The 55,523-nt window shown below is 50.5% G+C and overlaps 2 protein-coding genes and 1 long non-coding RNA gene across 6 annotated transcripts in view; 1 reads left to right on the top strand and 2 right to left on the bottom strand.

The window, feature by feature from the left end:
- Positions 1-1,407: 1,407 nt before the first annotated feature.
- Positions 1,408-32,604, bottom strand: Slc1a5 (solute carrier family 1 member 5). 4 transcript variants are annotated; one of them, XM_046455711.2, is made up of 12 exons: positions 32,543-32,592; positions 30,214-30,257; positions 24,247-24,284; positions 18,891-19,191; positions 11,894-13,735; positions 9,760-9,802; positions 9,206-9,253; positions 7,813-7,979; positions 4,446-4,679; positions 4,017-4,211; positions 3,779-3,913; positions 1,408-2,185 (listed from the first exon to the last, which is right to left on the bottom strand). In XM_046455711.2, exons 5-12 carry the CDS (start codon positions 12,448-12,450, stop codon positions 1,951-1,953), a joined length of 1,614 nt encoding a protein of 537 aa, XP_046311667.1. In that variant the 5' UTR covers positions 12,451-13,735; positions 18,891-19,191; positions 24,247-24,284; positions 30,214-30,257; positions 32,543-32,592; the 3' UTR covers positions 1,408-1,950. The 4 variants fall into 4 exon arrangements, with proteins under 4 accessions (XP_046311667.1, XP_058438924.1, XP_046311668.1 ...); XM_058582941.1 differs by having other exon boundaries at positions 11,894-13,732; positions 32,543-32,586; XM_046455712.2 differs by lacking the exon at positions 30,214-30,257 and having other exon boundaries at positions 32,543-32,604.
- Positions 32,605-42,075: 9,471 nt separating this feature from the next.
- Ap2s1 (adaptor related protein complex 2 subunit sigma 1) lies at positions 42,076-52,494 on the bottom strand. Its single transcript, XM_046455710.2, has 5 exons — positions 52,337-52,494; positions 48,560-48,709; positions 43,183-43,296; positions 42,542-42,601; positions 42,076-42,437 (listed from the first exon to the last, which is right to left on the bottom strand). Exons 1-5 carry the CDS (start codon positions 52,337-52,339, stop codon positions 42,336-42,338), a joined length of 429 nt encoding a protein of 142 aa, XP_046311666.1. The 5' UTR covers positions 52,340-52,494; the 3' UTR covers positions 42,076-42,335.
- A 179-nt stretch (positions 52,495-52,673) lies between these two features.
- The window catches only part of LOC124100287 (uncharacterized), a 5,271-nt gene continuing 2,421 nt past the window's right edge, over positions 52,674-55,523 (top strand). Inside the window, exon 1 of the long non-coding RNA XR_006854212.2 lies at positions 52,674-52,937. This is a non-coding gene — a long non-coding RNA (uncharacterized LOC124100287). The remainder of the gene's footprint in view (positions 52,938-55,523) is intronic.

Below are 55,523 nucleotides of genomic sequence, written 5' to 3'. Positions count from 1 at the left end.
TATGTATTACCAGACCTGGGAAGGGCGTGGAGGAGACCCACGGGTGCAGCTGCACAGGAGAAATAACTTATAACATTCTACAGCACAGTAGGATAACTATGGTTGACAACAACTGAACATTTCAATAGCTGAGGATTTTAAATGTTCTCAACATTAAGAGATGATGTAGGGGCTGGGGCTATAGCTCAGTGGTACAGCACTTGCCTTGCATGTAAGAGGCATTGGGTCCGATCCTCAGTACCACAGAAAAATAAAAGATACTGTGTCTAACTACAACTAAAAATATTTAAAAGAAAGAAAGAAAGAAAGAGAAAAAGAAATACCCTTCAATACACAGAATCACTATATCAACATTAAAGATCTCTAATAGCCAGGCACAGTGGCATACACCTATAATCCCAGTGGCTCAGGAGGCTAAAGCAGGAGGATGGAGAATTCAAAGCCAGCCTCAGCATACACCTATAATCCCAGTGGCTCAGGAGGCTAAAGCAGGAGGATGGAGAATTCAAAGCCAGCCTCAGCAACTTAGTGAGCCCCTAAGCAATTAGTAAGAACCTATCTCTAAATATAAAATAGGGTCTGGGGTTGTGGCTCAGTGTTAGAGCACTTGCCTAGCACATTGAGGCACTGGGTATGATCCTCAGCACCACATAAAAATAAATAAATAAAGGTATTGTGTCCATCTACAACTAAAAAAGTTAAAAAAAAAACTATCATAAACATCTGAGTTTTTTTTTTTTTTAAGAGAGTGAGACAGGGAGGGGGAGAGAGAGAGAGAGAGAGAGAGAGAGAGAGAGAGAGAGAATTTTAATATTTATTTATTTATGTATTTTTAGTTATCGGCGGACACAACATCTTTGTTGGTATGTGGTGCTGAGGATCGAACCCGGGCCGCACGCATGCCAGGCGAGCGCGCTACCACTTGAGCCACATCCCCAGCCCAATATCTGAGTTTTATATAAACAGAAGTTTTCATTTCTCTGAAATATCCAGGAGTGTGATTCCTAAATTGCATGGTATCCATTTTAGCTTTATAAGACATTGCCCAAGCTGGACATGGTGACACACACCTAATAAGCCCAACAATTTGGAAAGCTGAGGCAGGGGAATTACAAGTTCTAGGCCAGCCTCAGCAACTTAGCAAGACCCTGTCTCAAAAAATAAAAAGCACTGGGTAGAGTACCCATAGGTTCAATCCTCAGTATCAAAAAAACACAAAAACTTCAAGTAGAAAAAAAAAAGAAACTGCCCTGTTGTTTTTCTCTGGTGGTTTTGATGAACAGATGTTGTTTTTTTTTTTTTCCAATGAAGTCCAGTTTATCATGTTTCTGTTGTCTGGGTTAGTGCTTTTAATCAAAATCTGAAAACACCTGATTAAATATACTTGACAATTTAATTGCTAGAGAGTGACTTTTGGAGTGACAATATTTATTCTTGGCCTTCCCCCAGGGGATTCTGGGAGTATTTGTTACTGTGGAGGAAACACAGGGTCTGGGGATTGGATGGAATGTACCATAGAAAGTTCAATGGTCACAGAACACACGTACACACACACACACACCCCACACACACACTACATCTACAGCCACAGCCCCCAAAATAATCAGCAACACCTGGATAGTGCGCCCTCGCCCTCGAAGCCTGTAGAACTCTACAAGGTGATCTACACGGAGGTGGGAAAGGCCAGGTGGATCCGGATGGAGCTGGGTGCAAAACTATCACCTAGGGTGGGGGACAGGAGTCGAGGAGCAAGGGGGGGGGTGTTGGGAGACATGCAACACAGGCACATACCCAGCAGTGAGGCCATCCAGTCTCCTGTCTAGAGCGAGGCAGTGGTGCTTGTCTCCTGGAGCATGCACGCAGCAGCCCCCAGCCCCACTGTGTCCATTTATCCACCCCAATGTCCAGGGTGCCCCTCAGCAGGGCAGGCAGGTAGTTCCCTCCAGGGGTTCACATCACTGACTCCTTCTCACAGGTGGCAGCATCCCTAGGGGGGCCCTGATACTGTTTGAGGAGGGGGTTCCCTTCCTCAATGGCAGCTGGCAGTGGATTCGGGGGCACCTCACTCTTAAACTGGACCAACTTGGGCTCCATGCTCTGTATCTTCGATCGGTCCACATAACTCTGGAGGAGTCCTGCCCCAAAAGCATCACCTTCCACATTGAGGATGGTACAGGACCGGTCCCTAAAAGGTAGAAGTGATAGAGAAGTCAGAGGGAAGAGAGGAGAGGCCAGGCGCCAAGGCCCAAGCTGCCTGCCTCCCTCACTGGGATCTTCCAGTTCCCCAGCGCCATCTTCCTTCACCCTGCCCCTCCCAGGGCTCATGTTCCCATCTTCTAGGATCCAAGTATGCCCTCCTCCTAGAACCTCAAAGATCTCTTCATCTAACCTCCAGGAGTCCCATACCTCCGCTGGGTCTCCTGGAATCCCAAAGTGTCCATCACATTTTTCTGCCTCTAATCCCCAAAAATCTCTCCCATCTGCCTCTGACCAATCCGTTTTTTTTTTTTTTAGTTGTTGATGGACCTTTATTTTAGACATTCATTTATTGGTGGTGCTGAGAATTGAACCCAGTGCCTCACACATACTAGCAAGCGCTCTACCACTGAGCCACAACCCCAGCCCCCCAAACAATCCTTTTTTTCCCCCAACACTCAATTTGTTCCTTCCAAAACCTCAAAAATCATTCCTCCCTCACTCAGAGCCCCCCAAAGACTCCCCCACTCCATAAGACTGAAATTTCTGTTCAGGCCTTTCTCCTCCCTAAAATCCCTAAGGATCTTTTTCCTTCATTTTCATGCTTTTTGTATTTGTCATTTGAGAAAATTGAGATATAATTCACCTGCGGTGAGATTTGCACTTTAAAGTGTATAGTTTGGTGATTTTTAGTAAATTCAGAATTGTGCACCATCATCACAGTGTAATTCTGGATTATTTAATCGCCTCAAGAAGAAACCACTGGGGGCTGGGGCTCTAGCTCAGTTGGGAGAGTGCATGCAAGTCAAGCACTCCACCATCTGAGCTACATCCCCAGTCCTTCCCCTTGCTTGCTGTTGTGAATCACGCTGCCAGTTTTTGTGAGAACCTAAGTTTTCAATACCCTTAGGTATATATCTAGGAGTGGCATTCCTGAGTCACATAGTAACTCAAATGTAACTTTTTTGGGGGGGAGGTACCAGGGATTGAACCCAGGGCACTTAACCACTGAGCCGCATTCCCAGCCCTTTTTTATATTTTCTTTAGAGACAGGGTCTCCCTGAGTTGCTAAGTGCTTTGCTAAGTTGTTGAGGCTGCCTTTGAACTCCAGATTCTACTGCCTCAGCCTCCTGAATCTCTGGGATTACAGGCCAACCACTGCACCCAGCTCATATGTAACTCTTGAAACCAAACTGGTTTCCAATCTTTACACTCAATAGCTTCATCATGACAGTGAATAATTAATAGAATTTACCACTTACGAGGAGAGGTTTGAATGGGAAGTATGTGAATTAAGTCATCGAATCCCTGACAAGAGTCTCTTCTCACCATTTTACAGATAGAAAGCAGCCCAGCCTAAATGCAGTTTCTACTAACCTCTCTAGTTCACCACCTTTTGAGGTTCCTCTTAGAACCTCAAAGGTGCCAACCTTCCCTGACTGGAAGGCTCAAGATCCCACCCCTTCCCAACGAAACTCCTTCCTGTCTCTCCTCTTCTGCCCAGAAGCATTCACAGACATTTTCGCCCATCCCCTTTTCCAGGGGCCCCCCTAAATCCCCCAAGCCTCAAACCCACACTCACACTAGCCAATCCACAGCCAGGATCAAGGAGATTTCCCTGACAGGGAGACTGATTGCTTCGAGGATGATGGCCAGAGTGAGGATACCTCCTGCAGGGATGCCCGCTGCCCCTACGCTGGACGCGGTGGCCATGATCCTGGGGGAGAAGGAGGAGAGGCGGTGAGGTAGACGCCTCTGCAGTGTGAGGAGATGGGGTCCGGTGGGCCCAGGGGTCCCAGCCACAGCCACCCGGCACTCACAGGATGATAATGATATCCACAAAGTTCAGGGATCGCCCATTGAGCTGGGCAATGAACACAGTAGCCACGCACTGGAAGAGCGCCGCCCCGTCCATGTTGACCGTGGCGCCGATGGGCAGGATGAAGCGGCTAATGTGCTTGGCCACGCCGTTCTTCTCCTCCACGCACTTCATCATGAGGGGCAGCGTGGCGGAGCTGCAGGGGAATGCGGGGCAGTGAGCTCACCTGCAAGGTCCAGGCCACGCCCACTCCTAGATGAAGTCCCGCCTGCTCCCAGGTGAGGCCACGCCCACTATCCTACCTCTCCCACTACGCCAGCTCAGCCTGCCCTTCTCTTCCTACCATCCCACAAGGCGCTAGGGATCCCACAAAATGCCACAATTCCAAAATGTATGCCCACCCCATGCCCCACTATATAAAATCCCTCACCTGGAGGAGGTCCCAAAAGCCGTGGCTAACGGTGCCATGATGCCCCACAGGAAGCGGTAGGGGTTTTTTCGGGTGAAGAGGAAGTAGATGAGGGGCAACACCAGGATTCCATGAATGGCGTGACCCAGCAGGCAGCACAGGATGTACTTGCCGAGGCTGATGAAGAACTTCCCCACATCCTGCATCTTCGCAATCTGGCTGGCCACAAGGAACAGGATGCCCACAGGAGCATACCTAACACCCAAGAGATAGATCACTGCTGCTCACATGTCCACAAGGGCCAGGCACGGTGGTCAGCACCCTGCCTGACCCCATTTCCCAGCTTCCCCCAAGGTCAGGAGGAGCCCACAGCAATGTGCACTGAGATTTGGACACCACTCCCAGGCCTGGCCCCTGGAAGCTTCTGTTGCCTCCTCCAGGCACTTTTCCTTGAAGGCAGGTAAGCCAGGAGATAAAAGCCTTCCTGTTCCATCACTGCTTGGAGGAGTATCCCCAGATTTGAACTTAACACATGAGTGGGGGAAAAAAAAAAAAACATCTATCATGCCTGACTCATTTGTTTTCTAGGCTTGCTTATTACAGCAGCTGGCAAACCTTGAATAAATATTCTCAGCACATCATGAAAAACCAAAAGGTCATGGTTCAGGTCTTAGTAACTCCAGGGTATGAGGCGTTTACGATGCACTGAGCCCTTGATCATGACCGAATCTTCACCATAGCCCACACAAGAGCTCCTATTATAAATGAGTCTCTTACAGCTATTAGAGAATCAAACACTGAACCAGCTCTATAAAACTGGTCCCCAAATGCTACCAATGGAACTGCTGGATGAAATGAGATGCCAACTGAAAGGAGCTGAAGGCTTTCAAGTCACTGACATACTTCTGATGGGACTGCCGTCACCCTCTCCTGCAGGAAATATCCCAAAGGGTGTGTGCCTCCTCTGCAGGCCTCCCGAGGTCACCTCCCTGACGGTCTGACTGCTGTGGCTTGTGTTAGTTGTCTCCCCAGCCTCCTCTTCATCCCAGCCACCTGTGCAGCTAGGTGTGGCCAGGTGCCCGAGTCGAGCCAGTGGCACATGCCCGGCAGTTAAACAACACAGTGCGAAATAAAATGTTTGCTGTTGCCATTTACAATGCAGGTTTTTATTCATAGATGGACACAATATCTTTTTGTTTTAAATTATACTTTGGACCTTTATTTTAAGTTATTTGTATGCGGTGCTGAGAATCAAACCCAGTGCTTCACTCACGCTAGGCAAGCGCTCTACCACTGAACCACCACCCCAGCCCTTGTTTATTTATTTTTATGTGGTGCTCAGGATCGAACCCAGTGCCTCACATGTGCGAGGCAAGCACTCTGCCACTAAGCCACAACTCCAGCCCCCGTCCCATGAACTTTATGTGTAGGAGCTCATTTGTGCCCTTGGAGGCTGGTATCATTTGCCCTATCACCCCAATGAGGAAACCGAGGCACCGAGGGGCTAAGTAACTTAGGGTAGGACTTGCAGCTGAAACAGCAGAGCCCTGCTCTTGGCCATACCACCACCTAGCCTCCCAGCATAGTTCTTGAGTCAATCAAGACACATTTAATCCATGTTGTGAGCACATGGCAGGCAAGGGATACAGGGAAGGTATTGGAATGGGAGGGGGGGTTGTTTAAAAAAAAAAAAAAAAAAGCAAAGATCCTGTCCCCCTCCTAATCCTGATCTTTTAGATCCAGAGAAGATTCTAAGAATCAGTGTGAGACTGTTATGGGCCAGACTATATAAGAGCAATGAACAAATAGACTCCATTTTACCCTGATACTCCATGTCATGTAAGAAATGCTTCTCCCATGGGAATACCCAGCTCTGTACCTGTCAATAGTTGCTTAGCATAGCATGTTTGGCAACACAAAAGCAATTCTTATACAATGTAAAATTGTTTTCTCCTTGGTTCCAATGTTTTTTGGACAATGTATCCTGTCAGAGATTGATTGTCTGGACATTAGTAACCATTCTCTAACTTGTACTCAACTAAAGTCATTTTGACCCACTTCCCTTATGCTGGCTTGCTGCTATGCCAACCTGGAAAGTCCCATGGGAAATACCAAGGTACCCATTGCATTGTCTCGCCAACTGCTCAGTTCAGCTCTGTAAACCTCTTGCTTGCAGCTACCTCAAGACGGATGTGGTTTCTGCAGTTTTTGCCTTTAAAGACCCTGAAATGCTCTGGCTGGAGGCTTTTCCGTGCAGAGACAGTTATGGGTCCTGCAAAGAGCAGTTGCAGCTGGCTAAATAAAGACTCTCCAATTCGGACAAAATAGACTTGGTATGTTTTCTGAGCAGTCTGCCCCATAATAACACCACCGAGAGAAGTGGGGAGCCACAGGCCTCTGCACGTGGTTGTTTTGCTCATTGTCTGGGGTCATTTAACAAATCATAATGACAATAACCACAGTTAACATTAAGTGGGGGCTGGGGTTGTGGCTCAGTGGTACAGCACTTGTTTCGCATTCATGTGAAAGGCACTGGGTTCCATTCCCAGCACTGCATATATTAAAAAAAAAAAAAAAAGAATAAAATAAGGATCCATCAACAACTTAAAAAAAATTAAAAAGTAAAAAACATTAATGAATGTTCACTAAGTAGCAGGTGCTTAAAGCATTTTTTCTTTCTTTTCTTTCTTTTTTTTTTTTTTTTTTTTTGTGGTAGTGGGGATTGAACCCAGGGTATTGTGCATGCAAGGCGAGCACTCTACCAACTGAGCTATATCCCCAGCCCCTTAAAGCACACTTTTTAAAAACATTTTTTTTTTCTTTTTTGCAATGCTGGGGATCAAACCCAGGGAGGACCTGGCACATGGCTGGCAAACACTGCACTGCTGAACCACACCCCCACCCTAAAGCAAGCTCTTTACCTGAGTGACTCACTGAATCTTTATGAGCACCCTAGGAAGTAGCTGATTTATTCAAAGGAATTGAAGGAGCCTAATGGGAAGGAGGTCGAGGGCATGAACATCCTGGGCCTGGTGATGTTTGCCATCATCTTTGGTGGGGAATCATATAATTGCAATTTCTGAAATTGAGGTGCATTAGCTAAGTGGCAGCCTCAGCTTTGTTGTCCTTTGTCACCTTCCACAAAAATGGAGAAAGTGCCAGCATCAGAGTCTTAGGACTTATGGAATACACCATGGTTGCCATTCTATACATGAGGAATCTGAGGCTCAGAAAGCTATTTGCTAGAAAGCTATTTGCCTGAAGTCTCACAGCCAGGGAATGAATGATCGATGCTGGATTTGAATGCAAGCAGTCTCGTCTCCAGGGAGGGTGCAGAGGGTCCCCCACCACACACATGGTGGTGCTTGGCCCTTCTCCTTCCACTTACCACATGATCCAGGAGACCAGCACCATGGTGGCATCATTGAAGGAGTTGAAGAAGTGGATGAGCAGCTCCCCCTCAGGGCCTAGCTTCCGCAGGACCCCACCAAAGATGATGGAAAACACCACCAGGCCCAGGATGTTCATGCCCTCGATCTCCTTCCCATTAGGCTCCTTCAAAAGGAAGAGATGGGGGGGCGGGAACTCAGCCACCTGCCCGGTCACCACAGGCTGCTCTGGGCCCTCCTGAAACCCAGCAGAGGCAAGTACAGGCCCAGGGGAAAGAGACCTGTCCCCAGGGGTCACCCAGAGTGAACAGGGTTGGAATGGGGGAGCCCAGGGGAGAGCCTAGAGAAGGGGGTGCAGCTTGGAGAATGACCAGCATCAGGGAGAGCTGCCCAGGGGAAGGGGGATCTGAGCTGAGACTGGAGGGGAGGAGGGGTGCACCAGGTAGAGGGGCTGTAGAATATTCTAGAGAAAGGAAATAATGTGCAATAGCCTTGAAATGAAAGCTGGCGGCTGGAGGAGAATGAGCTGGACAGAGGGAGTCACAAGATGGGGCTGAGGGAGGGTCAGCATGAAAGGAAAGTGACCACAACACTCGGAGCAACCAAAAGATCTTTATTGCAGCAGTGCAACAAAGAGAAAAGAAAGGAGAGAGAGAGAGAGAGAGAGAGAGAGAGAGGGGAAGCGCATGCAGGAGAGAGACAGAGAAAGCAAGAGAGATAGCAAGAGAGAGGGAGCAAGAGAGAGAGAGAGCAAGAGAGAGGGGGGCCTGGCAGGAGGGAGTTTTTATAGCCCAAATCTAATGGGGCCTCTGGGTCTGCAAGCTGCCTTGTTGGCCCAAGGGGGGGTTAAGTGTTCAGCCTTGAGCAGGGTTGAATGTTCAGACTTGAGGCAAACAGGTGATAAAGGACCAGATAGAGGGGGGTTTGAGTGCGTGGGCTATCTTGCAGCCAACATCTGTTCAGCCTGCCCTGCAGACAACACAGTTCAGCCTGCTCTGCACCCAACACAGCAGGGGTCCTGTCTGATGGGGACCCCTGCCCTGTGGCAAGAAGTCGGGGCTCTCTTCTGAGGGCTTGGGGGGGGGGCTTGGGGCAGTGGAAAAGGAGGGTCAGACCTGCACTGTGGAAAGACCCCTTTGGCTGCAAGTTGGAGGATGGGTGAGAGGGACAGGTGGGATTGGGGGGGAGCCTGGACTAGGGCAGGGTCACGGGGAGGGGGGGGAAGAAAGGACAAAGTGGAGACATCTAGAAGGCAGAGAAAATGGAAACTGGGAAAGGATTGCAGAATTTAAATCTAATCCCACACCAAACTGCTAGAAGACCCAGAGGGTCAACAAAGACTGGCAGAAGCCCAAGTGGCCTGCCAGAGCCCACCCAGCCCTGCTCTCTCACCTTCACCAGGGTTCCGTTGATCTCGATCAGTTGGTAGGAGGTAGAGTACTGCAGTGGGGATGGGAAGAATCAGTGTCCACTGTCATGGAGGCCCCCATCCCGTGCTGGGACCAACAAAGCTCAAAATCTGCGCTAAGCACCACCTGCCAGCAACCCCAGCCACCCCACTGAGGAAGGACTTCTTTTTTGGGGGGGTGGTTCCTGGGGATTGAACCCGGGGTGCTTTACCATTGAACCACATCCCTACTCCTTTTTGAGACAGGAACTCACTAAGTTGCCCAGGCTGGCCTCAACTTGTGATCCTCCTGATTCAGCCTCCCAAGCAGCTGGGATTATAGGCATTTGCCACCACACCTGGTCCATAATCTTTTTTTTTTTTTTATTGGGAAGGGCACAGATGAGCTTCAGTGGCTACCCAAGAACCCTCTGACATCACATGTCACATGTGGCCACTTGTGTTTTCCCAGGGATGGCCCAAAATCAGATGGAATGGGCTCTGACTAGCTGCCTCCCTCCCTGCCCACCCCATCCCTCCAGACACCCTGAGAACTCACAGAGCGAAAGGTCGCAGACACCAGGTTGGAGGGAAAGATATTTCTGCAGAAATAGACAAACAGGGGGTTATTAGATACTGTCATGGGGAGGAGAGGGAGTATCAGGGGAGCTGGCTGGGCCTCTTCGAGGGGTGAGGGCAAATTAGGCCCCATTAGGACCCTCCCTCCTTCAGCTAGGTTTTGGCTGGGCAGTGGGACCTGGCCTGTACACCTTTACAGGGTGTGGGATTCTGAGCTGGCCCCCCGTCATTCCAAGCCCAAGGGATTGTGGGTTGGAAATAAAGAACGCTGGGCTCCCCAGGCAAGCCAGGGCAGGGTCACCCTGAGCCTTAGCCCCACCCCAGGCAGCAGACCTCATACCCTCTATGTCTTGCATCAGCTACTTCCTGGAGGGATGAGAAAAGGACTGGTTCCTAGGGGGAGGGGTCAGCTGGGGGGTGGGAGGAGGTGGGGAGGATCTGAGCAGACTGGAAAGCAGCAGAGAGGCCCAGAGAGTGTGACAAGGGACGGCCACTCATGTATGTCTGCCATGAGGTGGAAAGAGCAGCCAATCCACCCACGTCACCTCCCATATGCCCAGCACCGCAGTTAGCACTTTACACAAACTGACCCGGATGGACAGGCGTTCCGGTATGGCCACGTACCCAGGAGGGGGGTGCAGGTTAAGATCGGCTGGATGGGCGTGTCAGTGGATGGCCAGGCTGTGTGCCACAGTGGAATATTAATATGCATGTGCAGTCACAGAGGTCTGTATGTGTGTACTGTCCTCTTGAGCATGGGTGCAGGCGTTCATTAGTGTGCTCAGTGGAGTAACTGAATGGGACCATTAAAGGCATGTGTGTTAAGCTGGTGGAAGGCCATGTGTCTGTTTCCGAGTGTCTATGTCCAGCTGTGTGGGTCAGCTGGCTGGTTACAGGCCACGTAACTGAAATGTTCCAGTTAAGTCTTGGAACTGAAGACCAAGTGGGAATTACAGCTGTTTTGAAACTGTTATGGGGAGTTCATAAACAGCCTGGGGGTGGGTGTGCCTGCCTGCAGCTCAGGGCTGGGCCAGGGCCCAGCTAATCTCACTCAGCCAGGAGCTGTTACCCACCCCTACGGGGACACCAAGCCTGGCAAGTGTCCCACTTCAGCCAGCACAGATGTCTCAGAGGTGGAGGGATACCCTATGACTCAGTGTTTCCACACCCCCACACACACACACACACACTCACACTTCCAGGAAGTCCCCAATCTGGAGACACTGAATCAGAGGCCATAAAGGCCAGGACCATGTGGACCCCAGTCTGCACCCTTCAGAAGCCATAACAGTGGAGGGCAGAGGAAAAGAATCTGTTCCCCTTTCTAAATGGATCCACTTTGGGGAGGCCCACTGCAGGAAGAGGGGGGCAGACAGAGGAGTAAGTGGGAGGGAAAGGTGGGGGTGGCAGGTGGGAGGGTGGCCAGGGCTGATGTGGAAGACAGAAAGAGGAAGTGGCCAGGCCCCAGCTAAACTGGGAAGGGAAGGGGCTGAGAAAAGAAATGCGGCAGTGTCCAGGTGACCCATGGTGTGGGCAGCTATGGGGCTGGAAAGTAAAATTCCTTGGATTCCCTCAAGTTCTCCAGGGGTTCATTACGCAGGAATCCCAAGGCTGCTGCCCCAGCTTCCAATTTTTTTTTTTTTTTTTTTAAATAAGGAAGCTTGAAAAGTCGTATATGATTCACACCAAGGGCTGCACATCCAGGTCATTGGGAGGGAATCTCGGGCAGCCAAGGGGGCCCTAAGATGGTGCTTCTGGTCAAGATTCCATATCCAACTGGGGATGTCCTCAGGGTCCCTTTTCCTCACGGGGTCCCTTTCCCTCTGGGCAGACCCTATGTCCAAGCCCCTGAGCATTCCTCTTCCTCTTCCCTCTTTAAGACTTTTTTTGCCTATCTCCCTCTTATGGAGTCCCTCTGAGCCCAAGTTCCTAAATTTAGAAAACCCCTTCCCCGGTAGTCAGTCCTCACTTTCCCAAGGGACCAGAGCTCCCTCCACCATCCCATCCCATTTTCCCAAGGCTCTAGAGAGGATGTCTCGCTCTAGAGGGCCCAAAGCCCTCTTCTGCCCACGTGGCCACTTCCACCATGCCTACCACCGCGGGCGGAACCTGACCTCGCAAGATCCAGGAACGAATCCAGCACCTCCTTGCTGGGGATCTCTTCCCCAGAGCCGGTGACCCCTTCGAAAGAGGAGTTGATGGCCGCAAAAGCGGCGCCGGGTTGCAGCGTCAAAGCCAAGCCCACGCCGAGAGCAGACGCGAGCAGGGTGGTGACCAGGAAAAAGAGCAGCGCCCAGGCGCCCAGGCGGCCAAGCGCGCTCGGGTCCAGGCTGGCGGCGCCACTGATCAGGCTGCACACTACCAGCGGCAAAATGATCATCTTCAGCAGGCGCAGTAATAGCTCGCCAGGGAAGTTGAAGACGGTCCAGAACTGTGGGCTCAGCGCGCCTGCCCTCGAAACCCCCAGCCCCAGCACCACGCCAATCGCCACGGCCACCACAGTCAGCAGCACCAGCAGATTGGCGCGAAGGCAACGGCGCACCTGGTTCCAAGAACCGCAGGAGCCACCTGAGGTCACGACTTGGTCCTCTCTGGGACCCAGCGCCTCTCCATCATTCGCGGCGGGCTCCGTGAACCCCTTGGGTTCGGTCTTAGGAGGATCTGCCACCATGGTGGGACGCACAGGGGTTCCTTTGTGCCTGGAAGCTGGGAGCGCTTGGGGCTCCTTCCCAGGACGCCGACCTTGGGACCGAGAGTCCTCCGCTCCTGGAAGCTGGAACTTTGGAGGGCTTCTTGGAGTTGTGAGATTACAGAGCCGAGGTTCCTTGGCTCTGGGAAGCCGGTGTGCCTAAGTTCCTTGGGCTGGGCTCTGGGGCTCCTCTGCTCTTCCCCGTGGTGTCAGATGCCCGAAAGCTGGATGAAAGCGCCTGGGGTTCCTGGCTCTGCGCCTTGGGAATACAGGAGTTTCTCAGCCTGGAACGTGGGGTCCGTGGCTCCGGGAGGTTGGGAGAGTGCCCAGGTGGCAGAGAGCTGCAGGAAACTAAGTCCAGGTGGCGTAGATCCGGGACGCCTGGTCCGGAGTCGCAGATCCCGCGTCTCTGGGTCCTGGAAACTGAGAGTTAGGGGACCCGAGTCTGGAGGCCACGAAGCGAAACTCCAGGAGGACGAAACGTAGGACTCCTGGGTGAGGGAGGAGAAATCCAGGCCCCTGGGTGCCCGAGGTGGCAGCTACCAACAGAGCGAGAAGTTTCCTAGGCGCGCAGCGAGGCTCGGAGCAGGGTTGGTGGAAGCTACCAGGCTTGAAGGTGGGGAGCGGAGTCTAAGAAGGTGGGACCGGCCCGCGCGCGGCGATTGGCTGCGGCTTGTTGGGCGCACTCTGAGAGCGAGGGGCGGGGCTGAGACCGAGAGGGGCGGGTCGCCCAAAGAAGGCTGCATCGCACGCCCTAAGGCAGGATGACCAGAAGTTCAAGGCCAGCCTCAGCATTTAGCGAGATCCCTTCTCAAAAAAGGAATGATTAATTTTTTTAAAAAGTGGAGGGGCGGATTCTGGGGGTGTAACTCTAACTCAGAAGTAGAGCAACCCCGCAGTAACTGGTGGAGGGAAAAACAACAAAGACTACCACACCGCCGAGGCCCGGGGAAGGGGCCTCTAGGGGGATGGCATCCGAGGGCGGGGCGCTGCCCAGAGGGGGCGGGGCGCTGCCCGGGGGCGGCGGGGCTTTGGAAGGATGCTTTTTTGCGTCAAAGGCATTGGACTTGCAGGTTGGAGTCCTTACACAGCAGCAACCCGGCTCCAGTGTCTCTGGGACATGCAGGTAAATCCTAAATGACTTATTTGCAAATCCTCCCAGTTCGAAACATCTTAACACCAGTTCTTTTTTTTTTTTTTTTTTTTTTGGTCGTCTCTCAGAATTTGTTTCTCACATTTAAAATGCAGCTGATCAAAGTTCATCCTTCTTATTGAGGTAGGCCAGAAGACAAGGAGAGGTAACAAGGAAAACGTGAGACAAAACAAGAGGAACCTTGATTTAAAGTGCAAACTTAAAGCCCAGATTTGAATTTCACTTCCACATACTTTGATCACAAACAACACTATTTTTTTTTTTTTTTGTATTAGGGATTGAACCCAGGGGCCACATCCCCATCGCTTTTTATATTTTATCTAGAGATGGTCTCGCTAAGTAGCTTAGGGCCTCACTAAGTTACTGAGGCTGGCTTTGAACTCAATCTTCCCACCTCAGCTTCCTGAGCTTCTGGAAATTACAGGTGTGAGACACCATGTCCTGCATACACTACTCATCTGTACTTAAAAAAAAAAAAAAGGTCTGAGAATACTTTCTGCTCAACAAATAGATATTTCTGAGATTCATATTTTTAGGATCTGGTAACTTGAGCTATATGTCACACCTTCTGTCAATCCCCCAATGTTACACCAATGTAGTAATGTTCAAATTCACAAAGCAGAGGGGTAAAACTCCCTCATGGAAAATTTAAAAAGATTTTTTGCCAGGCGCAGAGGTGCCTGCCTGTAATCCCAGCGGCTCAGGAGGCTGAGGCAGGAGGATTGCAAATTCAAAGCCAGCCTCAGCAATAGTGAGGTGCTTAGTAACTCATTAAGACCCTGTCCCTAAATGAAATATAAAATAGAGCTGGGGATGTGGATCAGTGGTTGAATGCCCCTGAGTTCAATCCCCAGTATAATAATAATAATAATAATAATAATAATAATAATGATTTTTCATCAATAACAAAAGAAAACAACCCCAGCAGGTAATGATCAACACATCAAGTAACCAAGCTTGCACTCTCCCTGCCTCTCAGAATGTACTTCCTTTTTTAAAAAAAAATATTTTTAGTAATACATGAGCACAATATATTTTATTTATTCATCTTTATGTGATGCCGAGGATCCGACCCAGTGCCTCACTGCCACTGAGCCACAACCTCAGCCCATATACTTCTGGATTCCTCTTAATAAAATCCATCTGTGCCTCGCTTTGACCCATCCTTAAATTCCTTTCTGCAATGATGTCAAGAACCCTCACCGTCTGGATTGAGGCCAACCTCCCTTTGGGGACCTCCTCAGGACCCTGTCCTGGGGACAACATGATTGCTGCAAAATTTAAATGAGATGGAGTAATTGATTGAATAATGTTTATAGTTTTTAAAATCAATAAATGTTCCCAGCTGTGCATGCTGGCATACCCTATGTCTCAACCCCCGCTTGGGTGGTTGAGGCAGGATTATGGAGCCTAGGAGTTCAGGGCCAGCCTGGGTAACAAAGCCAGACCTTGGCTTAAAAAAAAAAAAAAAAAAAAGCTAATGTCATCAGACATTATCTTATCTCTACCAATACCTGACACAGTCTCACTCTCCCATTTTCCTGACTTGGAAGCAGTTGAGAATAATGAAGTTCATAGTGGCCCAAACCCACTGCCTGAGCAGGTGATTTGAACTCAGGTGTCTCTGACCTGGGTCTACACCTTTATCTTTCATCAGCCACCATGGCTACCCCTGGGCTTAGCTCCTCTCCAAGCAGGGACATTTCTTCAAGGAATTGTCGTTTATTCTTAGCACAGTGTTCAGCCCTGGTTGGGCTGTGCTAAGGACTCAGAAGTGACCAAGATAGTCTGGATCTATCTTCCTGGGACCCAAACAGTCCAATGGGAGATACAGACACATCCCCAGAGTGTAAAAGGATGGGATTGAAGATTCCAGAAAGGATGCTTGACACAGCCTGGCGAATCAGAGAGGGCTTCCTAGAGGAGGAGGCATCATTGAGCTGAGACAGGAAGGAGCTGGGCTGCTGAAGTTTAATCCCCAAAGTCTTATGTTAATGGTATTAAGAGAGGGGAGACTTAATCCAATGGTGGTATTTAGATCGCACAGAATTAGCGTCAGACTCTTCCTCTGGGCATCTGTCCATTCAGTAATTCATTCCTTCAGTCATTCGACAAACCACAGCCACAGAACACTGAGAGGCATCTAATTCAATGAGACAGATCCCACGTGTGTGTGTGTGTGTGTGTGTGTGTGTTGTACTAGGGATTGAACCCAGGGCACTTTAACACTAAGCAACATTCCCAGCTTTTTGTTTTAGATGGGCTCTCCCGGAGTTGTCCAGGCTGGGCATCCTTGTGATCCTCCTGCCTAAACCTCCCCAGTTGCTGGGATTACAGGTGTGCCTCGGTGCCCAGCACATTTATCAATTTTTAAGAAGGAAAAAAGCAGGTTGCAGGAGGACGTGTACAAAATAAGGCACCATGTCACTTGTGAGCAAAAGCAAGTGACCATAAGCCAGCATCCATTACGAATGCATTGCTTATCTGCAAGAATTCCCAGAAACTGCTATAGTGGTTGCATTCAGGAAGGAAAGCTGTGGCTTTGCGGTAGTTTGCAGGCATCATGGACTTGCTCAATGACTGGGTAAATCACTCATTCCTCCAGCCTGATTTTTCTCAGCAGGGAAATGGGTACAGTTGTAGTTTCTGCCTCAGAGATGGTGGAGAGGACTGAGAAGTAGAGCATAAGCCCCTTAGCTGGTGCTGGCAAAGCTCAGACCCTCAGGAATTATAAACTACAATGACCTTTTACAGGTAAGGACTCTAAGAAAGTTCTGCCTGTAGTCCCAGTTACTTGGGAGGTTGAGGCAAGAGGATCACCTGATCTCAGGGGTTCGAGACCAGTATGGTATGGACAACAAAAAACCAGACCCCAGCTCAAAAAAAAAACAAAACACGATTCTAAGGAGAAAACACTTTTTTGCAGTGTGTTCCCCCAGGCAGGTTCGGGGCCATAGGCGGGTTGCTCCCTCCAGGAGCTTTGAGGATCCCAGGACCACGGGGCAAAGGGAGGCCTGTAAGGAGCCAGCAGTTGGGCTTCAGGTGCAGCCGCAGCTGAAGTTTCTGGCAACCCTCCTGGGAATCTGAGCCCAGGGAGGGGTATGAAGAAATGGCCAGGCCACTTGGGCAACGTGGGCATAGGGCAAAGTCCGTGCTCAGCCTTCAGGGTGGGAGTGCCAGGCTGGGCAGCAAGATGGAGGGAGGAGACTCCCAAACCTCGGCCCCTGGGGAGGGGAGGGGTGGGGAGGCGGGGCCAAGCCAGGAAGCGGATTAGGATCGGGTTCAGGATTGGTCGGTGGTGCACCAGCCCCCTTCCCCGCCTCTGACCCGAAGAAAACGTGCTAGCCGGTTTCAGATCCCCTTCCCCGCCCCCCCCCCCCCAAACCTCCTACCCAGATTCCGATTTCAACACTGTAAAGAAAGGCCTGTGTTTCTGGGAAGGGGGTGAGAGGGGCCGGAGGAGGCAGGGCCAGCGCTAAGGAATCTGGACTCCACACGGCAGAGAGGCCCTTCCTGGCCCTGCTTGGCCACCCGGGACCTAGGTATCTGCCTGTGGTCAGAATGTCACCGAGAATGCTCCTCCCTCTGATCTGTATCCATGCACCCAGTTAAACTTTTCTGAGCACCTCGTCTGTGTCCAGCCTGGGGCTGGGTGGCTCTGGGGACCCCACAGTAACTGAGACAGCCCTGACTCCTGGCTTCCTGGACTCAGTCCAGTGGAGAAGACAGATCCATTGCCAGATAAGGATGACCCAGAGTAGACAGGATGGCGATAGGGATGAGAGAGCTCAGAGGGGACAGTCCTGAAGGAGGGGGCATCTAGGGGAGATTTTGAAGACTGTCAGCAATGGAGGAGTACAGGCAGTGGACAGGGCAAAGTCCTGGAGGCAAGAAAGGTTTGGATAATTTGTAGAGCCAAGAATAGTTTGGGCCGACCCCGAGGCACTCGCCTGTAATCACAGCTGCTGGGGAGGCTGAGACAGGAGGATCGTGAGTTCAAAGCCAGCCTCATCAACAGCGAGGCGCTAAGCAACTGTCTCTAAATAAAATACAAAATAGGGCTGGAGATGGGGCTTAGTGATTGAGTGGCTCAGAGTTCAATCCCCAGTGCAAAAAAAAAGAAAAGAAAGAATAGTTTGATTTGATTGATATAGAAAATTCAAAGGGAAGCTGGGTGTAGTGGCTTACACCTGTATTTCCAGCGACTTGGAAGCTGAGGCAGGAGGATCAAAGTTTGAGATCAGCCCAGGCAAAACTCAGAGAGAACCTCAAGCAATTTAGCAAGACTCTGTCTCTGCTGGGACAGTGGCGCACACCTGTAATCCCAGCAGCTCAAGAGGCTGAGGCAGGAGGATCACAAGTTCAAAGAGAGCCTCAGCGACTTAGCGAGACCCTAAGCAACTTAGCAAGACCCTGACTCTAATAAAATATAAGAAAGGTCTGAGAGGCTGGGGATGTGGCTCAAGTGGTAGCGCGCTCGCCTGGCATACGCAGGGCACTGGGTTCGATCCTCAGCACCACATACAAATAAAGATGTTGTGTCCACCTAAAACTAAAAAAAAAAAAAAAAAAAAGTAGATTTTTTAAAAAAAATTCCCCCCCCCTCTCTCTCTAAAAAAAAAGAAAGAAAAGAAAAGAAAGATCTGGGGATGTAGCTAAGTTGTAAAGTGCCCCTGTGTTCAATCACAAGTACAAAATGGGTAAAGGGTAGGGGGAGAAAAAGAAAAGAAAATTCAAAGGGAAAACTCACAAGAAATGAGTCAGGACATTTGGTGGACAGGAGCCCAACCAAATGGACAGAAATCACTGAAGAGGCTGAAGATAGGGGGCTCAGGTACAGCATTTGCTTTGTATGCATCAGGCCCTGGCTTCCACACCCAGCACCCAAAATAAGAATAAAGTAACACATACTACCTGAGTGTCCGTCCCAGCCCTGGCCCTGTCCTGGGTCATGCTGGGCTAAGAAGGCTCCCAGCTCATCAAGACACCACTGTTCTAGCCCAGGGTGGGAGTTCATGCCTATAATCCCAGCTATTCAGGAAGCTGAGACAGGATCACCAGTTTGAGGTCAGCCTTGGCAATTTAGCAAGACTCTCTCTCAAAATAAAAAGGGCTGGGGATGGAGCTCAATGTATGCTTGCTGAGCAAATACCAGGCCCTGCCTTCAATCCCCAGTACTACAAAAAAGAAAAAGAAGAAGAAGAAGAAAAAAAAAAGTCCTAGTGGTTTCACTGGACCACAGCCAAGGTACCCACAGAGCCATGCCCACCTGAGAAAATCTGGGTCTGTTTCTTCCGTGTTTCACTGGTTTCTTCAGTTTCCAAAGATCCCCTGCATTCCTTGGCCACAGTCTCCATCTTCAACACGCTCAGTTCAGCGTCTGCCAGCTTGCTCAGATGTTCCCTTACCTCCTTCGGGCCACATGGATAATCCAGGATGATCTTCCCATCTCACAAACCTTACCTGAATCACACCCGTGACACAGAAGTCACACCTGCTCTGTTGCTCTGTGAACAGACTCTAGGCACCTGATGTCTTTGGGCACCATCATTCAGTCAAGCACAGGAGCCCTGGGTGGAGAAAGTGTGTGCAAATCTGTAAGACTAAAGGGGAGAAGCAATGGAGACTGAGGAGGGCAGGCGGAGGAACTCAAGGAACAGGTGGAATGTTCTGGAAGCAAAGTGCCCAAGGTCTGGCGGCCCCCCATGTTCACAGGTTCCACATCATTTAAATATTTAGGGGGAAAAATTACATCTGTACTAAATATGTACAGGCTTTTTTACCTTGTCATTCTACCCAATATGACAATTATTTACATAGCATTTACATTATAGATTGTTTTTTGCTTTTTGTACTGGGGATTAAACTCAGAGGTACTCCACCACTGAGCCACATTCCCAGACCTATTGGATTTTATTTAGAGATAGGGTCTCTCTGAGTTGCTTAGCACCTCAAATTTGCTGAGGCTGGCTTTGAACTCACGATTCTCCTGTCTCGGCCTCCCAAGCCACTGGGATTACAGCTGTGTGCCACTGTACCCAGCTACATTGTGTTATTAGTCATTTAGAGATAAATTAAAATATAGGAGAGGATATAAGTGGATTCTATGCAAATACTACGACACTTTATATAAGGGTCTTGTGTCTCCTCTGATTTTGGTCCTCAGGAGATTGATTCTGGGATTTATTTCTGCAGCTTTATTTCCATAGCTTTGGAAGACAGGCAGCCCTTATTTTGCAGGATCCTGAAATGCACGAATTTCTGTTGTCACAATTAGTTAAATAAGATTCATTCCCCTGGGCTGGGGATGTGGCTCAAGCGGTAGCGCGCTCGCCTGCCATGCGTGCGGCCTGGGTTCGATCCTCAGCACCACATACAAATAAAGATGTTGTGTCTGCCGAAAATTAAAAAAATAAAAAATAAAAAATAAAAAGATTCATTCCCCTAACAACATGGATCAAAATTTAGCTTCCAGTGGTGTAGTAAGAGTGAGTTAGTTGCATAAACTGTACATTTCCTGCTAGCCCTTCATTCCTGTGTTATCAGGAGGAGGGGAGATCAAACATGTCAAATGATACTGGAGAGAAACCAGGAAGAGACTTGAGCATCCACCATGAAGGTAGCCACAGGGGTCCCTGGAGACCTGTGGGGCCCTTCCTTAAGACAGTGCCTTTGATAGCCAGGCATGGTGGCACACGCCTGTGATCCCAGCAGCTCGGGAGGCTGAAGCAGGAGGATCGCGAGTTCAAAGCCAGCCTCAGCAACTCTGTGAGACCCTGTCTCTAAATAAAATATAAAAAAGCGGGGAGCGGGGGAGGCTGGGGATGTAGCTCAGTGGTTAAGCACTCCTGGGTTGAATCCCTGATACACACACACAAAAAAAGACAGTGACTTTGAGATTAGCTATGAAGAGAAGCAGTGAGAAGAGGTTGTGGGATCAAAGGAGATCCATTTTCATGCATATTTAACTTTTAGGAATTCAACTGGGGGAAAAAGGAAGGAAGGAAGGGAGAGGGGGAAGAAAGAGGATTTCAACAGTGAGGGAGTCTGGCGGAGTAGCTCAGAGGTAGAGCTCAGAGGCAGAGCACGCACTTAACATGCATAAGGTCCTGGGTTTGATCCCCAGCACCACAAAAAAAAAAAAAAAAAAAATCTAAAGGATGAACATTTCCCCCAATTTGATTCCCCTGTGGAGCTGGAAAGGAAATAGGAGTTTGTCATCATGGAAAAACTCAGGGTTTCTCAGTTCTTCTCACAGGTGCCTCACTTCTCTGAATGTGAATCTAGTGTTTAAAGGTACATATTTTTCTAACAACATTATTCTCAAACTCAAGAATTCTCACAACTTCATTTTTGCTTGACTGAAGATAAATATGTTTACATTCTGATGAGAAAACTGGTCCTGTTTGACTTAATAGGAGAAATCATGCTCATTAGCCTGTTGGTGTGTATTGACTCTGTTTGAGTTTCTCTTGACTACATGTTTCAGTTAGGATGAGCTAGGCTCTGCAGGAGTAACAAACAGTTCCAACCTCCCACTGGCTTATTATGACCAAGGTTTATTTCTCACTCGTGAGAAACATGTCCATCTGTGATTGATCTACTGGGGTGACAGAACAGCCTCCATCGGAAATCTGGCAATGTGACATGCAATACTACACACTAGCTCTTTTTTTTTAATATTTATTTTTCAGTTTTTGGTGGACACAACATCTTTATTTTATTTGTATGTGGTGCTGAGGATCGAACCCAGAGCCCCGAGCATGCCAGGCGAGCTTGAACCACATCCCCAGTCCTACACACTAGCTCTTAAAAGTTTCTACCTGGAGTAACATGTTATTTCTCTGACATGTCACTGGCCAAAGCAAGTTATCCTGTCAAGCCTAATTCAGAGAAGAGACGTGAAATCCTACTGTGTGTTCAGGAAAGAAGAATGGGAATATTGCCGAACAACCCTAAAGAATATTAGAGCCTAGCTGGCACAGTGGTGCATGCCCGTAATCCCGGTGGCTTGGGAGGTCGAGATAGGAGGATTGTGAGTTCAAGGCCAGCCTTGGCAACCTAATAAGGCCCTAAGCAACTTAGTGGTGTTACAGGAAAGCAGGGAGCTGAAACTCCAAACCTTGGTTCTTGTATTCCAACGGAAGAAGATTTAGAGTCAGACACCAAAATCATGCAAGAGAACTTTGCTTAAGCAAAAAGGACTCTCAAGGGAGTGGGTGGGCTGTCTCCGAGCAGAGAATGACAAAGGAGACCCTGCTGTCCCCACTTTTATTACAGTCTGGTGTTTGCCAGAAGGGCTGGGGACCACCTCTGCCCTCTTCACCAATGGGTGTTCAACCCCTCCTTCATGGATGGTGGAGTTTTTGACCATCGTTGGTCCTCTCTGGAACACTCATGGTGGCCATCCTACTTAGGGGGCTTCATCTACAGGTCAATCCCATGTTAATGTGGGCACTGGGGTCAGAAGCTGGTCAGAAGTTACCTTAGTGCGCCTGTGCTACCAAAGGACTCTTCCTCCCCAGACAAATGGAGACACCTTAGCCATGATTCCTAGCCCCACGTCCGAGTCAGTCCCATGAATCTTCTTCTCTTGACATATTTCCCCATTAGCTCCTTTTGCTTCTTTTTCTTTTATACAAACTACCATGTTTTGCTTTCTTGTTTACTTTGGAAGAAGTTCAAAGAAGACCCTAAAGTAATTTAAAGAATGCCTGTGAGCTGGGCACGGTGGCACACGCCTGTAATCCCGGAGGCTCGGGAGGCTGAGGCCAGAGGATCATAAGTTCAAAGCCAGCCTCAGCCATGGCAAGGCACTTAGCAACTCAGTGAGACCCTGTCTCTAAATAAAATATAAAATAGGGCTGAGGATGTGGCTCAGTGGTTGAGAGCCAAAACAAAAACAAAACCAAAAAAAAAACAGCTGTGACCTTGCCTGTATTTCACTGCTCATTGCTTGCTACTATCTAACATTGGTCCCTGTCTCAAAATAAAAAGCAAAGAGCGCTGGGGATGTGGCTTCGTGATTAAGTGCCCCTGGGTTCAATATTATATGCTGATTCCAGAATTCCACTCCTCCAACTGGACTCCAGGATTTCTCAGTGTTGAACAAGAAAGAAATAAACTTAATCAAGAACAAAAGGAGGGCTGGGGTTGTGGCTCAAGCGGTAGCGTGCTCCTGCTGGCATGCTTGCGGCCCGGGTTCGGTCCTCAGCACCAATACAAAGATGTGTCTGCCGAGAACTAAAAAATAAATATTAAAAAATTCTCTCTCTCTCTCTCTCTCTCTCTCTCTCTCTCTCTCTCTCTCTTTAAAAAAAAAAACCCTCTAATTTCCTACAATGTTAAAAACACACAATAAAATTTTAAAAAAAAGAGAACAAAAGGAATTGCATTGGTTTGGGGCTAGTTAGGATTTGCAATCTGAGAAAACACAGACTCAAGCACTCTTGAAAATGTATTCCAAGCTTCTACAAAATGGCAGCTACATTTATAGCTTTGTAGCTTTAAACTACAAGAGGGTTGGGAATGACATTATTTGTTAGTCAGAAATTATGGTTGGTGCTGACAAAAGTTAAATTGTAAGAAAGGGATTGGGTGTAATCTCAGTCTATGGGCAGTTTGGGGTGGTTTCTAATACAGAAGGTTGACAGAGATTAACAATGTTTCAAAAGTCAATTCACATGGGGGTGGGGGGTGGGGGGGCATGTCTGCAACCCACTGCAAAGGTCCAGCTTTGGATGAGGCTGAGACTTGTTATCAATGGCCTCCTGACTCCATTTTAAGTGCCCTGAACCAATGCTTGGTTTTTTGTTTGTTGTTTTGTTTGTTTTCTTAAGAATTTAACCTTTTTTTTTATTTATTTGGGTTTTTTAAATTTTTTTAAATTTTATTTTAGGGCTGAGGTTCTGGCTCAGTGGTAGAGCACTCATCTAGCACGTGTGGGGCGCTGGGTTCAATCCTCAGCACCACATAAAAATAAAATAAAGGTATTGTGTTCACCCACAATATTTTTTTTTAAATATTTTATTTTAGTTGTTGATAGACCTTTAATTTATTTACTTTTATGTGGTGCTGAGTATCAAACCCAGTGCCTCACACATGCCAGGCAAGTGCTCTACCACTGAGCCCCAGCCCCAGCCACCATCTTGGTCTTTCTACCCTAGGCATTAGTATGGTCTATATAGCCATATATATATATATATATATATATATATATATATTTTTTTTTTTTTTTTTAAAGAGAGGTGAGAGAGAGAGAGAGAATTTTTGATATTTATTTTTTAGTTTTCGGCGGACACAACATCTTTGTTTGTATGTGGTGCTGAGGATCGAACCCAGGCCGCACACATGCCAGGCGAGCGTGCTACTATATATCTATACTTTTGTTAAATAAAAATGATAGGCGGCTACTGCTTGCGATGAGGCTCCTGTGCACGTCCCTCACAGACCTGACTAAAGATCAAAATGCAGTCACTGTGCTGAAGTTCTCCGTCACCAGATTGAAATGAAGTTGTTTTCTGACCTTCTGAGAAATTGAGGTAGGATAGAAGAAATAAGGGTAAGTACAAAGGAGAGTAATAAGGAAAGGAAAAAACAAAACAAAATATAACTTTAAACCTCACCTTTACTCTCCAGTCCTGTTTTCCTCCAAGCCAGAAAGCTAAAAAAAGAAAGAAAAGCCTTTGACTCTTAGAGTATGGCAAGTCTAGGTGAGTAATGCCTACATACATCGCTAGTTTACCCAACATATTTTTTCAGACTAAAGAAAACGAAGGGAAAATATTGTTAGAGACTTATGCTGTGGAAATATTCCAAACTATGTGAATGGATGACATCAACAGGGATCCTGAAGGGAACCAGAGCGCTGCAGTCTGCCTCATGCTCCAGGATTAAGAGCATTGAACTCTCCAGGATGACATCACCCCACTCACTTCTGGGATGTTCACTGTTTATAGTTTTGCCTAAAAGTAGAGCCCAAGCCAGATGCAGTGGTGCAGCATGCAATCCCAGCCTGAGTCAGGAGGATTGCAAGTTTGAGGCCAACCTCAGCAATTTAGAATGAGTCTGTCTCAAATTTTAAAAAAATAAAAATAAAAAAGAGGCTGGGGATTAGCTCAGTAGTACAGCTACCCTGGGTTTAATCCTCAGTACCATGCACATGAAAAATAATCCTTAATTTTTTTTTTTTCTTTTTTGTTTTGGCTACCAGGGATTGAACTCAGGGGCACTTGACCTGAGCCACATCCTCAGCCCTATTTTGTATTTTATTTACAGACAGGGTCTCACTGAGTTGTTTAAGGCCTCACTAAATTACTGAGTCTGGCTTTGATCCTCCTGCCTCAGCCTCCCAAACTGCTGGGATTACAGATGTGCGCCACTGTGCCCGGCCAAAAATACGTTACTTTTTGTAATTTTTGTCCTATGACATTTTTAAACCTCAGGTGTCAACCTAGTTCATATTAATTTATAAAATAAATTAGTGAATCTCAACCAAGCATTTAAATGTGTATGTGTGTGAGAGGGGGTGTTTATATATATCTTCCCCTTCGTTTGACCAACATCTTTAGATTTTCATCAGGGTCTCAGGGACACTGTGAGTCCTGTGAACCCCAAGGCTGACCTTCAAGGCCTCCTAGGGCCCAGGGCCCTCTGTCTCAGCCCTGTTCACCCTGGGCGGTCACTGTCTGGGGACAGGTCTGCCCCCTCCATTGGACCAGGCATAGGGGCTGTCTCTGCCTCTGCTGTGCCCCCACCATGCCCCGTTCGGGCCAGGCAAGCAGCAGGGGTTCGGAGAATGTGGGTGACTCAAGCAGGAAGGAAGGAGGCTGTGGGAGACCCTTGGGCGCAGCTGAGCTTAGAGGCAGAGGCGCTTCCTGCCGGGGCCCTGCTGGGAGCTGCAGCCTGGGAACTGGAGAAGGCCTGCCTCCCACCTTCTGATCATTTATTTAAGAGCTGGCTCCTTCTCGGTCAGGCCCCAGTGGTTGGCGGTACCTGTGGACACTCGGGTTTCTGGGCCCAGAGCTGGGGTGTTGGGTGCTGCCCTCCTCAGCTCCCCCAGATCCAGCCAAGGCTGGGGGAAGTCTCCCAGGGTAACTGCCCCTGCCACCCCTCCGCACCCTGGCCTAGGACCCCACAGGGTCTTGGGGCTCAGGTGACCTGGATAGAAAGACATTCGATGCTTCCCAGGAGGCGGGATAAGACAGTGGTGAAATGGGGGGGGGGTGCGTCCACTTCTCAGCTGACCCTGGGGGAGGGATCCATTCTGAGCCTCAGGTCCCCTCTGGTCTACTGCAGAAGGAAGGCAATATCTGTCTGGGTGCACGGAAGGAAGTAGAAGAACAAATATAGGCCTTGACCTAGCCTTGACCCGGCCAGAGGAGATGGTGGCGGAGGGCTTTTATTCTCTGGGAGCCCAGTCAGAAGTGAGCCAGGCCACCCTCTAGAGGCCCAGACAGGACCTGGCCCTGGGGGGGTAGGGGTAGGGGGGTAGGGGTAGGGGAGTGGGGCTGAGGTTTGAGGCTCTGGGAGGAGTAAGGGGGGCCAGGAGCCCACCCTGAAGTTTCTCAAAGGTCATGGCTCTGCCCTAGAGGTTCGAGGGGACAGGGGGGACCTGGCCCTGTTAGGAGCCCATTCTGAGTAGACAGCCCGTTCCCAGTGACTATGTGGGTGTCCCCGCCCGCCACAGGTGACTGGCCCCAAGAAACAGGACATTTTGTGTCTGGGAGCCCTCGCAGCTGCAGACTGCCTGGGGCTAGAGAGGCCTGAAGGAGCCGCCTCTGGCCTTGAGAGGCCCTCTAGACTCCAGGGGAGAGTCCCCAAATCCTGGCCTCCCCGAGGCCCTGGGCCTCAATTTGAGAGGTGCTGGAATCTGCACTTCAACTGGGGGTAGGGAGCCGGAGGGCCCTGGGTAAAGTCCTCTCTGCCTCCGCGCCCCCTAGGTGGCACTTTGGGGAGGGAAGGGGAAGGCAAGGGGACATTTCCACCTCAGGATCCAGAGGCCTAGGAGTGGGACATTTGAAGGCACATTAGAAACCGGCAGGCACAATCTGTCTCAGTACAGACAAGCAAACTGTCCCCGAGTCCCACAGCAGACAGTGAAAGAGCCCAGGGGAAGCAGAAGGCTGCCTGCTCCCAACACCAAGCCTGGAGGGTAGGAGAGCTGGAGGGACACAGGCCATTCAGAACCACAGAAGAGCCACACAGCCTGGGTACCTCAGCAGCACACGGTCTGCCTGCCCTCTGCTCTTTTCTTTGTTTTTCTTGAGGTCCCCCCACCCTTGCCCAGGCTGGCCTCACATTCCTGGGCTCAAGTGATCCTCCTGCCTCAGCCTCCTGTGCAGCTGGAGTAACAGGCACATGCCACCACACCTGGCTATTTTAAATTCTAAGCATCTTAAGCCTCCTCATTTTTTTAAATTGTGGTAGAATAAACATGGCCCAGAGCTGCCAAAGGGTGCCAATATGGAAGACAATGGAGCCATCGGGCCGAGACAGGTCGCGATGTGTCGTTCCAGCTCCTGAAACTAGCTATGCCTGAAGCCAAAGGGATGATGACTTTTCTTTCAAGTGAGCAGTCAACTCCAGAGTTTGCCGAATATAGTTCCAGTTGGGTTTTCAGTAGAATAGAAACAAGACAGACGGATACAGGGAACAGACAAGAGGGTTTAACCTGGTGACAGGCCACAAGAGGTAAGTTCCCAAGGGGAAAAAGTATAAGCAAACAAGATGGTGGGTTAGGCACAGTAACCCTGGTGGCTCAGGAGGCTGAGGCAGGAGGATTGAAAGTTCGAGGCCAGCCTCAGCAATTTAGTGAGGCCCTAGGCAACTTAGTGAGACCCTGTCTCAAAATAAAAAATAAAAAAGGCAGGGAATGTGGCTCAGTGGTTAAGCAGCTCTGGGTTCAATCCCTGGTACCAAAAAAAAAAAAAAAAAAAAGAGTGGTGGACCAAGGTTCCTGTTAGGGGGTAGAGAGCAAATCCTTAAAGTGACTGCCATGTGGAGTTTATAAGGGGTCATGGTGCGGCCACCAAAGAACCTTCCACCTTACAAGAGGAAGGGACAAGGCCTTCCTATGAAAGAAAATCCAAAGATTACATCCTAGAAGTAGCCAGAACCATCAAAGGGTTCAGGCGGCCAAGTTGGCAGCGTTCTGCTGGTGGGGGTGGAAATGGGCACAGCCTCCTCGAAAAGCCACGGGGCAGTGGCCATTCACTTTGGAACCTCCCACGCCCCTGGACACAGCAACTCCTTGAGGGATTTATGCCCCAGCTGGAGTCTGAAGCGCGGGCATCCTGGCGCCCAGTTGGCACCAGCTGAGGTCTGTCCACAGACAGTGCACCAGGGAGGAACCCGCCAAACCCGCGTGGCCCATCCCTGAAGTTGAGCGCTGTACACTTTACAGAAATCTCTGCGGGGTCTATGGGCCAGCGTTGGCATGCTGGGCAGGCTTAACCCCAGCTCCTGGGGAGGAAGCAGCCCTGATGCCCAGTGAGGGCCAATTTCTGCAGTGTTAACACCCCCACCACATCGGATTCAGAAATACTTCTATTCATCATTGATTGATTGATTGGTTGATTGATTGATTGGTGTTGGGCATGGAACCCAGAGCCTCACACATGCCAGGCAAGTGCTGTACCGCTGAGCCACACCCCCAGCCCACCGAGACTGGTTTTTAAGTTACTGAAGAGACACCATCAAAAGCGAAGTTCAGAAATACCACCGTGTGCTGGGCGCAGTGGCACCTGCCTGCGATCCCAGCAGCTTGGGAGGCTGAGGCAGGAGCAGCGCAAGTTCAAAGCCAGCCTCAGTAAAAGTGAGGCACTAAGCACCTCAGTGAGACCCCGTCTCTAAAGAAAATACAAAACAGGCTGGGGATGTGGCTCTGTGGTCGAGGGCCCCTGAATTCAATCCCCGGTACCAAAACTACTCTAAGATATCATCTTACTCCGGTCAGAATGGCAGCTATTAAGAATACAAACAACAACAAGTGCTGGCGAGGATGTGGGGAAAAAGGCACACTCTTACATTGCTGGTGGGACTGCAAATTGGTGCAGCCAATATGGAAAGCTGTATGGAGATTCCTTGGAAAACTGGGAATGGATCCATCATTTGACCCAGCTATCCCACTCCTCGCATACTACAGGGACAGCCACATCAATGTTTATAGCAGCACAATTCACAATAAACTGTGGAACCAACCTAGATGACCCTCAGTGGATGAATGGGTAAAAAAAAAGTGTGTCATATATACACAATGGAATATTATTCAGCAATAAAAGAGAATAAAATAATGGTGTTTGCAGGTAAATGGATGGAGCTGGAGAATATCATGCTAAGTGAAGTTAGCCAATCCCCAAAAAACTAAATGCCAAATGTTTTCTCTAATGTAAGGATGTTGACTCCTGATGGGGTTGAGGGGGGAGCATGGGAGGATTAGACCAACACTAGATAGGGCAAAGGGGTGGGAGGGGAAGGGAGGGGGCATGGGGGTAGGAAAGACAGTGGAATGAGATGGACATCATGACTCTAGGTACATGTATGAAGACACGAATGGTGTGATTCTACTTTGTGTACAACCAGAGACATGGAAAATTGTGCTCTATATGTGTAATATGAACTGTAATACATTCTGCTGTCATATATAACAAATTAGAATAAATTTTTTTATAAAATAATGTGAAAAAAAAGAAAAGAAAAACAAATACCCCCATGTGATATTTCCACGTGCAGATACAACAGACATAAATAACCTCAAGAGCATATAGTAAAAGATATAGAATGAAATAAAGTTTGGCCAGTTATTACCTTTTATTATATATATACATATAGGTGGATAGATAGATAGAGATTTTTCTTTTTGCCTGTAAGTTTGGTATCTATAAATGATCCCTTCCCTTCCCTGCCACTTTTTTCTGGTACTGGGGATTGAACCCAAGGGCACTTTACTGCTCAGCCATCCCCATTCTATCTTTCTTTTATTTATTTATTTATTTTTTAATTTTGACACGGTCTTGCTAAGCTGTGAGGCTGGCTGGGAACATCACTGTACCTGGCTGAACAACTGACAATCTAGTTTTTAACACTAGCTGTGTTCAACAACTGGCTTGCACAATTCCCCAAAGTTGAGCAATCTTCTCTTGAGAACCGGCCCCAGAACACACGAAGACACAGCTGGCTCTCCAGATGAAAAAGTAGAAGCCAATTTTTGTGGACGGGGTGCTGGGAAAAGAACCCAGGGCCTCGCATAGGCTAAACAAGCACTCTAGGACTGTACAATATCCCCAGCCCCAAAATCCAAATTCTGGATGGTAGCCTAAAAGCTCTATTGCCTCTTATAGTCCTCCTCACTCAGTCCCCTCCGGCCACCTTGGCCTCCTTCCTAGTCCTGGGACACACCGGACTCACTCCTACCTCAGGGCCTTTGCATTTGCTGCTCCCACTGCTATTGCCACCCTTACCACATAACTCCACGACTTGCTTCTTCAGGACTTTGCTCAAATGTCGTCTGTTGCATTCCTCGCAACTAAAACACTCAGGGTCACTCCAGGGAACTGGGCTGCAGGAAATAACCACACAAGAGACAGAGATACCTTTTTCTTTGGGGTCCTGTGATGGCTCCTCTGACCTTAAGGGTCTGCAGAAAGAGAGAGAGAGAGAGAGAGAGAACGTGCTGACCCCTTTTATTGAAGAGAAGCCATTCAAATGAGGCAAGGGGTCAGATTTAGGGGTCTGAGTCTAGCTTCCTGATGTCCACTGTCAGCAGACTGACTGGCATCTAGGGAGGCCACACCCAAGGGCAGAGCAAGAGAAGGGGACACACAAAGGGCGTTTCCATGGAACATTCTATCCCACACAGGGCAAAGGGGTAATATCACAAAGGAACAGGTGAGCATAGCTCAACCCCTGGGGCTGCAGGAAGGCGTGCCTATGCAGGAAGACACATTTGCTACATTTTTACTACTGTCGAGATTAGGGCTACCATCTATAGGTACTTGAAAGTGGCCAGATCACAGGAAGTGACCAATAGTGCCTCAAACCAATCAGGAGAGGAAAATGCTGGTCACATGACATGGTGGCCTCCCACAGTCCCTTCTGATCAAGGCCTTCTCTGACCACCCTGTAAAAAACAGAAAATGGAACCTGTCTCCCTACGTTCCAACTTCTGCTCTTGTGCATCTATCCATAGCAGTGACCTGATACTGTTTGGGCCACCTGACCTACTGAGTAATCAGATGTACTTGTCACTTTATTTATCTATTGTCTCCCTCCCTCACTAAGATGTCACCTCCTTCAGAGCAGGAGATTTGCATCTGTATTGGCTTTTACCATATCCCCCTGCCTCAAACAGTGCCTGGCATACAGTAGGTGCTTAGAAACATGGTGTTGAGCCAGGCACGGTGGTGCCCTGTACTCCTATCAACTCCAGAGGCTGAGCAGGAGGATCACAAGTTCAAAGACAGCCTCAACAACTTAGCAAGACCCTATCTCAAAAAAATATTTCTTCTTAGCACTAGGGAGAGAACCTACTACTCTACCAGGACTACTCTACCAATAAGCTACACGCTCAGCCCTTTTTATTTCTTATTCTGAAATAGGGTCTCACTAAGTTGCCCAGGTTGGCTATGAACTTCAGTCCTCGTGCCTCAGCCTCCCGAGTCACTGGCTCTAGCTCAGTGGTTCCTTCGACACAGAATGTACGACTGAGTCACTGGTGTTACAGGTCTGTGCTACTGCACCTGGCATCCTGTTGCAAAAAGATTTTTTTTAATTTTAGTTGTAGTTGGATACAACACCTTTATTCCACTTATTTATTTTTATATGGTGCTGAGGATCGAACCCAGGGTCCCACACGTGCCAGGTGAGTGCTCTACCGCTGAGCCACAACCCCAGCTCTTGTTGCAAAAATTTTTAAAACAGGTTGAGAATGTAGCTGAGTGGCAGAGTGCGTGCCGAGTGTGCACAAGGCCCTGGGATGAATCCCCGGAGCCAAAAATACATGAATACATAAACAAACAAACAAATAAACCCTTAAGTCTAATAATCAAGTAGGCAGAGCCTGTGGAAGACCACACCGTCCCTCTGCGTGTGCCTCTCAGAGGAGACCAGAAGCTTGGCCTTGCTGCTTCCTGGTGCTGGGAACCCGAGGCTCCTCTCAGCCTCCCCCACGGGGACCCAGCCCCTGGCCAGCTCTGCCGGCCTCTGATCTGGCCACTTCAGAGCCTTCACCTCGGGCCTGCAGCCCATCAGAGGTGGCTGGAGCCGGGCGTCTCCCCAGATGGGCCTTTGAGGACAGGATGAAAGAGGCCCAAGGGAGGTCCCAAGGTCCAGGGCCTCCCACAGCAGCCCTGAGGGGAGGCAGGAGGGGAGAGGGGAGGAGGCAGGCTTTCCACGTCCCCTCCTGGGCCTCAGGAGTCCACCATGCGCCTTCTGTCACCTATTAACATTTTTTCAAGTGTTTATAATAAGTACCCGCTGGGCTGTCGCGGGGAGCAGGGCTGAGGGAGAGTGAGCCCAGGCGTCCCTCCAGGAGGCCAAGGCTGGGACAGTGGCCTAGCAGGCAGCAGGGACAGAGACAGAGCGTCGGGCTGCCAAGCCTCCAGGCCTGTCCCAGAGGGCCCCGCGTGGAATGTTCTGTACAAATCCCTTGGAAGGCTCTGGGAGGCCGGCGTGACCCTCGACGCGGCCTCTCCTAGCGGCTTCCAGGGTCTCCCAGAAAAACACCCACCCCTCTGGCCACGCAAAAAGGGCCCCAGTAACCACTCCCTTCCCGGCCTCGGTCCCCTCTCTTCTCTCTGTCCTCTCTACTGGCCTTCTCCCCTATTTCACCTCCTCCTCCTCCTCACCTCCCGCCCTCCCTCCCCTCTGCTCCTCCTCCCGCCTCCCCGCCAGCCCCAGCCTCCCCCAGGACCCCTGCCTCACCTGCCCGGGGGCTCCACACCTTGGCCAGGGCTGTCCTCCCACCCCGCCTGGAACTCCCTCCCCCACCCCGTCACTTAGAGGAGATCTTGGCTTCCTTCCTTCTCGGGACAAATATTTGCCAGACATCAGCTCTGTCAGGCCCTCTGCCAGGGCGGGGAGCAGAGGGTGAGGAGAGGCCGTGGCCTGGGGTGACGCAGGAAAGAAACTGGCCACAGGGGAATCGTTGCAGCCTTCCCTGCTGGAGAACGGGCCTCCCTCCTGAGCAGGCATCAGGAACCCCAGGGACGTGGCTGAGGCAGGACCCGCCTGAGGGGCTGAGAGGGGGATAAGGGGACTGACTGGCCCGAGAGGCGGATCTCTGGCATTATTTGGGGGGTTGTTATCAACTCTTGGAGGAACTTACATCCCGTCTTCCTGGAAGCTCTTCTCAATGGAATCCATTGGGTCCCCCCGTTCCAATCCTCTCAGGTTGTCAACTCTCTGGGCACTCCCATGAGCCTAGTGAGGGCCAAGCCAGACACTGACCACTGTGTCCCTAGCCCCACCTGGCTTGGGTCTGGGCATACAGTAGGTGATCAGTAAATGCTCAGGCCATCCTGATGCTGCTGGGAGGCCCTGGAAGCCTCCCTTTCTCTACGTCTTGGCCTCCAAGGATTCTGGAGCGCCCCACCCAGACGCGCACATGGGCTTCGGTCCAGCCTCTTTCATCCCATCCTCAAAGGCCCATCTGGGGAGGGCGCACGCTCCAGCCACCTTTGATGGGCTGCAGGCCCGAGGGGAAGGCTCTGAAGTGGCCAGATCAGAGGACTGGAGAGCTGGCCATGGGCTGGGCCTCCGTGGGGAAGGCTGAGAGGAGCCCGAAGCAGGAGTGTGCAGGGTGGGGGAGGGGGAGACCTGGCTCTGGGATGAGACCCACGAGGCTCAGGTGTTGACCCACCATCATCCGAACACAGAATCCCCCACTCATTCCATCCTGGGGGCTGGGCTAATTTTTTTAAATAATGTATTTTATTATCGAAAATGGCTATGGAATGGGTAAGATAGGGTCAGGGTGCAAAATCCAAAAGACCCAAGAGGTTGATGATAAAGAGGAAGTATGCCACCCAGGTGCAGTGCCACACACCTATAATCCCAGAGGCTCCCGAGGCTGAGGCAGGAGGATCGTGAGTTCCAGGCCAGCCTCAGCAACTTAGCAAGGCCCTAAACAACTCAGCAAGACCCTGTCTCTAAATAAAATATTTTTTAAAAGGGCTGGGGATGGGGCTCAGTGGTTGAACACCCCTGGGTTCAATCCTTGATGCACCTGTTTTAAAAGCACCTGTCACCTTGGTGGGGGGTAACTCAAGCGTCCTCACAAGGTACTCTGCCCACCCCGCTCCTCTTCCTGGAGGCAGATATTATTACCAGCTTGGCCCAAAATTTGTTTGAAAAATATTTAACCTATAACACCACCAGGTACTGCTCTAAGGCTGAGGACACAACAGGCCAAAGTCCCAGTGCCTGAGGGCTGACAATCCAGAGAGAAGGTGGACAGCCTCAGGTGCTGAGAAGTCCCATGGAGAAAATCAGGCATGGGAGAGAGAGGGGCTGGGAGTATTTTTGATCAAACCTCATGTTTCAGGATTTATGGGAATGATCTGGACTCTAGATGATTCTAGAAGAAAAGTAAAGAGACGGGAGAATGGATGGAACGTTGTCCCTGAGCAGGCAAGAGGAGGAGGACTGAGGAGAGTGTCTCTCATCATTGGTGGGGAATATGCGTTTCCATGTTTTCCAAAGACAGCCAGAACCATCTCTCCATCCTGCATTCTCAGGGCATGATCTTGACACTCCTCCCCCTGAACATGGGAAAAAGTTCTGTCAACCAGCAACACATGATGGGCTCCGTCCCCCATCACCGGGCTCTGCCCACCTGCTCTCATGGGCCACTCACTCTGGAACCAACCCATCTGCCATGCTGGAGGGACCTCACTCACACAGAACAGAGAGGTCCCAGGTAGGAGCCCTGGCCACCAGCGTGGCTGAGAACGGCCAGCATCAACCCTGGACATGAGCGAGATACTTCCAGTGATTCCTGCCCCAGAATCACCCCCAATCGGCCAGTGCTGCCAGCTGCCACTTAAGACATTGGGGAGCAGAGACCAGCTGTGCTTCCTGCACCCTGTTCAGGTCCCTAACCTGCCCAGCTGGTGGATGGAACACAAGGTGGTTTCACACCACTGTTTTCTTCCTTTGTTTTTTTTGGTTTTAACTGGAAGACCAAGGGATAGGGAGGATGTCAGGGAGGCGGGTAGATGGGTGGTTGGAGTCTGAGGAAGCTTTTTTTTTTTGCCCCCACTGGGTGCTTTTCTCAGTGAAGTAGGAACCAGGGCTCCCATTAAAAGTGAAAAGACTGGGTGTGGTGGCACACACCTGTCATCCCAGCACCTTGGGAGGCTGAGGCAGGAGGATCTCGAGTTCAAAGCCAACCTCAGCAACTTAGCAAGAACCTGTCTCAAAAAACAAACAAACAAATAAATAAATAAATAATACAAAAGGCTCAGGATGTATCTCATTGGTAGAGCACCCTGGGTTCCATCCCCAGGACCACAAAAACAAATATAGACAGGAAAGAGGGACAGTAGCTGGAAGACAGGGGGACAGTGGGAGTCTGCCCCTGATGGCAAGAAGCCAGCCCAGCAGGTGGTAGGAAGGGATCCAAGAGCCTCCAAGCTGGAGGGTAGCTCCTCCCGCACTATTTCTATCTCACATCACTCTAATTCCACCCAAGGGCTTCCGGCTGGTACAGCCCTCACTACCCTGAGGATGTGGTGTTGTCATGGCAACCGCATCCTTAGCACTTTGCACAGGGGTAGGGTCTGGCATCCGTCTCCATGGAAACAGCCAGGCCTGTGTAGTGGAGAGATCATCCTCTGGAAGACCTTCCCCCGCTGGGAACCCCTCTCCCACCAGCCTCACCCCTCCTCTCGGAAGGCCTCCAGAATTGTTCCAAATCCCTCTGCCCCACTCACTCTGGCTTCTACCCTGAATCCTTGATCCTGGGAGGGAGAAAGAAGCCTAGGGTGTTGGGTGGGAGTAGGGGTATCTGAGATAGGTCACCAGGAAAAGCATTTTAAATATTTATTCATTCAACCAATGTTTATCCAGGGGCTGGGGATGTGGCTCAGGGGTAGAGCACCCGCCAGGCGGTAACAGCTCCAAACTTCAGGACTGAACAATTTTTATTTTTTTAGTACTGGGGATTGAACCCAGGGGTACTTAACCACTGAGCCACATCCTCTCCTTTTATTATTTATTTTTTTATTTTGAGACAGGGTCTCATTCAGTTGCTGAGGCTGGTTTCGAACTTGCAATCTTCCTGCCTCAGCCTCCCAAGTCGCTGGGATTACAGGTGTGCATCACAGTGTCCAGCCCGAAAAAAAAAAAAAAAATATATATATATATATATATATATATTGAGGGCCTACCACATGCCAGGAATATGCTAGCTACAGGGATTTAGTGATAGATGATACAAAACTCAGGCTTTGTGGAGCTTACATTCTATTAATAGGAGGGAAATGGAGAATCATTAGACCAGGAAAACATATGGGGCAGTATGTCTGCAGAAATATAACACAAACTCCAGACATGATGTCATGATGTGTGTGTGTGTGTGTGTGTGTGTGTGTGTTGTGTGGTCCTGCGATGGAAACCACACACTCAGCATGCTTTCTACCATTGAGCCACACCCCAACCCTTTACATAGGTAATTCTTAATTTTCTGGTAGCCACATTCAAAAACCAAAGAGAAAGATGTGGAATTAATTTGATAAAGCATTTTATATAACCCAACTTTGGTACCCAGAATAACGTTCTAATTCCCAAGACCACAGCAGAGGGACTCAGCAGGTGTGACTAGGACCTAGGTGGGAGATAAGCCTGCATGCTCTTGAGGGGCTCCATGTCATCACAGGGGACTTGTCAGGGAGAGAGTAGACTGGGGACAGGAGAAAGACAGAGGCAGAGAGGCCGGGCGGGAAGCAGAGGAAGTAGAGGTTCAAATGGTTGGGGCGGTCTTAGGCCAAGAGTGTGGACAGCTTCTAGAAGCACATTACTTAATATTTGTTGGGGGTCTGGAGCTCTTTTGGACATGAAGTACAGAGTGAAGACAGAAATCCTTGCCATATATATATATATATATATATATATATATATCTGTCAAGTGCTCCACCACTGATCCACAGCCCCACTCCCAACCCTTATTTTATATTTTGTATATATATAATATGTAAGCAATATGTGGTGATAAATATGATCAAAAGACATTTAAAAAGTAGTTGTCAGGCACGGAGTTGCAGGCTTGTAATCCCAGCAGTTTGGGAGGCTGAAGTAGGAGGATTTCAAGTTGGAGGCTAGCCTTAGTAACTTAGTGAGACCCTGTCTCAAAATAAATAAATAAATAGGACTCGGGGTGTAGCTCACTGGTAGGGAAAAAAGGTAAAGAAGAAATTTTAAATATAGGTTATAAGGTATATGGTGACATGATACGAGAGAGAAGGACCTTAATGGCAAGGTCAGGAAGGCCCAGCTGAGGAGGTGATGGATGAGCAGAGACCTGAGGAAGTATAGATATACAGGGCAAGAGCATTCCAGGGAAAGGGCAGAGCACATACAAAGGTCCTGAGGCAGCACTGTGCTGGGGAAAGTCAAGGAAGCCAGTGTGCACAGATGGGGTGAGTGAGGGGAAGTGGGTGGGAGTGGGTTCGAGAGGGACCAGGGAACTTGTGGTTGTGCTGAGGACTTTGGCTTTTATTCTGAGTGAGGCAGGAGGGATTTGAAACAGGGGACTGATGTCCTTGTGCCTGTCCAGGATTCTGCTGCCACGAGGGAACTTTCTGTTGGCAGCAGGGATGGGGGGGGCAGGGATGGAAACCGCAAGGAGGTGCCTGCAGTAGCCCAGGCAGCTGGAGTAGCTGCAGGGGCTGGACTTTGGACACATTTTGAAGGTCAAGTCAACAGGATTTCCTGCTGAATGGGATGTGGGGGGAGAGGCTGAGGGGAGTGTGAATCTCCTCCAGGATCGCTGCTGGGGCAGCTGGAAGGACAGTGGTTTTTCTGCAGCTCCAGGAAGTAGGTGCCCAGGAAATGCCACTCCTGTGCTGTCAGTTAAAGTGGATGTCGTGGGCCCCGTTTGGGATTGCACCACGGGGAGCAAAGGCCAGGCTGCCTCTGGTTAACCTCCACAAGGCTCAGGCAGGTGGCAGGGCTGCGAGCCAACTGTCTTCCACCTCCTGCTCTCTCCAGGCTGCGTCTGCCTCTCCCTCCCCTGGGGCCAGACCAAAGTAATCTCTCCCATCTCCACCTGGAATTCACTTTCACCCAGGTTAAAGAGGCTCCCGCAGCATCCTGCCGGGTCTCTGTCACCCAGGTCTCTGAAAACTACTAAGAGGCGACGTCTCAGCTCATTTCTGCAGGGTCCAGGTGGACATCAGTCTCTTGGGGATGTGACTTGGAGGTAGAGTGCTTGCTTGCCTGGCGTGCGTGAGCCTTGGGCTCCTTCCCAGGACTGCAGGGGGAAAAAGAAGCCCATCTCCTGTCCCACGTGTGTGCGCCTTCTGCAGTCTTTCCCCATCTCCCAGGCTTCTGGGAGGGTTTAACCCCCTGGATTTTGTTTTTTGTTTTGGAACGGGAAATTAAACCCATGGGCACTTAACCACTGAGCCACATCCCTATCCCAATTTTGTATTTTATTTAGAGACAGGGTCTCACTGAGTTGCTTAGCACCCCTCCATAGCAGAGGCTGGCTTTGAACTTGCAATCCTCCTACCTCAGCCTCCAGAGCCCTGGGATCACAGGTGTGCACCACCTCACCCGGCTGTCTTTGTTTCTTAAAGTGCTTTTGATGGCTGGCTGTTTTACTTCCAAGGCAGAACTGATCAGGCTTTTCTTTCATGCTGTTGTGTTTGTGTGTGCATGTACACAGGTGTGTGTGCGTGTCCTAACAAATGTTTCTCTACAATACAGCCATAATAAGGAATAAGAAATTTTGTATGTGCTTCCCTCATGCTTCCCCAGTGACATGAAAGGTGGCCTCTATCACTATCAGCTCTGCATAGAGGGCTGGGTGTAGCTCAGTAGTAGAGCATTTGCTTATCATGCACAGACCCTAGGTTTGACCCCAGGACCACACAGAGACACACTCACACTGAGTCTCCACAGCTGGGTGGGTCTGTTTTGGAGCTTTGTACCTTTTGCTTCTTTTCTTCCTTCTTCTTTTTTTCTTTTTCCTGGTACTGGGAGTTGAACCCAAGGGTGCTCTACCACTGAGCCACCTCCCAGTCCTTTTTCCCTCTATCTTGAGACAAGGTAATCACTAAGTTACCCAGGCTGGCCTAGGGCTCGTGATCCTCTTGCCTCGGCTCCCGGGTAGCTGGGCTGACAGGTGTTGCCACTGCGACCTCTGCTTCATTTCATTTTGTGGCCAAGTAATGCTCCACTGTCTGGAAACAGTGTGGTTGATCCACAGATCGGGGCACGACCACCAGGCTGCCTTCACCTTTCGGCACTGAGGACAATGCCAAGGATGTGCGTGCACCGACTTGTGCAGACAGACGTCTGATTCTCTTTTTTTTTTTTTTTTTTTTTTTAAAGAGAGAGTGAGAGAGAGAATTTTTTTAATATTTATTTTTTAGTTCTCGGCGGACACAACATCTTTGTTTGTATGTGGTGCTGAGGATCGAACCCGGGCCACACGCATGCCAGGCGAGCGCGCTACCGCTTGAGCCACATCCCCAGCCCACGTCTGATTCTCTTGGGTGAACAAGCAGGAGTGTGACTGCGGAGTCAGGGGAAGCGTAGTCGATCTTTATAAGAAAGTGCCAGAGGCTGCACCTTTGGGAGGTTCCCATCGGCAATCTCATCAGCAATGCCTGAGAGCTCGCTGGCTCTGCCCCTTGCCAGGGTGCAGCACTAGGGCCAGCACTAGGTATTTCTGTGATTAACCATTTGAATGGGTTGGCAGTGACCTCAAGATTTTTTTTCTTTTTTTTTTGTGGTACTGGGATTGAACCCAGGGCCTAACATGTACTAGGCAAGTGCTCTCCAGCTGAGCCACATCCCCAGCCCTTTGTAAATTTTAGTCTGAGGGGCTGGGGTTGTGGCTCAGTGGTAGAGCATTTACTTGGCACGTGTGAGGCACTGGGTTCGATCCTCAGCACCACACAAAATAAAATAAATAAAATAAAGATAGTGTGTCCTTCTACAACTAAGATTTTTTTTTTTTTTTTTTTTTTTTTTTACCTTGAGATGGAGTGTCACTAATTGTTGAAGCTGGCCTCAAACTTGCAATCCTCCTGCCTCAGACTCCCAAAGTCCCTGGGATTACGGGTATGTGCCACTGTGCCCAGTTCCATCTCAACAGTGTTAGACATGAGAATATTCTCTCCTTTTCCTTTTTTTTTTTTTTTTTGGTACTGAGGATTGAACCCCAGCATGCTTAGTCACTGAGCACACCCCCAGCCCTTTTTTAGATTTTAGAGATAGGGTCTCACTGAGTTGCTTCCTCCTGCCTCGGCCTCCTCCAGAGCCACTGGAATCATAGGCGTGTGCCCTTGTGCCCAGCTGTTCTCTCCTCAACGTACTCTTTTTCCACCAGATTCCAGGACACTGTACTCACTAGCTGTCTGTCCTTCCTTCCTTTCTTTCCTGAAGGCCAATCCAGGCCTCAAACCCAAGGCCTCAAACATGCTGAGCACATGTTCCCCCAGTGAGCTGCACCCCCAGCCCCACACTGGCTGTTCCTTTTTTGCTTCATTTTCCAGTCTTTTCTCTAAACTCTGATAGCCAGAGAACCAACAGCTGTCTTCAAATGGCTTCTCTCTCCGCCCCTGTTCCCGCGGTGACTTCAGTGGACCCCGGGATGTCGACCTGATCCCTCAGTGTCCTGGTGACTTCCCTCCCAGCTCCAGGGCCATATCTTCATGGGACTCACAGAAGCTCAAACTGGAAAGGGTGGGGGTGCAGTTCAGAGGTCAGACACTTGCCCAGCACCTTCAAGACCCTGGGTCCAGGCCCAGTGCTAAGACACACACACACAAAACCGGACAGATCACTTCCACCAGCTTCTCACGTCTGCCAAGGAAGATTTCAGACTGTGAGACACTCAGGTGTGAGACACTCAGGTGCAAAACTGAGGGGGAGCTCTAATCCTCCTCTCCCTTAGACCCAACTGGTACAAAATCTCACGGCTTCCACCTTGAATGTGCCACAGCCAGGCACATGGTGCATGCCCACAATCCTATTTATGAGGGAGACTGAGGCAGGAGGATCATAGGTTCAAGGCTGCCCTCAGCCATCTAGTGAGGCCCTAAGCACCTTAGCGAGACCCTGTCTCAAAATAAAACACAACAAGGGCCAGGGATGGGCTGGGGCTATAGCTCACTTGGTAGGGTGCTTGCCTCACATGCACAAGGCCCTGGGTTCAATCCCCAGCACCACACTCACACACTGCCCAGTGTAAAGCAAAAGGAATTCTCCGGATTTTTTCCCTGCGCATATCAGAGAAGCTAAGTGACCCACCTAAAGGCCACACAGCTGCAGAGTGGTACTGCTGGGAGCCGGGTCCTCTGCAGTGGGACATTCGAGGAGAGCAGACGCGCCCAGGGCTGTCCTCGCCTTGCCCCGCGGCTCCATCACAGGTACTGCCATCCTCCCTCATACTCCGCTCCGAGGCCACACAGGGCGCCCCACAACCCCAGAGGGCACTGGAAACGTGCAGGTTGTTTTCTGTTGTCACACTGGCCAGAGGGCCACTTTGGGCAGGTGGGTGGAAGCCAGACCTGGGGCCATTTCACAGTGAAGGACTGTCTTGGCTCAAATGCCAACAGGGCTGCTGCTGAGAAACGCAAAGTCCTAAGCGGAGTGTGTGCATCTCCGGCAACCCCAGGGCCTCGGTGAACCAGCGTCTGGGAACCAGACCCCGCAGCTCCACCCCGCTCAGCTGTGATGAGCTACGTGAACGTGGCCAAGGATTTTAACTTTTCAGGGCTCAGTGATCTCACCTGAAAAATGGGGACAAGAGTCGCTTCTTCTTGTTTTTTTTTTTTGTTTGTTTGTGTTTTTGGTAACGGGGATTGAACTCAGGGGCACTCGGCCACATCCCCAACCCTGTTTTGTATTTTATTTACAGTTGCTTAGGGCCTCGCTGTTGCTGAGGCTGGCTTTGAACTTGCAATCCTCCTGCCTCAGCCTCCCCAGCTGCTGGGATTACAGGTGGGCACCACTGCACCCTGCAGCTGTTTCCTCTGAATCCTGTGAGGATGAGGAAGGCGAGTGGATCAGTGCCCAGATGCTTGGTGCACTCAGGGGCCTCGGAGTCTCACTGTCTAAACCCATCCCGCCCGTGTCTTGGGAACCCTTTGTTGGTGGCCACAGAGCTGACGCGCTTTGACCCCCACCTCCTTCAGCACAGTAGGGGTGCTTGCTGACTGACTCATTGATGGATGGAGGGCAGGTGTCCTGAGGGTCCCTGGGATAAGGCAGGGGCTCGAGGATGCGAGGCCAGGCAGGACCACGGGTTTATTGGGGGCTCCACACGCACACTCATGGCGTCACACGACAACAGCAAGGTTACTCGGGACACTGAAGGTGGCCTCCGCCCACAGCTGGGCCCAGAGGCAGCGGGGTGCAGTCTCCTCCCTTGTGGCCCAGACCCAGCTGGGTCCCTTCCTCCAGGGCGGCTGAGGGAGGGGGCTGCGGGTGGCCGCAGGCCTGGGGGGGCGAGCGGGTGAGTCCGAGGTGGTGGCAGGTGGCCTCACTCCAGGGACTGCAGCATCAGCAGCTGCTTCAGCACCTTCGTCTGGCTGGTCTCGCGGATTTCGCCGGCCAGGAACATCTCGTCCACGACCGTGTAGACCTGTGTGAAGGAGGGCCCGGGGCAGAGGAAGTGGGCATCAGGGGCCCTGGTGGCTGAGGGCTCCAGGCCACACACGCCCCTCCCCGCCTGTGCCAGGAGCTTACCTTGTAGAAGTTGAACACCAGGTCCAGTTCACAGACATTGTGGAAGTACTCGTTCAAGACCTGGGCGAGAAGAAAGGTGGTAACTGACGGGCAGGGAGGGGGACACGCAGAGACAGGAGCAAAGGCATCAGAAAGAGACAGAAAAGGCTGTCATCCCAGCCACTGGGAGGCTGAGGCAGGAGGATCGCAAGTTCAAGGCCAGTCTCAACAACTTAGCCAGACCCTGCTCAATACATAAAGAAGAACTGGGGACGTAGGTAAAGCAACTGGGTTCAATCCCCAGGATCAGAAAAATAAAAATAAATGGCACAAAAGCAAGAGAGACACTGAGGAAAAGGGAGGGAGAAAGATACAAAAATTCAGGGAGGGAGATAGAGACGGGGATGTTAAGGTAGAGACTGAGGATGAGGAAGAGTGACAAGAACAAGAATCCCGGGTGATTACAGAAAAAGGTGGCAGAAGGGCTAGCCTGAGGCACAGGAAGAAAGAGACAGAGCTGGATGGTGGGAAAGGCAGAGGGCGGTGGGAAAGGCAGAGGGCGACAGACGCGGTGGGCGGAGCAAGTGCAAGAGGCAGAGTCGAGAAGCAGCAGAGGTGGGCAGGGGAGGACCAGCCCGGCCCCCAGGCCCCGCTCCACTCACCTCCACGAAGTTGTGGATGGCCTCCAGATAGGCCAGGTTGTTGTCATTGACGTCCACACAGATGCAGAAGTACAGGCCAGCGTAGCGTCGGTAGATGATCTTAAAGTTCCGGAACTGTGGACAGAGGGGCTGTCAGCAATGGGGCAGGCCTAGGACCATGAGCCACCACTCTGTGGTCTCTGAGGCCCAGCTCTGTGCCTGGCCTATGCTGGGGGCTCAGCGGTGAGAGGGATATCCCAGCTCTGCCCTCCCAGGGCTCACGGTCCAGGGGAGGGAGACTCACACCCTGGCAGCAGGTCAGGCAGCCCCAGTGGGGACCTAACCTCTTATAGAGCCTGGGAGCCAGCGAGGCTTCCTGAAGGAGGGCATCAAATTTGAGACCTGCGGGATGGGCAGAGGCACTGCAGGCAGAGGGGGCCCAGGGCTGAGAGGGAGCCTGGACTGTCCAGTGGAATCCACCCAGCCTCACCGCCGTCACCTCTGGAGGTCGAAGTCCATAGATGGATTAATTCCATCGGTCATTCTACAAATAATTCCTGGGCCTACTGTGTGCCAGGCTTACGGTGGGCAGTGCAGAGGTCACCATGGTAACCAGGACAACCTGGGCCCTGTGCTCACTGAACTGAGCCCATATGCTTGGGACCACAAGGGTTTCAGACTTCAGAGTTGTTCAGATTTTGGAATATTTGCACAGACTTTACTGGTTCGATATACCTCATCTGAAAGCCCCAAATGCTCCAAACTCTGAAAAGTCGGGTCAGCACCCAAAAAGTTTCAGATTTGAGGCGGGTGGGGTAGCACATGGCTTCAGTGCCAGCCCCTCGGGAGGCTGAGGCAGGAGTACGGCTTGTGCCCAGGAGTCCAAGTCCACCCGGGGCAGCAGGAAGACAGCAGGACTGTGAGACAGTAAGACTCTCTCAAAGAAAAAAACGTTTGTTTTTTTTTCACATTTTGGATTTTTGGATAAGGGATGCTCAATTGAAATATGTAAACTTGAGAATAATAACACAATAAACACATCCACACCACCCGTGAATACCTCTGGACCAGGGAAGGAGACTAATTTCACATGCACAGGTAAAGAGATTGACAGGCTGGGCTGGAGCTGGGGCTGGTGGTAGAGTGAGTGCCTAGCATGGGCCTGCATTCCATCCCCAGCACGCGCGCACACACGCGCGCGCACACACACACACACACACACACACAAAAGGCAGGGGGACACTAACAAATTGACATTTAGATATGGACACACCCTCTGGGGTACTAAATAGGGATTAGCCAAAATCTGAAGTTCCAGCTCTCTAGGATGTGTGTGTGGCGCCCTCTGGTGGCCACTGTAGGTGCCAATATTAGCCCCTAAGGTTTTCACTTTGGCTCACCCTTTGTTAATTTCTATGAGCTGACTCTGTTTTGCGTGATCGCAGTGTTGCCACACATAACCCAGGGACGCCCAGGGACGCATTATCCGGCACCGATCGGCACTCCGCTACTGTCCGCGCTCTCCCCCTCCTGGCCCCGGGCCCACGGCTGCTCTGCCTGCTCTTCCCAGGGCTACCCCACACCCTCACTCTCTTCCCCAGGAACCTCTTTCTGAAGGCGGGGGCAGGAGTCCCCTCTGAACAATGTTGGCACTACCCACACCCACCCTGCCCTGCTCCAGGTCTTCTCTGTCTAGGGTGGGTCTGTCCCCAGATGGCACTGTGAGCCTATGCGGGAAGCTGAGCATGTCGCTCTGTGTCCCCACCCAGGGCTGACACCACTGCACTGATGCTACAGCAAACTGAATGATGGCCGCTGAAGACACTCATCTCCTGATCCCTGGAGCCTGTGACTGTGTGGCCCTGCGTGGTGAGAGGGACTTGGCAGATGTGATTAAGAAGTTTGAGGGCTGGGCTGGGGCTCAGTGGCAGAGCGCTTGCCTAGCAGGTGGGGCCCTGGGTTCAATCCTCATCACCACATTAAAAAAATAACTAAGCTAAATAAAGGCACACTGTCCATCTACAATGGCAAAAAGGTGGGGGGGGCCTGGGGATGTGGCTCAGTGGTTGAGTGTCCCTGGGTTCACTCCCAGGTACCAAAACAAAAAAGAAAGAAATGGGGAGATGGTCCTGAACTATTTGGATGGGACGATGTCATTGCAGGGGTCCTTCCATAGGAAATGGGGGGCGGGCAGTGAGAGCCAGAGAGACGGAAGCTGCCAGAACCCTGGGCTGGCAGGCTGGCAGGCGGCTGGCTGCTGGCGCTAGAAAAGCCAAGGAAATGGATTCCCCTCTTGGCCCCAGAGGTTCACGCTACTGTGTTTGAGGCGATTTGTGACCGTGGCCAGGGAAGCTGCCTGGGTCTCCCGTTTCCCCTCCCTGTTTCTCCCTCACAGATCTCAGGTCCTGGTGGCTGCTATATCATAAGGGACGCTTCATGTGACATTCATTCTGCCTGATACTCCTGTGTGTCAGCATTGGACCAACGAACGACCTCTGTCCCCACTGCGCCCCTTCCTCCAGAAAGCCCTGCCTCCTCCGGCTGGCCAGGCACCCCAGCCAGGTCCCCCCAGCCAGCCCTGCCCACTCGGACGGCCACCGCCTGGAGACAGGCCTGAGACCCAGGAAGCAGCACAAGGCTGTCAGTTACTGCTGCGAAGGTGGCGGGCGCTGGCCAGCCCCAGGTGGGACACAGAGTGCTGCGAGTGAGGACCGCACGGTGAGCCTGGGTCCAGGGGACACAAGACCTGCGGCCGGGCCATCTCACTCCCCGCTGACCTACTGCTGCCCCGTCTCCCCAGGCCCCACGGACCCACTTCCGGACCCGCACGTGTGTATCAAGCCAGCGCTCAGAGCAGGCCGGGCACTGTACTGGCACCCCTGGCACCCCCAGCTCCCCTTTCCTCCTGTCACCTAGGATCCCAATGGCCAGCTCTGGGCGAGGCCACCCGTGACTTTGGCTGGCCACCCTCAGAGGCCAGTCCCACCCTCCTCCTGCACACTCTTCCGCCCCATGCTGCCAGGCTCCAGAACACAGCGGCTTTCCTCCGCCTTCCGCCTCCAGCAGTGGCCCTGCGCCCCCTTGTTCTCTCTTCTCACGGCCACTCCAAGTCCTTGGCTTGGTTCCCCACATTTCCCAGGGCGCCGCTGCTCCGTGACCTGCACCTTTCCCTCCCCTATGGCCTCCCTGGGGCCAGGGGCAGACACCTTGGACTGACCTTCCCAACACCTCCACCTGCTCAGCCAGACTCAGCACATCTCAGAAAATGGCAGGCCACCTGCCTGGGGCTCAGGCCCAGACCCCAGCCCTCAGCCTGGTCTCTCCCCTGCACTGCACGCCCATGCCTGGCCACCCCATCACTTCCACGGTGGCTCTGTCACCAGTACATGTCCCTGGACCACTGCGGTCACCCCCGGAGCAGGCCCCTGCTTCTGCTCTTGCTCCCTACAGCGGATCCCAGAGGCCTAAGGCGGATCCATGTCCCTCCTGGGCTCAAAATGCTCCTGTGCTCCATTTTTCTGAGTCTCCCAGGAGGCCCCTGAGGCCCAGCACCTGGGCTACCTTTATCCTCATCGGCTCCGCCCTCCTCCCTGCCGGGCCCTGGAACACCCTCCATGTATTCCTGCCTCAGGGCCTTAGTACTTGCTGTTCCCTCAGCCTGGAATGTTCCTCTCTCAGATAGCCATCTTCTTCCACTGCCTGGACTTTTTCGACTCCTTCGGGTCTTGGCTCTAATGTCACCTTTCACTATGCTTTCCAGAAAAAAACACAGAGAACTGCAGTCTCCCCTCCAGTGTCACCTAGCACTCTGCCCTCAAGTCAGCTGCTAATTGTTCCTACTGCCATTCACGGTCACCTGACCACCATAGCCAAGACCGGCTCCCACCAACCCGCACAGGGTTCTCCAAGGCAGAGATGGGTATTTGCGACAGTCTCTGTGGGACCCTAGGACCAAGAACAGTGCCTGGCACACAGCAGGCCTGTGGTAAATGTCTGTTGGATTCTTCAGAACAATGGGTCCCACCTCTTTTTCTGTGCAGTGCTGGGAGTGACTCCAGGGCCTCTTCACACTAGGCAAGTGTCCACCACTAAGCTACAGGCCAGCCCCGGGCTGCTGTCTTGAGCAGGTGAAGGTCATGGGAATAAAAGGTGAAGACTCGTAGATTACAACAGACCAAGAGCCAGGTGTAGTGGCACATGCCTGTAATCTCAGTGACTTGGGAGGCAGAGGCAGGAGGATTGCAAGTTTGAAGTTAGCCTCAGCAACTTAGCAAGGCCCGAAACAACTTAGCAAGACTTTGTCTCAAAATAAAAAATAAAAAGGCTCAGCACGGTGATGCACACCTGTAATCCCAGAGGCTCAGGAGGCTAAAATAGGAGAATTTCGAGTTCAAAGCCAGCCTAGGCAATGATGAGGCGCTAAGCAACTTGGGGAGACCCTGTCTCTAAATAAAATACAAAATAGGGCTGGGGATGAGGTTCAATGGGAGAGCACTCCTGGGTTTAATCTTCCATACCACATAAAAAAAAAAGAAAAGAAAAAGGCAGTATTACCAATTTGATTTGGTAGGGTCTGATAACAGTATTGTGATGATGTAGGGAAATGTTTTTATTTTCTAAGCTACATCCCAAAAATATTTGGAGAAGAAGTATGATGACGTCTGTAATTTAATTTAAAACACTACAGCAAACGACACTCTTTATCCTATCCTGTCTATTTCCGTGTGAATGAACATTCCTATAGTGAGTTTTACAAAGGGAAATGAAGGGCTGAAGGGTAGCTTAGTGGCTGAGCACTGGCCTAGCATGCCTGAGACGCTGGGTTCCAGTCTCAGCAGCAGCAAAGAACACAAACTAACCTCTTTGACAATAAAGTAAATAAGTAAGGTAAAAGGAAAGACAAAAATGTAAATGCTGATAAGATCTAGGAGTAGGTTTATGGATCTTCAATCTACTCCTCTCTTTCACTCTGGTAATCTCCATCTTTGTAATTTGGAAAGGTACCAAAGCCCAGTGTAGTAGCGCATGCCTGTAATCCCAGTGGCTCAGGAGTCTGAGGCAGGAGGTTCACAAGTTGGAGGCCAGCCTCAGCAACTGAGAGAGGCCCTAAGCAACTCAGCAAGACCCTGTCTCTAAATAAAGTATAAAAAAGGGCTGGGGATGTGGCTCAGTGGTTAAGCGACCCTGGGATCAATTCTTGGTACCCAAAAAACAAAAAATACAGAAAGAAAGAAAAAAGAGAAAAATACCAAATACAGGAAGGAAGGTAAAGTCAGCTGAGGGAAGACAGGAGAAGGTGGGTCAGTCAAAGGGTCATTCGAGCTAGAAGTTGGGCAGGAGGCCAGAGGAGGTCATAAGGAAGCAGGGGGTGTGGGAGGCACGGAGGGGCATCTGTCACCTCCACAAAGTTGGTGTGTTTGGCGTCTCGGACGGTGACCACGGCGTGCACCTCCTCAATCAGCTTCTGCTTCTCATCGTCATCAAACTGCATGTACCACTTGGCCAGGCGCGTCTTGCCTGCGCGGTTCTGGATGAGGATGAATCGGATCTGGGGGCAGAGGGAGGAAGAGGAGGAAGTGAGAGAGGCAGGGAGGTGGCCTAGGCTAGAGGCCACTGCCCCACAGCCCCACCTGTCCCTGCAGGGAGATAGGGTGCAGGGCCCCAGCTGCTCCCTAGAGCCCACACAGGCCTCGCTGTCCCTGCGCTCTGTCCCAGGTCCCTCCAGCCCGCCTTCCAGCAGTGGCCAACTCTGAGCCAGCCCCAGGGCCCCGAGTCCCAGGCTCCATGGCTTCTTGTCTGCCTCTCATAGTCTGTTTCCCCACCGGCAAAACAAGTTCCAAGAAGAGGGTGTTTCATCAGGTTTCTGGAGGTTTCATAAGCTTATAAACCTAGTTTGGAGGCTGGTAAGCAGGAGGCCCTCAATGAAGGCTTGCATCTCAATTCTTCAGCCTGAGCCCTGGCTTTCCACTTCTTTTTTTTTTTTTTCCTTTTCCTTTTTTAACATTTTTTAGTTGCAGATGGACATAATATCTTTATTTTATATGTTTATTTTTACGTGGTGCTGAGGATCGAACTCAGGGCCTCACACGTGCTAGGCGAGTGTTCTACCACTGAGCCATGACCCCATCCCCCACTTCTTTTTCTTTTGGATGACTTTTTAAAATTGTGATGTGAATTATTATTCACATATCATGAAATTCATCCTCTTTTGGGGGAGTGGGGCAGGACACTGGGCATTGAACTCAGGAGCACTTAACCACTGAGCTGCATCCCAGCCCTCTTTTTTTTTTTTTTTTTTAATATTTTTTTAGTTGTAGGTGGACACAATACCTTTATTTTGTTTTTATGTGGTGCTGAGGATCGAACCCAGTGCCTTCCACATGCAAGGTGAGCGCTCTACCACTGAGTTACAACCCAAGCCCACCAGCCATCTTTTATATTTTATTTAGAGACAGAGTTTTACAGAGTTGCTTAGGGCCTCACTAAGTTGCTGAGTCTGGATTTGAACTTGCAATCCTCCTGACTTGGCCTCCTGAGCCGCTGGGATTACAGGCACGGCCACCACGCCCAGCAAATTCCCTCTCTTGTACAGTAGACACTTCAGTGGTTTTTAGGATATTCTCTTAGAATAGTCACAGTTGCACAAATATCACCACTAATTCCAGAATATTCTTACCATCCCCCAAAAACCTCCTACCCATTAGCCTCCACTCTTCCTCCCCTCAGCCCCTGGCAACCAGTCTACCTCTTCCCCTGTGGATTTGCCTATTCTAGACATTTCACAGTAGTGGGATCACATAGATGTGGCCTTTTTAACTGGCTTCCTTCACTTAGAGTCATGTCTTCATGTCTGTCCAGGTCGTAGCACGCACCAGCGCTCTGTTTCCCTCCCTCCCTCCCTTCTGCAGTGCTGAGGATAGTGCCCAGGCCCTTGCACATGCAGGCAAGTGCTCTCCACTGAGCTACAAGTCCAGTCCTGCAAAGTCACTTCTGAAGTGGCTTAACTGCTCAGTGCCTCGGTTAATGTGATCAGTAAACAATACATGAGAAGCACCAGAGCAGCGTCTTGAGTTCCGTGCTCCATGTTAGCTGTCATCGGTTCTAGGAAGTTTGCTATTAAGATTCTGAAAAGACAGGTGAATCATCTCGGGCTACTGTGAAAACCACAGTTAAAGTCAGAAGGGCTCAGCCTTTACATGCTGAGCTCACACACACACATACACATGCACACACACACACACACACACAAATTAGTTATCATTATGACTGAAGTATTCGATCAAGAGTTCAGGCTTTGGAGCTGGGGCTGGGGCTCAGCGGTAGCACACTTGCCTGGCACGTATAAGGCACTGGCTTCGATTCTCAGCACTACATATAAATAAATAAAGCTTTATCAACAACTAAAAAAATAAAAAATAAAAAGAGTTCATGCTTTAATGCCTGGCACTATCAATTACTGGCTGTGTGTCCATGGCAGATCAGTTAACCTCTCTGAGCCTCAGCTTCCCTTTCTGTATAATGAACTTAATGAGAGTACCTCCTCCAAAGACCAACACATGGGTAAACATAAAGGTAAAACATAAAGGTAAACATAGAGTAGAGCGCATAACATATACTAAGTGTCATATAAACACTATGGCTTAGTAGCATTATACTGTGCTGTTATTTGACTTTGAGAAAACCCTGACCCAAACTCACCTATCTAGGAAGGCTGGCTTTGGGCCAAGTTCTTTCTGAGATTGGCATGCTCTTGCCCATTTTTCAGATGAGAAAACAGGTTCAGAGAAAGTAAGTCTCACAGCCAGAAAGCCGATCTGGAGTTCAAAGACCTTGCTCTGAACCTCCTTATCCCAACTTGTAGGAGCCCCTAACCCTTCCTAGGCCTTCACACACTCTACCCCACCTCCAGCCCACCAGGCTGGACAGGAAGAGGATATTACACTCTCCTTCCAAGAACTCCTTCTGCTGAGCCAGGGAAACCCACTTCCTCATAGGGCCGGGGTCCAGTGCAGGAAAGGAAGTGACATGCTTGGGCATAGCAGGAGCCACAGCCTGGGGCAAAGCCAGGGACAGAAGGGTCACATGGGAAGGGGAGCTAGAAGCAAGCCTAGAATTGAGAGCTCTGCCTCTTATTCCCAAGTCCCCGAATACTCCCTGTTTCACCTTCCAGTGAGATTCTCTCCACGTCCAGGAATCCACCCCACGAGGGCCATTCCCTCCAGGACCCTCATCCATCCTCATCTGTTGTTGTCCTCTCTGATGCCTCCCAACCTTCCCCTGTCTCCAGTCCCCGTCCCCTGGATTGTTCCCTCTTGACCTCCAGTTTTTCACTTTCAGTCCCCTCTCTCAAGTCTCAATGAGTCTTTCATTGGAGATAGCCCTTCTCCAACTCCAGAGCCTCATCCCTTGTTCCAAAGTCACATCTTGTTTCCAAGACCCTGTCTTTGGAAAACTCACCCACCGTCCTGACATTCTCCTCCATCCAATCTCCCTTCCTGACTCCCTGACCAAAGAAACCTGAATTCCCAAGCCCCAACCTGTGGGACAGAAGTACCCGCTAAATCCAGTGCTCAGTCCTTGCCCCAAGAGCCGCCTCTTCCAAGCCTCCTCCTTACCCCAAGACCTCTGCAGCCCTCCCCATTCGTTTCTAGCATCCACTCCCTACCTCCACCCCCTCCCTTCGCAGCACGCTTTCCTGACTCCCTACAGGTGCCCACTTCCGGCCTCCAGTGCCCACTCTCTTCCCCTTGAGCTTCTCTCTCCTCAGAGTGTCCTGCTCCTGTTCCAACCTCCGGAGACCCCGCCTGCCCCACCGTCGGGCAGGTGTCCCTCCCGGTCCGGAGTCTCCAGTCCTCCGTCAACGCCTCCTCCCCACTCCCGAGACCGTGCCTCGCCAGCTGCCTCTCCTGTTTCAAAAGCGCCCAACAACTTTCAGTGTCTCCCGTATGCGCAAGTCTGCTCTCTGGACACCCCTTCCTCAATGTCCCTTGCCTGGAGACCCCATCGCACACCCGAGCGCGAACCAAGGCCCTGTTCCCTCCTTCCCAGCCCCAGAGCCCACGTCGGATCCAGACCATCCGCGGCAGGGTGGCACTTGTCAGCGCCGATCCAAGCCTCGGCTGTGTGCACGTGGACCCTCCCTCCGTCCGCCCCCGGCGAGGCGCGCCCCCGTTACCATGGCGACCCCTGTCAGGACCCCAGCGGCCCTGGTCCCGCGGCAACTGGGGGGCTACGGCTCTGGCTGCAGTTACGGGGCCCACAGCTGGAGCGGACTTCCGGCAGAAAGAACCCGCCTGCCCTCTCGCGCACAGCCCGCTGGGAGTTGTAGTTTCACGAATGACCTGGCTCCTCCGGGAGGCTAACCACGGGAAGAGGCTCGGGCCCGCTTCCCAGCATGCTCAGCGACTGCCCCTTTCCTACCAAAGAATCCGGACTCCAAATGCATGCCGGGAGTTGTGGACGAAGGTGTCTTTGAAGGACTACAATTCCCGAGATGCTTGACAGCCAGCAAAGGGAGTTCAGGGAAATGTAGTTCTGGTCGCCTCCTTCCCAAACCCTCACCCAGGGGAAGACAGCGGGTTGGGAAGAGGAGACCGCCTGGGTGACCTAGACGTGTAACTGTCTTTTCATGCTCACCCACTGCGCTGTTTCAAATACAGTGAGCCTGGGGGTGTAGCCCTGCAGCGGAGCCTGTGCTTAGCATGCGGGAGGCACTGGGTTCGTCCCCACACTGAAAAAATAAAATGCAACCAACGTTGTTTCCTTGTGGGAGACAGGTAAGCACAATTTCCCTGACTCTAAAGCTTGAATTTGACAGGTGTGGGGCCCGAATTCAATACCCAATACCCGGGGAGGGGGGTGGCTGAATTTGAAAGTCAGAATTGTGCAAACCTGGTCATTGCTTGTCTAGGCTGTGTGACTTTGGACCAGTGATTTCACCTCTTAACTTCTTCATCTGCCAAATAAGAAAGATCAGGGAGTCAACTCAGTAGGGTGGTTTTAAAGTATTAAGTTTTCAAAGTTCTTAGCACAGTACTCTGCACATAGTAAATGCTCAATAAATATCAGTTCACTTTTTTGGGGGGGCAGTACAGGGGATTGAACGGAAGGATGGTCTAACTGAGCTACATTCCAAGCCATTTTTTAAATTTTGATACAGGGTCTCTCTAAGTTGTTGAGGCTGACTTGTAATTCTCCTGCCTCAGCCTCTTTAATCGCTGAGATTACAGGTATGTACCATCCTGTCTGACTTAGTTCACATCACAAATGCCCATTGTTAATATTTCCTGTCCAGAGGTCCACTTGTCTTCTCTCAGTTACTCTAATATGCCAACTGCATTCCCCTCAGGGACTTTCCATGGCCTTACTAGTCCCTTGAAGACCTTCCCCACCTCCATTCCATGTTTGGCCTCTTCTTCTTTTAGCTTAAACACCACCTGTGCAGATCTACAGAGACATCCTAGATACAAAATCCCCATAATTCCCTAGAAGTTAATTAGGGCATTTTTATAGCCTTTATTCCAACTTTTAATGGTTTCCTGGGTGGGGGTTGTGGAGATCCTCCATTAGGTGGTGTGTCTTTGGGGGCAAGCACTTTATCTGTAAACTGTGCTTCATCATCTAGAAGAGGGGCACATAGTAAGCACTCAGTAAAGGCATGCCTATGGGTACTGACGGGAGATTTGCCCTGACAACAACAGAGCATATTACAGAACCTGTCAATTAGACATGTGCTCCCGACAGAAGAACCAGTACAAAACTACTGAATGTTGGCCCGGCATGGTGGTGGGTGGGTGGCAGGAGGATCGTGAGTTCAAAGCCAGCCTCAGCAAAGGTGAGGCACTAAGCAACTCAGAGAGACCCTGTCTCTAAATAAAATATAAAATAGGGCTGGGGTGTGGCTCAGTGGTCAAGTGTCCTTGAGTTCAATCCTCAGTACATTCCCCCCCACACAAAAAATCCCTATTGAATATTGCAAGGGTAAATAGAGGCCAGAGATGGATTACTCTCCTGTACACATCTCCTTCTCCAACAAGGTTGGAGTAGGATGAGCAAGATGCCCAAGGAGCAAAGCTGAAAAAGACACTTATTCAGATGCCAACCCAGCCCTGGCATGAGCCTGAGCCTGAGTGCCTCCTTTCATTTTATGCTCTGGGGACCTTGTTTGTGTCACCTTAGTCCTGACTCTGATCTCCAGTGCTCAGCACAGCACTTGGCACGAGTGTTCAATCTACATGTTAGATGATAAATGAACCAGCAGCAAGAAAATGGGCCCTGTCCCTGTCCTGGAAACATTCGCCACCCACCAGGGAAAATGGACATAAATGACATTACACAAAAAAGTTAAAGATTATTTTAATGAAGCCAGGAGCAGTGGCATAGGCCTGTAATCCCAACAGCTTGGGAGGCTGGAGCAGGAGGATCTTGAGTTCAAAGCCAGCCTCAGCAATTTAGTGAGGCGCTAAGCAACTCAGTGAGGTCCTGTCTTTAAATAAAATACAAAATAGGGCTGGGAATGGGGCTCAGTGGTCGAGTGTCCCGAGGTTCAATCCCCAGTACAAAAAAAAAATCATTTTAACAAGTCCTATGATTTAAAAGTTGTAGGATACTTTAATGCTGAATTAGTGATTTTTAAAAAATATTTTTTAGTTGTCAATGGACCTTTATTTTTATTTATTTATATGCGGTGCTGAGGATTGAACCCAGTGCCTCACAATACTAGGCAAGCGCTCTACCACTGAGCCACCACCCCAGCCCCTGAATTAGTGATCTTCTACTGTCTAATGAACCATCCCCAAACTTAGCAGCTTAAAATAATAATCATAAATCTCATAGTTTCTGTGGGTCAGTAATGGGGAACAGCATCGCAGGGCGGTTCCGGCTTGAAGTCTCTGGCAGGATTGCAGTTAGTAGAAGGCTTGAAGGGGCTGTCAGAGCAGTGTCCCCGCTGCTCCCGTGGGGCCACATTGATGCTGACTGTTGGAGGATGTCTCAGTTCCTTACTCTCAGGAAACCCAGGTTTGGAGGCTCATCCCATGGAAAAACCCACACCCTAGAGAGGAGCATTGGGGAGAAGGAGAGGCTATTTGGTGGCCAAAGAATGGAGCTGTGCTCCCACATCAGCTCAACTCACAGATGCAGACAGGAATAATGAGGGAGAGAGAGTCTATAAAGGGGAGGAATATTCGCGTCTTGTCTTGGATCTCCTGGGAACTCAGGTGCCACCACTCCTCACTCCTTCCATGGTTTGGTGTTTCCGGTCATGGCGGCTGGTAGGTGTCTTCAGCCTGAAGGGGGGGGGGATGAGGCGAGTCTCCAAGGTTATTATAGTTTCGGACAAAACATTTCTCAAATGTTCAACA

Source organism: Marmota monax, unplaced genomic scaffold, assembly GCF_021218885.2.
Source record: "Marmota monax isolate L192 unplaced genomic scaffold, Marmota_monax_Labrador192_F-V1.1 WCK01_AAM20220418_F8-fsc00149, whole genome shotgun sequence".
NCBI lineage: Eukaryota > Metazoa > Chordata > Mammalia > Rodentia > Sciuridae > Marmota > Marmota monax.
The sequence above is the reverse complement of the archived record's forward strand: the minus strand, read 5'-3'. Positions and strand labels throughout refer to the sequence as shown.

Excerpts from the sequence above, each read along its gene's own strand:
- Ap2s1 (XM_046455710.2), bottom strand. Across the intron at positions 43,297-48,559 it reads AACACACCAACTTTGTGGAG|TTCCGGAACTTTAAGATCAT; the intron begins GTGACAGATGCC and ends CTCTGTCCACAG. Across the intron at positions 42,438-42,541 it reads TGGTGTTCAACTTCTACAAG|GTCTACACGGTCGTGGACGA; the intron begins GTAAGCTCCTGG and ends TCCTTCACACAG.
- Slc1a5 (XM_046455712.2), bottom strand. The coding sequence starts at position 12,450 with ATGGTGGCAGATCCTCCTAAGACCGAACCCAAGGGGTTCACGGAGCCC. Across the intron at positions 4,680-7,812 it reads CTGGTCTCCTGGATCATGTG|GTATGCTCCTGTGGGCATCC; the intron begins GTAAGTGGAAGG and ends CTTGGGTGTTAG. Across the intron at positions 3,914-4,016 it reads GTGGATATCATTATCATCCT|GATCATGGCCACCGCGTCCA; the intron begins GTGAGTGCCGGG and ends CTTCTCCCCCAG.